The sequence below is a fragment of the Montipora foliosa genome, chromosome 1, assembly GCF_036669935.1.
Source record: "Montipora foliosa isolate CH-2021 chromosome 1, ASM3666993v2, whole genome shotgun sequence".
NCBI classification, from domain to species: Eukaryota; Metazoa; Cnidaria; class Anthozoa; order Scleractinia; family Acroporidae; genus Montipora; species Montipora foliosa.
Window position 1 is genome coordinate 24,959,134 of NC_090869.1, and position 52,500 is coordinate 25,011,633.

At 39.7% G+C, this 52,500-nt stretch overlaps 2 protein-coding genes across 2 annotated transcripts; both read right to left on the minus strand.

Moving 5' to 3' along the window:
- Positions 1-12,685: 12,685 nt before the first annotated feature.
- Positions 12,686-16,678, minus strand: LOC137976518 (peptidase M20 domain-containing protein 2-like). Its single transcript, XM_068823894.1, has 3 exons — positions 16,284-16,678; positions 14,576-15,058; positions 12,686-14,303 (listed from the first exon to the last, which is right to left on the minus strand). Exons 1-3 carry the CDS (start codon positions 16,612-16,614, stop codon positions 13,903-13,905), a joined length of 1,215 nt encoding a protein of 404 aa, XP_068679995.1. The 5' UTR covers positions 16,615-16,678; the 3' UTR covers positions 12,686-13,902.
- A 919-nt stretch (positions 16,679-17,597) lies between these two features.
- On the minus strand, positions 17,598-39,758 carry LOC137994551 (dnaJ homolog subfamily A member 2-like). The gene is made up of 12 exons (XM_068840137.1): positions 39,642-39,758; positions 39,487-39,546; positions 39,288-39,393; positions 38,971-39,030; positions 37,056-37,110; positions 35,197-35,277; positions 32,645-32,778; positions 31,818-31,894; positions 28,633-28,698; positions 25,783-25,981; positions 22,835-22,962; positions 17,598-21,089 (listed from the first exon to the last, which is right to left on the minus strand). The coding sequence occupies exons 1-12, from the start codon at positions 39,708-39,710 to the stop codon at positions 20,910-20,912; spliced, it is 1,215 nt and encodes a 404-aa protein (XP_068696238.1). The 5' UTR covers positions 39,711-39,758; the 3' UTR covers positions 17,598-20,909.
- Positions 39,759-52,500: the final 12,742 nt, after the last annotated feature.

The following is a 52,500-nucleotide window of genomic DNA, read 5'->3' on the forward strand; positions in this document are numbered from 1 at the left end:
TAGTAAGCATCACCGATAGGAAATCCGAGTATCTCGAGATGCGCAGAACGTATGCGCAATAACAACGGTAGGCACCGTGCTTAATATGGAACAGCTCACCAAGGGAATTTAAGGAATCAGAGTCTCTTGACTCGTTTAAGTCGCTTTATTTGAATAGACTTTTTTAACGTTTTTGATTGCGATAATTTGTTTCGTTTAAAGTAATCTGTCTTAAATGTCGTGGTGGAAATATTTTTGAAATTTTTTGCCTGTACATGCTAAGTGGTAGTCGTTAGTAGAATTCAAGTATAGTCTTTAGTTTATAATTTATGAAGATTTTAGATCATAATTTGTAAATAGATTTGAATTGCCACTTAGATAAGGAGAGGTTTCTTGATATTTTAGGGGGTTGGATTGAGTGTCTAAACCTAGTAGGGGACATATGTCCTATTGTTTAGCACCTGTGCAGCGTACAAAGCCCGAAATAATGATAACTTGGCGTATCCCTGACGCCGACCCAGAAATTGCGCACAGCTACGTTAGACAGATTTGCCTGAGGTTCAAGTAATGTAAACTATTACCGAATACGTTAACGGCGCTAGTGACCCTATCCTAGTAACCACGCCTAACCAGACAGGCAAAAAGACATGGAACATTAACTGAGTTGACGACATCTAGGCCCCGAAGACACAAATGCCATGAAATTTCAACCAAATGCAAAGTTTAGTTGCAGCCAAACACCTAAATGGCACCTGAGCCTACAGCAGATTGGAGTATTCATTCCCGGCCAGAAGGGCCCCGGTGAACAAACGATTCGAACTGAACGCCAAGTTCAGTAATGCGGTACCCCAAAGCCAAACAGACAGACAAACGATTAGCATCCGAACCCAGTCCAGAATTCGTGCCCAGCCCGAGAGGCCCAAATGTAAGCAATTTTAACGGAACCCGAGGTTCAGGTACAGCCACACGCTTAAGCGGCCACCTGAACCCAGTCCCAGTCCCCGCCCGAGAGACCCATATGCAAACACATTATCGCAGGAGTATTATGGTATTTTCCGTTTCGGGCAATAGACCTTATTCACGAAAGCCGCCATGTTGGATTTGCTATTATCATGCAAATTAGCTACCCACTTCTGAGGGGGCAAACAACACAAGTTCGAGAGGTTATAACGAACATCTTAGCCACACAGATGATTTGTTTCATGTTCATTGAATGTTTATCACCTAAGTAGTAAAATAGAATGCTTATACAAGTTACTTCGATTTTTTTTACTGAAAAATTAGCAGATAACGAAGTAGAAAGTCAAAATGTCGGAGGCAATCAAAAGATATAAATTATCATCAAAAGGTACTTAATTCTAAATTCTAAAATGTACTTTTAGCAATGTTAATTCAATATTTCGACGTGCCGATTTCCCGCAATTTGCCTTTATTCCAATGTTTGCCCCCCAGCATAACACATGGCTAATTTGCATGACAATATGAAAACCAACATGGCCGCTATCGTGAATAAGGGCTATTGATTTCACGCTCCGCCATTACTTGCCGATTGGATGTCAGAGGGTTGGATTTAGGGAAAAGTGACGAGTGATGTATTTTCTCACTAGCTTAAACTTTCAGCGTGGAAATGCAGCTTATTATACATGCAAAACACGAGTTTCAAAATCTGAAAGCACGAAACTCCCGTGCTGAATATTAATTCAGCCGTGTTCACATGCATTGCATTCTGAAGCCTGGTTTCCAATTGAGCAAAGAAGAACAAGCATAGGCGTAATGCGACGTTCACACAGTGGAACAAGCGGAGGAAGATTTGGCATACGCAATCGTAGTGACGTCGGAGAAGATCTAGTAAGATTCAAAATGGCGTGCGAATAGTTGTGTTTGTGCTTAGGCTTAACACACTCCGATTCCCATCTGTGAAATAAGTACAAGCAAAAAAAAAAAAGGAACATTTCCTCTTCTTGTGTTTGTGCTTATGCTTGTGTATGACTATTTCACGCCCATTCCCACACGATTAACTTTTCTTATACGTATATTTGTGCTTGAGCTTTTCGCGCAAGTGGGTCTTTGACGTAATTTTCTCCTCGATCCAGCTCTCCTTAAGATTCTAAAGCTAGTAATGGCGGACCATTGAATAGGAAAGTGCCAGTTAAAATTAAGAATATGCACTTAATTTATGGTCCCGAGGGGAAAAGTTATTTGTTTTCCCGAGAATCCTGATTAAAACTAACTACTTTCCGAGGGACCAGACATGAGTACTTTTGTTATATATTTAGAATTGCAGCAAAACATCCGGCGCGGGAAACAACTGAGGAATTATATCCCGGTAAGGTTACAGTTGAATTTGATTAGGGGCACTTGACCAAGAATCAACCAATCACAGTGCTCGCTTTGTTGAGTGAAAGTCTTGGTATGTAACAAATAAATTTCTTTTCGAAATCAAGGCTTAAAACTTGGGCCACTTCAGTTAAAGTTTTCAAATCAAAAGAAACTGACGAAGAATTGATTTTTTGGTCATAGCAGCACTTTAGCTGGCCCGAAACTAATTCTGATCAGAGTATTCGCGCCCGCCCTGAGAAATCTAAATGTCATCTAAATTTGTTTTTCTGACCGGGAGCGACTACTACGTGGCTCTTGCTCCTCTTCGGTGTATTTCACAGTACTGAACTTGAATCCTCCTGGTGTTCATTCAATTTATTTTCGTTTGGGACAACTACAAGTTGCGTGTGTTTGGCAACCACTCAACCTCTTGTTTGTTGATTTTTCTTGCCTGTTGTTTACATTTGGGTCTGCCGGGCCGGCACAAATACTGAACTACGTTGTAGGTTCAGGTGCCAATTCGGTATGTTTGGTTGTAACTGAACTTCGTGTTTAATAGGTGGAATCGTTTTACTTTGGGTTTCCACCGAACCCTGAGTGCCGCCAACGCCAAACGTATAACATAAGAAATAGGAGAAGCTAACAAGTATTGATGACGTCCCAAATCAAAATAAGGTAACATAAACAAGGAATTTGTATAGAAATGCGAAATAACCTGACGAACTCGAGAACTCAGAAAAATTAACCGTCATTTGACCAGAGAAGCATAACGGTCCAAGTAATGAAACTGACTCCAGTTAATTGAAAAACAGAAAACATATCTACCTCTAAATTCGCCGCTTGAGGAGGAGCTTGTTGGAATTGTTGAACCGGAGGAGCCGATGGTCCTGGCGCTTGAGGAACTTGAACCATAGAAGGACAGAAAAAGAAACGAAACACTTCGAACCAGCGGCAGTGAATTTTACGGCAAAAGAGAAGAACAAGATGGGGCGCTTTACCTTTATAGTCGCGAATACATAAACCATGTGAATTCCTCGCTTTGTTGTCACATTCCAGCGCTTAATACACTCCCGTGGAGCATTTTGGCCAGTTTGAAGTAATGAGATCAAAAACGAGTGCGAGTGTTTCATCAGGGGTTACAAACAAACAAAAGAACGACGCGGTAGGCGGAGTACTTTTATCATTTGTTTCGAGGTGTTTGAAACCTCTGATGAATCACGAAGCACGAGTTTTTGACATGACTTCCCAGCCCTTTTTTTTTACGTATGAGTGTTATGTGCGGATCTTTTGTTTTATCAGGCAAGTGATAGTAATTTGAAAGGAAATGAATTTAAAAGGTCGAAGTTTCGAAGAAATTTACATAATAGGGCGTAATGGGGAGCGAGACAGAATCACGTCGTTTTCGCCTGCCAAAATCGTCTGCCAAAAAAAGTGATTCGGTTAACAAGGCCCTTCCAGTTTCAACTAAACATGAAAAGAATTGGGCTGTGAACTCGCCGAATGGTTGAGGTTAAGAGAGATGCAAGTGCTGGTTTTAGATTGCGAAGAACTTTTCAAAGACTATTGAGCCTTGACAAGTTGAGTGCAGACATTGCTGAAGTGGATGCTCTTCCGCTGAATTATTGGGTATCCAAATTCGTTTTAATCTCTGGACGCTAATGATAAAAGGTACTGCGAAAGTTTTATGTCGAATATCATCGGGAAATTTAAAATGCATTGTGTGCGAGTAGTTTATTTAGATGTTTTTTTTTTTCGAAGGTTTATTAGCATTAAGTTTCATTTAAATTCAAGTGCCTTGATCAGTGTCTTGATCAGTTTTTGAACTAACTCGGGCATTTCTTGATCTGTAGTTTCATTGGCTATCAAGATACATGCACCTGGCCAAAATGGGGCACTCCGATTGACTACTAGCCTTATGAATTATTAATGAGTTTGAGAATTAACCGAGTCAGGGTTTGAAATGACTCAAGCCATTCGCTCATTTGAATGAATTGTGTATTTGCATAAGTAAATAAAAAGCTTAAGCAAAGAGGGCGTTGCTAAGAACAAAAACGACTCGAAATAATAGATTATTGAAAAAAATGTATTGCACGCCCTGCGCATGCGTTTATCATTTTAGTTATTTCTTTGCCGTTGTCATCCTGACAACAATGTTAAATTTAGGGAGTTTAAGCAACAACAACAGCAACGAAAACACCACAAAGCAAGATTATGAATGGTCAAAAAAGGAAAAATACCGAATGAAAGCGCGTAAAGTGTCCATTGAAACGATCGGTCATTTAAGTGGACGGTCATTTTCGCGGCATTGAACAGGCTTTCCTTAATGATTTTTCACTTCATGTGATCATCATGTAATCGCAATGTGCTCGTTGAATTGAAATTAAGGATTAATTTTGCTTGTATTATTCCTTATTATTCCTTTTAAGGAATAATTGAAAGGAGGTTTCCTACTAATTCAAAGGTATTTTTGCGCGGTGTGTGCATATATCGCAAAAGCACAGAGACTTTTCTGACTTTTACAAGTGTTAGTGAAATCCAAAAAGAAAAGAGAGGGAGAGGGAAGAGATGTTCAAAATCGAGTGCGTTTCAACCCTTCCCCCCCCCAAAAAAAAAAAACAGTAATAACTTTGGCGAACTGATCACAACATACGAAAACAATCAGTTATCGATTAAAAGCAGTCGTAATGCAGACCGCTGGCGCTCAAACAAAAGCTAGTAAGTCACAATTGAATTAACTTTCGTCCCGACCTCGTGGCGACAGGTACTTTCAAGAGCATAATGTAAAACCAAAGCATAGTTAATAGAACTATGACCAAAGTAATCGCTGAGTGACTTAAAAATCCAATGAAAAATATCTCTCCAGTAAGGAGAAAGAAGGGCAGCGAGAATCTTACCTCCTACGCTGGTGGAAGCTGGTGGTTCTGTAGTTGTGGTATTTGCAGTACCATTTTTTATACCTCGCGGGGATGGCGCGAAGTAAGTCACATGCGTTGATTCGCATATCAACGATCCGTCAATCAGTAAACCAGGCCTTTTTTGTTTTGTTGAAGTAACTGCAAATAACCTCTTTATCTTCGGGCAAGGCACCTATGTTGAAAGTCAGCTTAAGTGACGTTGAAAGACCATAGACTGGGATTTCTGTTTGATGACAGGGTACCATAAATCAAGACCAACAACCTGTAAAGAGAAGAAATTGAGGTCCTGTCACAACTTCGTTTTGATAGAGTGTGTGTGATGATTGAAAGTAAGTGTTCTTAGAAAGATTTTGAGGCTTCTTACTTTAAATAGATATACTGTAGTTTTTTCGAGAGCAGCTTACGCAACCTTCCCTTGAACAACGCATCCAGGAAAATTTTCCCATACATTGGTCGTTGGGACAACCTCGTTCCCAGGACTTTTCTTCTCCGAGAGTAGGACCGACACTCAGCGGAGAAAAGCCTGAAAACGAGGTTGGATATTGGCACTGGTGGTGGGAATGGCAGTGGTAGTGGTAGTTGTAGTGACAGTGGTAGTGTTAGTGGTAGTTGTAATGGTACTTGCAGTGGTAGTGGTAGTGGTACACGGCGAAAAAAACCCTTGTTTTACGGTAATTTTACCAAACGGTTAATGACAGGAAAATGTCGCGTTCATAGATCGTTTTCCTGTTTTTGTAAACGCGTAGAAAACTCGGTGTTCGCTATTGGTTAACAGAGAGAAAATAAGCTGTTCATACCTAATTTTCCTGCACGAGGAAAAAAGGTTTTAACAGTGTATTTTCCAGCACATTTTACCACAGTTATCCCAAGCGAGAAAATGAGGCGTTCAGCGTATGTTTTCCTGAAGTTGTAAACTCAATGAAAAAATAACATTCCACAATAGACCCAAAAGATAAAATAGGCCCAAATTTGAATAACAATACTTGATGCATCCTTAGCCTCACATTCATGAGAAAAATCCTTTGTCTTGAAACATAAACACGAGGCTAAGGTGTATAAAGTATTGTTACTCAAATTTGGGCGCCATTTATGCAAAGGGTCTATGGTTTTCCTGCAGAAGCATTAAACCGGAAAACATGCTATTTTGCTGAGTGTTTTCCCCTGTTTCCGGACCGTTTTAACATGGTATTTTCCAAGAGTTTTTAGGCTTGGGAAAACGTAGTGAAAACGCGGTGTTCAACGTCCATTTTCCTACAGGAGTTTTTCACCGACAAACACGATGTTTTCTTGAGTATTTTCCTCGGTTTTCTATAGCATTCTAACACGGTTTTTTGCAAGTGTTTCTCGAATTCAGGCTGAAAAAACACCGTCAAAAAGTCAATTTTCCGATGAGCGGCCGGCATGGCTGAGTATCTTCCAATTCCCATAGATCAAAGGAGTGTTCACAGGGTGTTGCAGAGAATGAGAACTAACGGCGTAAAAAAATCAGATATTCCACCAGTATTACGCAAGTTTTACGTCACCTATGCTGTGGAGGAATTCAAGTTTCATTGGTACTGAATCTGTAAACGACAACTCACTTTTTAACACTTTTTAAGTTTCATGCCATCCAGTGTTTGCTTTCAGTCTAAACACGTGCAGTGGGCCGTGCAGTGACCTTGCCTGTTGCGCGTGCGCGAAGTGTGATTGATTCGTTTGCAGCTAAACCACAATGAAAAGAGAGAGAGTCAATACGAAAATATATAAGTTCTCTTTCAAATTGTCAGAATGTGATTGGCCGGAGGGTACAAGGTTTGCGTCAATAGCGGCAGCGTTCATGTGTTTGTGCGTGGTGCGAGTCCTTACATGCAACCGATCCCAGAATCTGTAATCTTATGTCCTGTCGAGGCGCAAGGGTCCAGCTGCTCTCTTAAGCCTTGCAAATGGTGAGTAGGGCTGATTCTAGTGTTTTTGGTTTGAAAACATTCTTTCATTTAAAACCCTTTTTTTTTATTTGCTCCTATGTGCTTCCCTTTTATGGGAAGAGAAAATTGTGCTTTGGGAAAATGGCTTATGGAGCTTGTTAGGCCGAGCGTTGTCACGGCCAGCTTCTGCTGCCAGGAGAAGGTGCAGATATCGAAAGCGATGCTGTTGACAATGGTAGTACACAGATGGAAAAAAGAAAATTTTTTCCCTGGATGGCTAAAAACATGCGGGTGGCTCGGGGACGATGAAGAAAAAACTCTTCATGTACTTCGAAGTTTGCCCAAAGTTCAACAAGAAGAATGCACTCAACATAAATTACAGTAAGCCAACTTCGTAAGCCTCAGAAAACTTTGTAAACTGGCGGGTATTGAACTTAAAAGTTGAAGCTGTATTATTATACTGAATGTCTGGGGACAATGGAAAATCAATCAGTTCTGGGCCAGTTCCTTTCATGTCCTCATCCATTTTGTGGCAGTTGATCGGTACTTCCCCGGAGTTGTCAGAATCTTTCTGTTTTTGGCAGAAATGGGTTTCATTGCCAGAATCTTTCATGCGGAGGTGCGTTCTCGATCCAGGGTGCGAATAGGTGTAACCATATTTCCAGCAATTTAAACAACTCCTATTCCGTCGATTCATTTTACATGGTGAGCGTCTTCATTGCGTCAATTAATTTAAAATTATCACGCAGTTCTTATTTCGAGCGCAATCGTTTGGTATTTCTTTTCAATTTCTTAAGTTTAACGGCGCGTAAGCAACCGGACAAGCTGAAACTCTCAAAACTTCCGCTAAGAAGACAGTAAAGTCGAAACCTATACGGAAAATGACTTGTTTTGGCTGAGAGCCATTGCCGACAAGTTCTACTTTTCGCGCAACTTGTCTCACAACGATTTTGGCCGTTGCAGGGTATCTTAAACTGTGAAAAGTTTCGTGCAACTTGTCCCGCCACAATGTCGCCAAAACATTGTGAGGCAAGTTGCACGAAACATTCCACAGTAACAGCGTCTCTCTTCGGACCAACATGTGCAACTCGGAAGGAAATGCAGGGTGTCTAGAAATAACAATTGATTGTGACGTCAACGAGCCATGTTGCCCATGCCCCGAATCTGACATACACAAAAGTAGAGATTTCCCTCGCATCAATGTTAACGTATACATAACAACACAGACCGTCTCAAAAGGCGCGCTGACTCGCTAAGGCTCGCCAGCTAAAAAAGGGAACCAAAGTCTTATTTCGCGTAAAAAGAACTAAATTAGCGTCAGGGATTAACTTGTACATCCAAATACAATTTTGTAATTGTTAGCCTTTCCTTAACGCTTTTTTTGTTTTCGTTTCTTTAGAAAGCGCTATACAACCGCAACACAAAAAGGGCTCAACTCCACTCGGAAGGTTGCAATCCCTCCCTCTTAGCCTGTACGTTATCGGTATACACTGGCTGATTACCCCGGTCAAAACGAATGCAGCCACAGGGGACGAGATGAGGTTGGTTGGTTACAAGGAATGGGGCGCGCGCGTTAACTTTCATTGTGACATCAACTGATCATTTTCCTCGATATTCTCCACAAGGTGAACGTGCCATCTCTCGCACGAACAACAAATTCGCGCCATGGCTTCGAGACTTGTAGTTAACACTGTTGGACTACTGATACTCGTGATTTTATTAGGCTGTATTGCTGATTTGGAAGGCAAGTTTTTCAGATTCAGTTCCTCTGCTATTTTAAGAAAGTTATCAGTGTCCATTCGTTTTTAAGACTTTATTTCTCTCGGAGAGCTTGCTGGAAAACAAACATGCTTTGAGTTAGTGGTTTTCAATTCTAAAGTCTGTAAAGTACTACTGCAGCTATCATGCGACGGATCCCCTAAGTGAGGAAATCTTCTAAATTTCTCTTTGGGATTGGACGAAAATCAGCTGGATTTCTACCCTTTCTTCCAGGCCAACTTTTGCAGTACACATTGCAAGAGTGCCTTTTTACTTGGTACTTTCATGACTGGCAGTACTTGTATGCTGGCAATGCAACTCTTCGAATGTGCCCAGACGTAGAGGAGTAGATGCAATTCTTGTAGCAGCAATAGGTTTGATTTTAAGCTCAGGCTGAGTTGATTTGTTTTTAGCTCCGTCTAAGTTAAATTAATACAACCGTTTTTCTTCTAGATAAGTTATCAAGGGATGTTAAGAACGCGATTGCGCTGGTAACATTCGTTCTTATCCTGGATTCACTTTGTGCCCTTATTAATGAGCTGATTTTGTATCCGGTGAATATTATCCTACGACAAAGGTGAGTTCATGGATACACTAACAACGTATTACGCTGAGCTTCGCAACTGCGCACAACTGTTTGCACTCTTACACATACATACGTGCTTCAACATACACTCATCATCATCATATCTTAAATTTACCCTCGGGTTTTAGAGTAGTTTGACGTATCTATCCAAGTTATCCAAGAAGACTAGCAAGTCTAACCATTTGAAGATGTCATTACAAAGGCAGCACTTTCTGCTCACTTATTTAAAGACCCTGAATCTTGGTCCAGCCGGAGTAGAATTTACGACCCCCCGCATGGCAGCCCGGTACTCAAACAACTAAGCCACCGGTGCGCATATATATATATACCGGTATATAAAGTGTGAAACTTGATTTTCGCAAAACAGTGCTCAATACATAGAAGTAGAGCGAAGTATATATTGAAGAAAAAAACAACTAGTAAAACTACAAGTTCATCCCTACAAGCCTGTTTCGTGGTCGCCCACTCATCAGGTGATTTCCTGATGAGTGGGCGACCACGAAACAGGCTTGTAGGGATGAACTTGCAGTTTTTTACTTGTTGTTTTTTTCTTCAATATATACTGGTACATATATATATATATATATATATATATATATATATATATATATATATATATATAAAAAACTGGTTAAAAATGAAGCCGAAAATGGACAACTTTTGGTTGAAAAACTATAAAAAAATTTAAAATTCTTTAAAACGTTTCGGTCTCTCGACCTTCTTCAGTTACAAAAGAGCCGGTAGAAAAATCTACAACTTAAATAGGGTTTTACAACAATGAATAAAAACCGGTTACATAAGAAATTCAAAGAAAACAATAGGAATCCCCGAAGGGGGCCCCTGAACACTGAAATAACCACAATTAACACTTATAACTATCTAGAGCATACAGTACGTCCGAGAACACTGAAAATTTACTCATCACCAAAGAAGCATACTGGAGTGCGCAGTTGTTTTCCCTTTCACCTTTCGGGTTGAACAAAAGACAAGAATTCCATTCAAAAAATCGTATCCACTATACTTGACTTTAGCGGACTTAGGGCAAGTTGTTGCATATTTCTTAAGGTGTTTTTTAACACTGAATTTTTTTTTTTTTTAAAAAGTCCTTTTGTATGCTCTAGATAGTTATAAGTGTTAATTGTGGTTATTTCAGTGTTCAGGGGCCCCCTTCGGGGATTCCTATTGTTTTCTTTGAATTTCTTATGTAACCGGTTTTTATTCATTGTTGTAAAACCCTATTTAAGTTGTAGATTTTTCTACCGGCTCTTTTGTAACTGAAGAAGGTCGAGAGACCGAAACGTTTTAAAGAATTTTAAATTTTTTTATAGTTTTTCAACCAAAAGTTGTCCATTTTCGGCTTCATTTTTAACCAGTTTTTTATCATCTACCGAATCAGGACTGTGAATCCTTGTGATCCTTTTGGTTGGCATCTTTGTTGGCTCAGGAAGCACTCATAACCGTCTTTATATATATATATATATATATATTCGTTTATCTAGAGTTTTGTCTGCCAAGGAATGGGTGTTTTTCTTAAAAAGGAACCTAGCCTTAACTATTGCATAATCTTATTAATCTTATTCTCGCTGTAAACAATTCAAATTATGAGAAACATGAGGTTAGACGGGGATTCATAGCAATACTTAACGGACACAAATTATGTCTTCGAGATCACTAACAAACAAAATGTTCGCAGTCAATGCCTTTTTGAGACTTATGTTTACTTTAAGCCAAAAATTAAATTGTTACCCGTTTCGATCAATACAATGCACGTATTTTGTTATTTCAAGACTTAAAGCAAAGCTAAGTCAGTTCCACAGAGCTCACGGTTCTTCGGGCTTTCTGCGTGAAAAAACGTGAACCGATGGAATAAACTTGTCCTTGATAGCAAACAGTACATGTTCCTATATGCAGTGATTTGATAATGAGTAACGTCTCTCAAATAGATGTGGTTATCTTTTTTTTTTTTTCATTGAAACGCTCTGGTAAAAGAAAATACATAGAGAACAATCAGAGAGAGTACAGGAACATGTGTGAACAACAATTTCAAACGAATCGCCGAAAGAAGCCTGATTTTTTTGGTACGAATTTACTGACGATTTTCCCAGCCATTTATCGTGATTTATATTCCGGACAATATTATTATGCAGATTTTCATTTATTTGTCACAAACAAGTTATATTCCAAGGAGTTGTATGAAGGTGTTAAGCATGGTATCTTAACTATTTCTTATCTTTGCAGACAAATACAACTAGACAAAGAACTGGCTGAACGTTTGGATGCGATTTACAAGAAGCCGGTGTGGCGACCAAAGAAGAGAAAGAGAAGATGCAAATGGTATGGCTGGTAGCCATGGAACGTTTTAAATCACAACTTTAAATCAATTCCCCTTATTGGACTTTTTAGCTGGTCGCCAATTCATGATTTTCTGAATAATAAAGTCGATATTCTGTTGGCTACGCTTTATCAATTTGATCCCTCTTTCAGAGCCCTTATGGGAGACACCTGGGATATTGCGTCACGCGACACATACCCATCACGCCCAGACAAGCAATACACTGCATCGCTAATTGTGAAATATCAGGTTTGATATTAGACTTCACAGAAATAGCAAATTCGTGCTCTTTTCCTAAACGAGGTGGCATTAGTATGAGCGATTTTGTCACAGATCAATGGGCATGTATGTTCTCCGGAACACTTGATCGCTGATTCCACGAGTTCCGCCTTTTTAACTCCGCTTTCCATCCCATCCGGTTATTCCATGCACCCACGCATGACAGCCGCTCGTTATATACCATAGCCTCTTACGGGTCTACCGTTAAATTAAGCCCCAGAGTCTGGGAAACATAGACATATTTCAAGTAATATTTTGTCCAAAACAAGGAAAAGAGAAAATTGCATCAGCGTTTGAGGAAAAAAGAAGCCCATTTTACAGTTATTCTGCTGAGCAACCGTTGGCTGTAACCAACTGTCAACTGAATCCAAAACGCGCGAATAAAAATTCCCAAAGACCTGCTACCGTCTGACCTTGTAGCTCAGTCGGTAGAGGAGCAGTGATCTAACCCGAAAGTCGTGGTTTCAATTCCTACCCCGGCCAGAGCTTTTCTCTGTCCTTGTGTGGGCCCAATTCCATGGTTTACATGGGTAGAAAATAGCACTTCACATTACCCTTCAAAAGTTAACCGGGTTACGCAAATTAACGCAAAAACAATACATTTTCTTAACCGGGTTAGGTATTTTTAATTCACCTCACTGGGTAGTTAAAGGTGGGTTAACCGGGTTACGTTTTTTAACCCAGCAATTTTAAATTTAAGGAGGCTCGAAAGGGTTTCAACATTTAGAAGACTCCCTGTTTAGATCGAATAACACTACAACACTGTATCACATAACAGCAATGTTATGGTACCATATGAAATACCGATTATTTCAAAACAACATGTGATCATTATCGTGATGTAATAAGTTACCTTGGCAACGCGAAACCCAGCAAAAACACCCTATATTTTGGATTTAATTGCTCATATCTCAAAAACGAACTTGGTGACCCCCCTTTTTTATTGCTGAAAAGTGAAGAGAGGGCCACAAAGAAACTTTTCGCAAAGTTTTAAAAAAATATGTTCAGAGGATTCAGAGCTACCTTAAAAAATCACAAAATCGAGGTGGCTCTGAATCCACCAGACGGAATTTTTATAAACTTTGCACAAAGTTTCATCACGCCCTTCTGATTACTTTTCAGAAATAAAAAATGGGGGTTGTCCAGTTCGTTTTCGAGATATAAGCAACTAAAGACAAAATAAAAGGTGTTTTTACAGGGCTTGCCCATTGCCACGGTGACATATTACATCACAATAATGACTGTATCTTGTTCAGCAATAATTCGTGTTTCACTTGGTACCACAATATTGCCAATACATGATACAACATTGTGGCGCCGATGCTTCTAATAAGAGCGTCACTTGGAAGCATTGAAACTGGTTCGAGCCTCCTTAACCTGGTTAACACGCTAAGTGCCGCTGCAGCCAGTGTGTTAGTCTTTTTCAATGGAATTTTAAAACTTTAAAAAAAATTTTAATTTAGAATTCTCAGTGCAACAGAATTATAAAGAGGAATAATCTGTTATTTTCTGGAAGGTAATTCGCACTCAAGTTATCATCAGTAACAATATCATTATCATTATTAATGTACCTATTATTATCTTCAGGTAAGATGTAGAGCAACTTGACTCCTTTTGGATGCGTACAAAGTATTGTCTGTGCTAAAAATCCCAAGAAATGAGAAGGGAGACCATACTGAGCCTTTCCCTTTTTACAATTTTACTCAATCAACAGGGGACCCCCTAGGGGTCAAAGGGTAACTACTTCAATTTACTTCTTCCTGGTATTCACATAAAAATCATACCATTGTTGTCTAAAAGATCAGTGACACAACAATGGAAATATTGACATCACATAGCCCAAGGTTTCAAAGTTCCATGTTTTGTTTCAAAGTCAGACACAACAGATTCCCAAATTTGTTCACTACACAACACATCCAAAGCTGTCAATGCCATGACCTGAGCTTGCACAACTGCCAGCTCATGAGCTTCTTTCGTCCCTGCTGCCTCAGTAAACTCAGGAGTGTGATTAGCAACAGAAGTTTCAATGTCAAAATACGGATGAATAGAAGGCTTTACGTGGGACACATTACCCATATCTGTTGAGCCAAATGTTGCTTTAGCTTGCTCCTCTCGCGATGGGAAAGTAAGGCCTAGTTCCTCTGCATTTCCTTGGTAAACTTTTGCAAGCTGCTCATTGGTTTCTAAGTTTGAGTAAAATGTTGAATTCCATTCTATATCTACAGTGCAACCTGTTTGAAGAAAGTACAGGAAGAGGTAAGAAATTATCAAGAAAAAAAACACCTTGTTCTATCAGGTTCTAAAATATGGACAAATTTAAAAGCTCTTGAATAGTAACCTGAGACAATAAACAGCATAAAGATTTTAACTTTTGGCAACTTGATTACATCTGTGAAAAGTTACTTCTAGCCATAGTTTAGAAGCAAAATCTCTGAGGCTTCCTCTTTTACCAAACCGGTAACTTCTGCCACAAGTCAGGAAGCCCTTTGTAAAAAAAACTCACCAGTAGCTTGAGCTGCTGACAAAAAACAGCTGTGTACTTTATCACGAAGTTCATTTAGCTCTTCTTCTGTTGGAGCTCTAACGTAATATGCCATGGATGCTTTATCAGGGATGATATTTGGCTTGCTGCCCCCATTGGTTATAATACCATGAAAACGCCATGTTGGCCTCAGCTGCTGACGCAGAACACTCAAAGCATTGTATGCCATAACTGCAGCATCTAATGCATTTATTCCTTCCCAAGGGAATGCTGCAGCATGCGATGACAATCCACTGAATGTAACCTGAACATCTTGCATTGCCAGACAAGTTGGATACACACAGCTAAATGATTTTGGATGAGCCATTAAACAAAAATCAACTTCATCAAAGCAACCATTTTCAATCATTCGGATTTTTCCACCTCCACCTTCTTCTGCTGGTGTGCCAAGTACAATCACTTTCCCCAGATCCTGATTTGATGAATCAATTGCTGCCTTTAAACCTAAAAGAACAAATTAAAAGCAATCTGGATTTCCATTGTGAGAGTACATGCCTTCCCTTCCCCATAAGGATTTTGACTGTGATACTTTGACTAAGGATGAATCAGAGGTTCCACTTTCAGTAATCATTAAAATAATATTAATGCATAAAGTTTCAAAGGAGATCATGATGTTGATGTCAATTCACACCAATTAATCACTGATAGGCTTATTCTATACTGGAAAAGTCACACTGTTAGATATTCAAGAGGTTACATGTAAATTCATCAAACTCCTCCCTTGTTTGTTTGTCAAAGGAACACCTCTTATTCCCTATGCTGGGTTGCTTTTTGTATGCTGCATGGCAATTATTGAGATAAATCTGTTCCTCGACCTCTTATCACCAAATTTTCCCAAAATCAGTTCAGTGTTTGTTTCAAATGGAAGAAAACCCAATTCAGACTAAGTTCTCTTGTGTTTGGGACACTCCAATTATTACCGCTTAACCAATGACGCACAATTATCCTAAATTTTTAATATGTGATTTGTTTTATTTATTTATTTACTACATTAAAAATAAAATATGTGTTCTGGGGTTTAAATAACTTCTGAAATGGCCGTCCATGATAGCCCATCGAAGGCGGCAGTTTGGCAAGTTTATGATAGCATTTTTAGTGAAAATCAAGGCAAACTAGCCAGTGCTGTGAGGCAAAGCAGGCGGCGGTATGCTGCCGGTAACCAGCTTCTATTGAAAGCCCTGTGTGTTTAGCTGATATGGGTACTTATCCCAGTTACTCCGTGCTAACCATTAATGAGTGCAAAGACTTATTGTAAGTACTTTTTTCAGTGCTATTTGGAATAGTTGACCACAATATGCCTGTCATTTTAGTGATTTGAAAACCTTAACTGGATGCCAGTCATTTAGACACTTTCAAAATAGGAACATACATGTTTTAGATGAAGGGCCTTGCCAGGCGATCAAGACGTCTACAATTTTCCACATATGAAATCCTCTATCAATGGGGATTTCCTGACACATGAAAACTAGGCTTAAAAAGATGCCAAAAAAAGCAAAACATGAAATATCGTTGGGAGTACTCTGATTTCGCTGCTGTCTTGATCTCTTCCTTTTATTTTTCCCCTTTGTCTTGCGGTGATGGGTAAGTCGAGGGGGGGGGGGTTCGGATCATAAATATAACGACGTCCCTCTCACGAAAACCTGTTCATAAAAACATTTGTATTACTTACCTAAGGCTGCACCTACTCCCACTTCGGCGATAAGATTATGTCCACAGGCATGTCCTATTCCCGGAAGAGCATCATACTCGCAAATCAAACCAACTATTCTCCTACTACATCCACCACTTGACGCACGAAATGCGGTATCGATGGTGTATTCTCTTGTAACTTCGAAGCCTTTTTCCTCAAAGAATGCTGTTAGCACCTCATGAGCGTACTTTTCCTGATAGCCAAGCTCTGGTGTTTTCCAAATCTTTTGGTTAAGCTGATAAAGTTCTGCTGAATACCTTTCTATTGCTCGAAGAGCCACTTTCTTTAAATTTCGTAAATGTGCCGCCATCTTTTGAATCGGAGACAGAAATTAGTAGGGGGAGGGGTGGAGAGTATAACACAAGTAATGCTGGACGAACGAACTGCGTGTGTTTGGGAGCCTGGAGCAGGCTAGACTAACCCAGTCTGATTCGTGACCATTCTCGTCCCCATCGCCCTTTTCGTTTCTCTTAGTCGGCGGGGCCTTGGCACAAGAGAAACGAAAAGGGCGATGGGGACGAGAATGATTCGTTACACGAGCGACCAGGGGCTAGTCTCCCTCGCAGCCGTTTTTTGGATGTCACGCAACGTCCCCCCAAAAGTAACTTGGGGGAACGTTGCGTGACATCCAAAAAACGGCTGCGAGGGAGACTAACCAGGGGCCGGTTCCTGAAAGTAATAACCCTATTCCAGGGGTAAATGTGTCTGGAATAAGGCACATTTATCCCTGGAATAGAGTTATTACACCTTTCAGGAACCCGGCCCTAGACCGTCTGAGAATCAGGCTATGACGAACCAAGCTCAAAATCAGTGAAAGCCATTGAAAATATCACAAGTCAACAGCATTTCATATCTCTAATTCATCTCTGAACTACAACAGCTGATTTAGCTCCTTGTTTCAGGTCATGTTGTTGTATTGAAGTTGATCAACAAATATTGCACTGCTGAACCTTGCGTTGTCAGCTTTTAAAGGAAAAGCCGAAGGGGATGGCCAACATGCTACTTTCGAAAATACCATAATACACTTTGTTTGTCCATAAGCATTGTCTTTGTTTTCTCTTAGGACCATTGTAAGTCCCCAGAGAAACTGGAAACAACGCAAATGCAAAATTACGGTATTTTCGAAAATGGCCTATATATTTCAGCCTCATACCTGGCAAGGGTCGTTTTCTTTTCAATCTCCATCCCCTCCCATTCCCCTCTAATTTCTGTTCGGAGGGGAGGGAGGCTCGGTCACACGGGAATGACAGTGCGGTCAACCGAATCCACCAGCAGAAAGAGTGACGCTTCCACTCACCAAGCACAAAACTTTCAAGACTTTATTTCCACTGAACAACTGACAGGTTTGGGGCATGCGCAGCCTTATAAATTTAACAACCCCCATAATTCACCTCCCCTTGCATGATCTCTTTTCCCCTATTTTTTTGCACACCTGGAGAACCCGCTCGCAGATTTTTTTAAGTACGTGCAAAATTAACCCCCCTTAACAAAGTAGAGGGACCAGTAGTAGTTTAACACGCAAGCTAACAATGTTCCCCATCGATGATGTCTCTCATATAAGTGTACGAATTTTACGTTAAGAGTGCGTTTACCAGTCAAAAAATCAAGATGATCATATAACAATTTTTGTCTTCATTTTGATGCAAAATGATTCTGGTTACAGGCCGTAAAATCAGGCTGGCCTCTCTGCATTAATGACAAGGTATATACCCAGCTTGCTTTGGAATTATTGTCACTAAACGCACTTTAATTATTTTAGATTTCACTTGTCACATTAGGTTACAAAGGCCATGTTTCTGTCCCCCGACCACGGTCACACATGTTGGCTGACGTCCCTAACAAATCTTCCAACATTTGAGCTCTATTCTTATGCAACGATTCGTGTTCCGATGAATCACTTAAGTGACAGCCAGCCACAGGGGAATCTTTGCTTGTATTTTTGCTTCATCAGCAAAAGACCATAACTTTCTGATTGATCGGCCAACCAAAAGCAACGTGAATGCTCATCAGCTATCACTGAAAAAATGAGTCTGGTACACGTACACGTAGCACCTTTGCACAATTTGGAAATAAAAACTGGAAATGCAGCATGGAATGTAAAAGCTTAAAAGCACTTTGGCTACCCAACAGTTAGTCCGTTTTAGATCGATAATATTTTAATACTTATGGAAATGGCAATTTCAAAATTAAGAACCTTTGTTCAAGGCGTCCTTTTTGTTATTGCTGTCAATAGATTTAACGAAGGCCTGTCTCAAGCAAATTAGTATGTGAATTAAACAAAGTAAACAATGGAGCGTCACAGCGATTTCAAGAGGAAGACAGGTGCAGAAACTTAAAAGAACTGAAATTCACTTGGTCAACAGAATACAACAGCAATAGGGAGATTAAGCATCACCTTTACAGCAAACGTCAGCGTTTTGCCAAATATGGACGAACCTCGTTTGATATGAGCTCATTTCATGCGTGTTAGCAGCAGGTATCAAGTAACTTTTTCAAAAGAGAGAGACGAGTTAGAATGACATAATTTTCATGCTTTTATGACAAGAGGCAGCCCACCTTTTCGCGTTTGCCGTTTCACGATAATAGAGAGATTAGAGAGATTAAGCATGACGTTTACCCCAAACGGCAAACGTCGGAGTGAAATTAGGGTTTTGCCAAAAATGTAAGAATCCTGCTTGATATTAGCTCATTTCTGTCCTGTTAGCTCCATATATCAAGCAACTTCTCAAAGGAAGGGGACAAGTTAAAATGAGATAATTTTCACGCTTTTATGACAAGCAGGAGCCTGCCATTTCCCGTTTCCCGTTGGCCGTAAACGTCATGCTTAATCTCTCTAATAATAATGCTTAATCACTCTAAAATGCTAAAAACTACAGTTTGTTAAATCATTCTTAAGACGCTCCACAGTTGAACTACGCGAATAATGATTACCTAACTTTGTTAAGAAATGATACACAACTACAAATGCTAGCTAGCAATCGACAGATGTACCGGATGTTATCTGTACAAAAGAAATTAAGCAAACGGTAGGAATGCTGCTGACCTCTACATGTAACTAAAAACTGACTCAAATTATCAAAACATTACCGCTATCAACAGGGAGCTTACGCAAGAATGGCGTTGGCTACGAGAACGCCACAAAACAATGGTTTAATGACGAAAAACAATACCTCTGCACGCCCTGCACGTGCGTTTTGCATTTTGGTACATTTCTTTGCCGTCCTCGTCCTGACAACGACGTGAATTGACCAAACTTGAGGTTGTGAAGAGGACGTGAGAACCAGATTAAAAATGTATTTTTTTTTCCCAAACGGCACACCGTTCATGTCAATTTTATTGCTGCAATATTCATACACAATTTTCATTCCGGACGACTTGATGTTATAACGAAGTCATTACAATAATGGAAAATAATATTTTTAGACGTTCTCGTTCGCGGCGGCGTCGTCCTTGCATAAGGGAGCTTACGTAACGAGGACAACGACGGCTACGAGGACTTCATTTATATAATACAAGTTCGCGTTATTCATATCACTACGAAACTACTTCACGTCGTTTCGCGTTAAAAATTTGTAGTAACTGTCGAGGAATTACATTGGTATAAGTGGGCTGGAAGGGTACAGAGAGAACTGAAAATTCATCGTCATGTGCAAACGTCCTCCACAGAACCTTGAATTTGGTCATTTCACGTCGTCATTTAGGAGATGACCCCAAAGAAATGTACCAAAATGTACAACGCACGTGCAGAGCATGCAGAACCATTGTTTTTGCTCACTAAACCTATTGTTTGTAGCGTCGTCGGTGCAGTCGGCGTCGTCGTTTCGTAAGCTCCCTATAAGCTCCCTATTACGGAGTTTAAGATCTACGACGCGACAGTGACGAAAAGGTCATTTAAAATTGCAAGTTCCGGTTCATTTATCTTTTCCGTCATTATGTCGGTTTGTCTAACTCCTAAAAACTAGCGCAACTTTCCAGGAACTGAATTAGGAGGTGCGGTGTTGAAGCTGCGACAGAAAATTCAAATTCGCTGCCTTGTGTTCACGTTCTCCGTACAACTTGAGAATTGGTCATTTCATGTCGCAGATTTGCCGAAAACGTGAAAGAAATGTACAAAAATGAAAAATGCACATGCAGAGCTATTGTTTTTGCTCGTTAAATATGCAACGTTTTCGTTGCCGTCGCGTCATAGATCTTCAACTCCCTTTTGATTATGCACGACGTGCTCATATAATTTAAACCATTCGATGTTCATCAACTGCTTTACATGTGTTGAAGGAGGAGTAAACCAGGTTTTCGAAAAGGCAATACATTACTCGTCACAGAGATTTTTACATAACAATAAAATTACTGGTATTTGTTCCCATTTGGATACAAATTATCTCTCCTCAGAAAGACTATCTGACATGCATATAATTATCATTATTGTACATAGTGTATGAAAATGAAAACAGAATACTGTGCCATGGTTTGTCAATCTGAAGTGTGTCCGGAACACATCACTCTCAAACGAGTCGGAGACAATCTATCTTGAAGCCCCTGAAAATAGTTTCTCTGATAGTAAGAAGGCATAAGTCTAAATCGTCACAGCTGCGGCAAGGTCTGGACTTATTGGTGCGCACACTGGACACGTGGCCCATGGCCATTTTCATCATCACTTCCGTCCTCAAATCCTCCTCCTCTTCTCTGTTGGTGATATCTGGGATCAAGCTCCATGAGGTCAACTTCCTCTGCGTCTTCCCCTGGTGGGGGTTGCTTCGGTCGCGTAGGAAGTAACGATTCCAGTAACTGAAACGAAAAAAAAATGTCTTTAATGAACCATATTGCACGTAGGTACTTAAATAACCGAACTCCTCAAGGGCTTTTCTGCGCCACTGAAATACCAACAAATCTTTGAGAAACCTTACTGGAAGGAAGCAGACCAGTTGGCTATTTACAAAAGAAGCCGAGATGTCGAACCGGGTAAACCCACAACAGATTTCAGCTCGTGGTCTGAGTTGACTTCAACCTGGAAGCTCAAAGTTTGAAAGTATCACACCCCTAAATACATAGCCTACAAAGAAGGCGTATTTTTGTTTTGGTAAGAACTATTGACCGACATCTTGGATAGCAAGACTAACAGAGGCCTCAAGCCAGTCAGAAAAATTGCACTCTACGGGCTGCGTGCTTTCAAAATGGCGGCCCATTACGAACTTTAAGACCTTGAACAACCGTCCGCCTGCCAAAAAAAGCCTGCTCTGCAGGCTACTAAAAACAAGGCGACACTGCCTCCGTACTAACAATTTATTAGGGAGTTCAAGAAACGACAACAAAACAAGAATATCGTTGGTAAAAAGAGGAATTTTTAAGAATCGTTTTATTGCTTTGCTCCGCATAACAACAACGTGGAATCACCAAATTTGAGGTTTTAACGACAACGTGAGCACACAAATACGAATCTTTCATTTTTTCAAGTTATTTTTACTCTGAAACCGCTCGTATAAATTCAATTTTAGGACAACTCGCCCACACTTTACAAAGTGAACACGAGATGAAATAACCGCAAAAGACTTTAAGATGGTGCAAAGTTATACATCTTGAAGTGACGGTTTCGTTATAAGTCGCCGTAGTAGATCTTCCAAGTCCCTAATGTCATAGCTTTGTTAGCCATTTAAGTACTCAATGAAGCAAAAGTAGTTTTCGATAACCAAAAAGTTTCCTCATTAACATGTGGGATCCCAAAGTATGAGAAATTTTCTAAAAAATGGTCAACAATCTATTAAGTTCACTGGCCACTTTTCATTGATGGCGACCGATTTAACTTTCTTTGGCATTCATGCTAATTTGACCTACTAGCCTCAATTTGGTTTAGATATTGTTACTACCCGTTCCAGTCCAACCAAAGGTCAAGTTCATACCGAAACGAGTGGTTGTTCTTCGTTTACAAGACACTGTTGTGGGTCTTCGCACTGGAATGAAGTTTCTCGCTCCGGCACAAGAACCGGGGCGAACTCAAGCCGTTATGGCTCGTTTCGCTGTGACATTTTTCTGGTGGTATCATGTACACGAATACAGAGCCATGAGAGCAAACTGGGGTGAACTCGCCCAGGTATTATCCACCTTACTTAACAAGTCCCAGTGGTGCACCAAAAAGTGCAGAGGGCCACAATCGACCTTTTTAGCTTGTACGTTTTGTTTTCCCATTTCAGACCACGTGATGTTACGGCGGGGAACAATTTCTTTCAAGGGTCGTCTCATGCACGTGCATATGTATAAATAACGTTTGAACAAAAACAAATGGAGAATTCCCTTAGAACATCTAGTGGTCTGAACTGGAAAAACAAAACGTACAAGCTAAAGAGGTCTATTATTTCATGTCGACTCTTCAAATTTTCGTATCCTTCACACTTGAAACTTTTAAACAGATTTGCTTTGCTTCAAAAGTGTATACACTTTAGGTGAACACCTTCAACAGTGCAAAACAAGACTGGAAAGAATCCACACTAAAATAACTTCAAGCAACCTGCAAGAAAATTCAATGCAGAAATACTCACCGATATTTTGTCACAGGGTATGAAATTGTTGGGTGGAAATTCAATTTCAAATTTGATGTAGAGGTTTCCTTTGTCAAAAGGTCTTCTGTAAAACGGCATGCCTTCTCCTACTACCCCTCTTATACAACCTACAATGCAAAAATTACCATACAAGAATTTGAATGTACAGATGTCCAGCCTTCTAGGAAAAACCCTTTTTTAGGACTTTCAAGTCAAATCCAGGACATGGTTAGGAAAAGCTTGAGGAATACTCGGTTAACCCTATAGTCTAGACCATTACTTAAAATACATGTACATATACAAGTACAAAGTGGTGCATGGTGTGGGTCGGTGTAATCAAAGAATGCATTTAAGTGCTACTATGATCAAAACATCACCTCCTTTTTTCCTTCAGATTTCAAAAGTGCGTTTGCTTAACACCTGACTGGCAAAACTTTGAGTTTTATCCAAAGGCGGTTTACTACGAGTGTAAGTTTTGGATTTCACGGTCCGCCATTACTCACGTCCAAAACTGACCGATTGGACCTCAGAGGGCTGGATCGAGGGAAAGTGACGTCATTTACTCACTAGCTTCATCGTGTAAATGCATCTTTTAATATACGCAGCCCGAAACTCCCGCACTGCATATTAATTCAGCCGCGTGCACACGCACTGCATTCTTAAACTATTGAGTCTTTGACGTCATTGTCTCCTCGATCCAGCTAGGTGATCTGGCGACGTAATTCGGAGGGCTGGGGAGAAAAATTTTAACGCCGTATCCCACAACCACGCGCAACCTTATTTTCGAATTCAACATGGCAGAGGCGAGGTTAGAGCTCGTCGGGTCTACTTGAATGTTCATTCAGTAACAGGAAATGTGGTAGACACGGAATGATTTGTTGAGTTTTGGCGATGGAAATACTGCAGGGAGTCTGGAAAAAACACCTAAGGCCGCGCGTGGTTGTGGGATACGATTTTTTGGTTAGAGTAGCACTTTGTATGTGTAATCGCATGGCCCTAAGGGCAATTGAGGATAAGTTGAAGTTTTCGCAAAGCGACGAGAGCAATTTGGAACAGTTTGAACTTACAAGTGAAATTAATCCTTAATTGCACGAGGGCACATTGCGATTACACGTTTATCACATAAAGGGCAAAGTTATTGACGGAAGCCCGTTCAGTACCGCGACAAATGACAATCAACACGCTCCCATTCGGTTGAAGTTCAATTCAATAAATCGTTGCTGTCACAGAAATAGCGCTTAAATTGTATTATTTTTATAAGTGGACAAAAAAGAAGTTTAATCTGGAAGAAGATTATTTTGTAACTTTACTTGCTCTGGATAAGGAACTGTTAACCATGCAATCAGGATCAAGTAATCATGCCCTCGTGATTACCAAAAGTGCCCTCGTGATTAAGGAAAACATAGCCTCCGTCTAAGCCAATCAGCATTCATTAATTTTGCCCCGTATGTGATGAAAATTTTTAATCACAACTATCATCATCATCGTCATCATTAGACTAAAGTAAGAGATACAAAAATTCATTTCATTTTTTGTGGTTATGAGAATTGCAACCATTATAAATCCCATGCAGATCTTCTGCTTCATTGTATCTCACTTGAATGTGCAAAATAGAGGGATAAGGACCCAAATTACAGAACAGTATCAGGATTTGCAGTATACACGAGATCTCATAGGTCTTTTTAGCATGCTGACCATTTTGAGTCCCGAGGGACTGAAAATTTTCGTTTTGCGCCCCCTGGACTCGCTTCCAAACACATCAACTGGAGGCTTGGGGTACGAACTCTATTGTCTTTGACAAGCATGGGCGCCGGGTGACAAAGGTCCACAACCAGTGCTGTTTTTCCTTACACAGCAATCCTTATTATTTGGGAGCAAAGACAATGACAGAAGCTATGAGAACGCCACAAAACAATAGGTTTAACGAACAAGAACAAAGGCTGTTTCAGGCCAGCATGTGTGTTTCACATTTTGGTACATTTCTCAGCCATTCCTATCCCTAGAACGACAGATTCGTGGTTACGCAGAGAACATGAAACACCAAGCCCCAGTTGTTCAAAAGGTGGATAACGCTACCCACAGGATAAATCACTATCCATTGGATAGCGCAACTGGGTTCGCTATGACTTATCCACTGCATAGTGATTTATTGGGCGAATAGCGCTATCCATCGTTTGAACAACTGGGGCCTGGGGCCCGTTTCTCGAAAGGCCCGAAGCTTTACGGGCCATTTTCGGGTGTCACAATTTCTTCTGTATCTCAAGAACGGAGAGGATTTAAGTCGTCAAACTTCACAGACTTGTTTCTTTTAATTAGCTTGAAAACATGTTAAAAGATCGGCTTTCCAAAACAAGCGGTTGGCAGTTTCACTAACGGCTTTTCGGGCATGAAAAGTTTTCGGGACTTTCGAGAAACGGGCCCCTGATGTTAAATTTTCCATTCTCTCTCTAAACATCCACACCGTTCATACTCTTTTCATGCCCAACGACTTGGAGTACAAAATTATCACAAATGTGCAAAATTAATGTTTTAAGATAACATTGTCGTAGTCATTGCTGTCATCCTTGCTTACGTTCTCCCGTTTCACCAAACACTTTGCCAGTTACATGTACTTTTGCATTGTTCCATGAGAGAGCAAAGTTAATTACTTAGAAAAAGGGTGCTTTTAAAATTCAAAATCCAAATTGTTTTTAATTTTCTTAGTTTCCATTTGATTCAATGCTGACGTTGTCAAAAAGAATTACTGTACGACAGAGTAAAACCGTGTTTCTTAACTACCTGCAACTGCTCCACAGCAAAAAAAAGCCTTTGAAAGAAGTTAAAAACTTAAGATCCCTGTTTTAAACTCTTATGGTTTTCTTTCTCCCCTTCCATGGATGGCTGGATTTTAAAATACTGGCATATGTTCCATTGGATAGGACCTGAAGCTGAGCAAAAGCAACACAAACCTGGTTCTATAACCTGACCAGCTGGGTATTTTATGTCTAAATTTCTTTTATCAAGGTGCTTGACGACCATGTGGAAGCCACACAGTGCCTCTGCGAGGTGAAGTTTCTTTGTCATAAACAGATCATCCCCCTCTCTCGTAAAAACATCATGATCTTTTTGTTGAAGCACCAGGATAACATCCCCAGGTTCCACACCAGGCTACAGAGGACAGAAAGACATGATCAGTCGATCGGCAAGAGCAAAAACAGTAATAATTATTAAGTTCCTATTCTACGAAAAAAAAACAGCGACTAAGTCAAGTTTAAAATGACCCACCCCGAGACCAAAGACGCAAAGAATTAAAATAAGGTCACTGCACCAGCAAGCTTTACATTGTATGTAAATGTAACTTGCTCAACTCAGCACTACCGCTACATGTGATTGTCTCAAAGGTTAGACAGTGCCCAATTCTCTGTTATCATCTCTCTTATATCTGCACACATGCATGTCATGGAGGCAACATAGCCTAGTTGTCAAGGCCCCGAATGTGCATCCCAAAACACCATGTTATGGTTGGCAGAATGGAGCAAAATTCAAGAAATCAAAAATAGCTTCCAACATCAACAACCAATCTGCAGTTCAACATTTTTCTCCCTAGGTCAATAATGAGATTTGTTTAAATTCAACTAATACAATGACCAACACGTAAAGCATGACTAATTCAACTACAAAAGTAAGTCAACATCAACGACAATAAATCATCTCAAAGCCAACATCGAAAAGCGATGTCAACTTCAACAACAAAATACGCACTTCAACAATTTGGGGACAAGAAAGAAACTAGCTGCGGTCGGAGGAGGTTGGAACCAACAATTTCCGACATGCTGGCAATAGAAGAGTACTGAATGGGGCTTCTTCTTTATATATTTGTAACAGCTAGTTAGATTTTGAGCAACTGAAAGTGTCAAACTTTACTACAAACGTTTCCTTAAAGTTTCAAAACTCTTCTATAAAGGTTTGAAAGCTAAGAGCAATGCCACCAAAAACAAGCAATTAAACATAAACCTAGTGAAATGGTCCGGCTCCCAAGAGTCTCCTATCGCTTGTTGGCAGAGAATCCGAACTAGTAATCGGAAAGTTGTAGGTTCGACTTTTACAAAGGAGCACTCCGATTTTTTCCGAGTATCCCTACATGTAAGTCACCGTCAATAAATAAATCTCTCCAAAGCATGCACTGTTTACACATTAACAGAAAACAAAGGGAAAGACGGAATTTTTGGGTAGTGCATTCAGAAGGAAGGCAGCATGGAGATCTCGTCAAACAATGCTGTCAGACTGCAGATATAACCATGGCTTATCATCATTATGCTTGCCCAAATAAAAAAAAACCCAGTCCAGCAAAATAGTGTTTGTACAGTGGCAAATGGTAAAAGGTTGAAAATGACAATTATGAACTTTACTACCATTTTCGAGCTACCGTGGACAGCGAACTTTTTTTCGCGTTTTCCATGCTTAAAACACTGAAGTTTGTCTAGACAAACTGTCACGTTTTTAATTGAACCAATTAACGTTTAGAGTGTGAACATGTCAAGTTTTGACAGCTCCCCCTGTGCGTTTCTGCAGGTGAAACACATGTTTGAAAAACTATGCATCGACTATGAATGTCAACAAAGGACGAGCTTACATTTCTGGAAAAGCCTGCCAAAGCAAACTTGAATGGCTTATAATATGAAAGGGCGTGGAGGCGATCAAGCAAACTGTTTTTTGCCAGTTGCGTTCAATTTAAAAACGGGACAGTTTGTCTAAACAAATTTGAATGTTTTAAGCGTTGAAAAACGCGGAAAAAAGTTAGCCGTTCATGGTAGCTCGAAAATGGTAGTATTTAAGTGTGTAGTCTTGTAGCACTGGGCACTAATTGGGGATAATAAGCGTAGAAATCAAATCAATTTGACTCAAATCAACTGAAATCAAACATTGGTTTTGGGGAAAAGGAAAGGAAAGGAATGCAAGGAAGCTTATTGAAGTGTCTAGTCGTTCTAGCGCTGGAGCACTAAGTGGGGACACTGTAACCTGAAATTAATAATTACCACAAATCAAGTCAAATGTTGGTTTTTGAGGAGAGGGGAAAACTGGAGTACCCGAGAAAAACGTCTAGGTGCAGAGGAGAGAAGCAACAAATTCAACATACACATGACACAGAGTCTGGGAATCGAACCAGAGCCAGATTGGTGGGAGGCAGGTGCTCTCACCTTTGCGCCATCCCTGCACCCCTAAAAGGGAAGATGCGAAAACTAGAGTACCAAAGAGAAACACCTCTTGGAGCAGAGTAGAGAACCAGCAAACTCAATCCACACCAAAGTCCGGGAATCAAACCCAAGCCACATTGGCGGGAGGAGAGTACCCTCACCACCATGCAAAAAATTATGCTCCCCAAAAATTAAAGGTAACTTCCATTATAAAAAGCTCGCACATCAAAAATTATGACAAATTAAGTGTGGTAATTCATTACGTTTCAAGACTGGCCTTTCTTTCAATTGCAAGTCAAAAGAGATTTTGGCCAGAGCCTTTCCATAGTATATTTTCATAATGAAAACTTTTTATATGCTGTTTATCTTTGTTTCAAAGTGAGCGTGTGCAAAAAGGTTCAAAGGTAAATGAACTTGATTTGCATGGAAATGCTCAAGAAATTATCAAATTGTATGATTGTGGACCAAGACTCGCTAAAATATGATTACAAAAATATGATTCCTTTACGCCACCACACCACTACAGTACAATTTCAGAGCTATAAAAAATAATTTTAAACAAAGACAATAACTGCTAGGCAAAAACAAAAACTTTAATAAACAGTCCATGTACAGGTACAGTACCTCTTGATCACCCTCTCCTCGAAATGTGAGCTTCTGACCATCATTCATACCCTTATCAACATGGACCTGGAAGAATCAACACCAGCAATGAATGTGAATCACTTGTTTATTAAATGCTTACTCGTTCAGCTCATTAATTTGAGAAGGCAGATCTTAATCCTGTCATTGAAAATGACCCTGGATTTCATTTGGGTCAAATTTTGCAGTAGCTTATGGCTTTGTTTTTGCATTTTGGAAACAAAGGATTCTTCACTAGCTTTAAACAGCCTTAGCCAAAGTCAATACATGTACCTCTAGCATAGGTTGTCCCAATAAAAGGCACTCCCCACAAATGAATTGGTGGTACCAGTAAGGACAAACAATTCGAAGCTGTCATGTTCTTAGGTTTTTTTAGGAGTATAGCCCAAAGATATGAAATTACTGCAGATATTGTCATTTATATACTGAATGTGTAATGGCAACAAACTGTTCCAGATTGCAAAAAAATGAAGCAATTTGAAGCAAAGGATGACTTATTACATAAGTTTTAAATAACCTTCTGTTGGCCATCAAAAAAGATGAACTATCCAAAATGCACTTAGAATTGATAATTAACTAAACAGCACCCTGCATTATATCAAACAATGATGTTAAGTACCATAAACACCAGCCACATATTTTAGTGTAAAATTGTTTTAAAAATCTCTAAAACCTCTATCTTGGTATGCTTTGCCTGGTTACTATTTAGGAACTAATGACCTTGCTCACAACGAGCTGTCAAGATACAGCCAGCTGCATACATGTAGCTGACGGGATATTCTCTCGCTACCTTTACCAGACGGCTTAATTATAGAAATTTTCAGCAGAGATATAGCATTATTTCTTAACTTGTCAAAATGATTATTGCTTCAGATTACAGCCACACAACCTACAATACAATAGTCATTTGAGCTGCCTTCCTTCATCTTTCGACCTCGTTTTGCAGGCTTTGTTGGCGTGTTTTCCTATTATCTCCATGCTCTATCAATTCTACCGAATTACTTGGCAAGTCCTTTCACTGTCATTCGTGCCTTTTTGCTTGTTCTCGCACAGGGTCAAATTACAGCCCTCCCTCTGATTAGGTGATTACTGGTGACCAAGGTGACAAAAGTGGGCAGCATACAAAAATTGCAGCAAATGAGGCACCCAGGATTTTCACTCATGGCCAAAACAACAAAGCAACCAACTATCCCGCCAACTACAGCAGGTTAAGATTTAGCTTTTACAGAAAAAATGCTGGGTTGGGGGTTGGGGGGGGGGGGGGGGGAGTTCAGAGGGAATAAGACTCTTGTTTCACAACAAGTTGACAACAAGAATCTATGTACATGTACATAAGTTTTCATAGGTTGAGTAGGACAGGCAGCCCAGGATGGCTATGATCTGAAAGCAGAGGTTTAAAGTACAAGACAGGATGCTAGAAGTCAATAATCATTCATCCCAGTGTTTTGTTACTCCTGCTCAAAGTGAGACTCCTCATGCACTCAACCATTCAAATACAATGAAAACCAATCATAACAGGCCCCTTACACCATAAAAATAATATTGCCAGCTCAAGAGAATACAATTATCCACTGTATCAAAACCTTTTTGTAAGTCAAGGAAGATGCCACAAGTAAACATTTTGCTATTCAGATTACTCTAGACCAACTTAACAATATCAATACACACAATTTCATGTAGAGTTGACATAATTATTCCCATGAAAACCACACCAACCACTGCAAAGAAATCCATTTCTTTTTTCATAAGATTTAATACATGAATATAACAATTTCTCAAACGGTTGAATAAAAAGGAAAAGAACAGAAATAGTGCAGCAGTTACTAGGGTCAGTTTCATCACTATTCTTAAAGATAGGAATGACTTTTGAATCACCTCATTTGAATGGATACTGTCCAGTCAAAAGAAAAAATGTTAAATGCAGTATTTTGTGCCAATGGCGAAGAAAATATGTTTCCTGAAATTTCAACACTCAATCACTCAATCAAAGCTTGGCATGCACACCCACTCCTCCCCCTCCTTTAAACTGTCATGGCAGCCATTTACTTGACATTTATTTGCATCTTTCATTAATACAATGGAGAGCTTTAGATTCTATGACAAGAACGACTATGAGTACGAGATTTCCTCACAGAACAACAGTGAGTGTGCGCAAACCAGCATCATTTTGGCAGGAAAGATGTGATACCGCCATCATTTTAGTATGAGGTTTTGCAAAAAAAGTCGTAATGTCAAAACAATTCAACAACACAATGGCACTTTTAGCATTTTTCAATAAGCAAGAAGGCTCAGCTACCAGCAATAAGAATAACTGAGCAACCTATGCTGCCAACAAGAAGTAAGATTAATCGGTCGACAGGGTTAGAAATTTTCTTACTACTTTTGCTAAAAACGGGAAGTCAAATCTCGCACTCGTTCTCATCCTCATCCTACAATCTAAAGCTCTCTATTAACTCCCGGGAGTGAGACTGGATAGATTTCACTCTGTCTAACGCCAGACGATTTTACTCATCAATGGGGTGCGGTTCTGGAGTTGCATCAAACTGTCTTGGGGCAAGAACTTTATTCATAAAAGTTTGCATGTCTGGCCTTTCTGACTCAGAATTTGCTTGATTTAAAGTTTATGTAACACTTAAAGGTTTAGTATTTTGTGATCATTGTTACAGAAGTTTAGAGGGATCACCTTTTAAAATATACAAAGCCTCAACATGTCTGAGTAGAATGCTAATGAAAGAGGGTTCATCACCTTCACTGATTCTTGGCTGAGGAATGCCTCTTAACAATGCACAATACAAAAATAAGTAATAAATTATAATAATGGACTGCCTCTTAAGAACACAAAAAGGCCGAACATGTCTGAATGGGATGTTAATGAAAGCAAGGCCAAGGCAATGCGAGAGTGATGATGAAAAATATACCAATATTCATCATCATTAAAACAGCCAGCACAGATCTTATTAGGAAAACAACATGCTCTCTTCACAAACACAACAAGCATCTTTTTAAAGAGTTGGTATGTTAAAATGACACACATACTGTTTTGTAAATGAAAATTTAAGACAAGATCCTATGCATTAATAATTTGGACATCCTTTATATCAATGGCCTATGGTGAGTATCACATTAAGTAAGGTAATGCTCTTTAAAATGACGTACTATCCACTTACCTCTAAAATTTTGCTTTCTTTACAGACTTTTTTCCCCTGGCATTTTTTACACCTATCTTTTGGATTTATAACTTCACCTACAAATTTAAAACAGGAGAATAAGACAAGAGAATGAGACCTTTTTCTCTCCCATATTTTAGTTACTCAGTCATATCAAGGCCGAATTTTTTCAAGCTCACCACAAGACATGTGGAATCCACTCAGTGATTTTTGCAACCTGGCTCATACGCATGGTTTGTGGGCACCAAACAATGTTAGCAGAATTCTGTAAATTACCCATGATTTATCATGGTTGATCAGCAAAGCAACTGCAACTGGTTCAATAATAAGGCTGTTTAATAAAGCAAATAATTTACATGAAAAGAGGGATTGAAGGTACATGTACATGTAATATACTCACACTGTCGTCTAACCCACAACATTGGTAATTTCCAGAGTATAGGGAAAAAAATGCCCGATAAGGTAGCTGCACATTCATTCACGAAAGGGATGGGGGGTGGCTTTGACGGACATCAGAAGGAAAGAGGGCATAAGACAGACCAAAAACAACTTTGAAAAGGATGAAGGCAGAACCAAGAAAGGCAGGGTGTAAGTCAAGAGGTGAAGGTACATGTACCGTAGCTTCCACAAAATGATTGACCCAAAAGAGAAAACATCTTACAGCTGTACATGTATGAACCTTCTAGGGAGTAAGCAAAATTAGCAGTACAGGCAGCATGACCTTTTTAGTCAATAAAGCTTTAAGTGTTTTGTAGAGTCATTATTGCCTTCATTGTTATGTATGCTCCCCATTATTTACTTCAGAAAATAATATGCAAATGTCTTACCCTCGCCACTGCACTCATTACACGACGACTGCATCTGCTGAACCATACCAGGACCAATTTGTCTTATAGAAACCTTGATACCACGCCCATTACATCCTGTACATTTGCGTACAGATCCAGTTTTTCCACCAGCCCTGGAGACAGCAAGAAGCCAATGTTGTGTCAGTGCTGAGAGTATCACTATGTAGGATGGATTTCACCTAAACCTACTTTCACCCAAATATTAGGTCTAATCATAGATAACAAACAATAGACCGAATGCATAAATGGCGGCCAAAAAAAGATTCTTTTGTTTATGTGCTAATTAGCCTCACTAGCCTTGTTTGCATGGACAAAATATAACAGAAATGTTGCTTGAGATCGAGGCTAGCAAGTCTAATTAGCACATAAACAAAAGAATAAATTTTTGGCCGCCATTTATGCATTCGGTCAATAAGTAACGCAAAACAGAAACGTTAATAATGATTGAGGACAAAACACAAAAGAGACAACTACCATAAAGACTCGTGTATAAGCCCCAACTTTCAAGCATGGTTTTGCAAAAACTAAGAACTCCAAAAAAACACTCTTGTAAAAAAATGTTGGTCATTTGCTTGCAGATGTTAACAATAAACTTGACGAAATCTAATGTCGTGTATTTACAGCGACATTAATAAGTTAATCAACTCCTTTTAAAATTTTCTCTTTAATCAATTTCCCTACTCCCTGTGACTGACAACAGTTGTCTTCATTGCTAAAGCCCACAGTTGAAACAAAGATAATTTAATTTGCAAGAAAAAAGTGCCGGAGAACAATGAAAAACGTTTTCTTAGTAACTACGCAAACATTTAACGAAGGAAGTCTGGACATGGAAATGTTCGCTTCCGCATCAGCTGTGTGTGGATATCATGTTTATCAAGATGAATGGAAGCCATCAATCGGAGGAAAACTTGTTGCTAAAAAAGAGTTTAAAAAACTCATGGACAAACATGCCGAGAACGTACTGAAGGGCAATGAAGTGGTCGGCCATTTGCCTTGCGATTTCTCCAGAATAGTGTGGTATTTTCTTGCACGTAGTGGAGAAATCAGAGTTGAGGTGATCGGTCGTAGATGACATCATAAGCAGCTGTGCAGGGGGAATGGAGATTCCATGCTAATTAGAGTTCAACTGCTCAAACAAAGTGCAAATGAAATGCTTTAAAGAAATACTGGCAAGCAAGATTCGAATTAAGAACCTGAACATGCAAACAAATAGCTCCTTTGGGAGCCACCACTTCTCCCGAAAGCAGTGATCGACAATAGGTTTCAACATGTTAAATCATTAGCTACTGACGGTTTTCAGTTCAATTTGTGACCCCTAAAAGCCAGTTTACTCCCTCTGAAAGCAATGGCCTCATGTATAAGCCGCACCTGCGATTTTTGTCCCAAAAGCAAAAAGGTGCGGCTTACACACGAGTCTTTACAGTATATTTTATTGCACATACATTGTATTATCAAAGAGGATTGATTGACAAAAATAATCATTGTTCTGCATATACATGTATGTGGCAAAGGTACAGGGTGTATAATGCCTTTTAAAGCATGCTTTTGTGTTCTCCTACCTAGCACCTAGGTGTCCTCTGAAGAACAACAGTAGAGTTTTATTTTTTTATGGATAATATTGAAAGGTTGTAGGTTGCCTCCCAGTAAGGAAAACTTTGCTTTTTGTCTTTGGTATGCTCCAACAATCATAAATAAACAAAACTGATTCATACAGCAATCAATTTTTTGTAGAGACCCCCCTGTACCAGCACTTTCAAATGCTTGGCTGGCACATTATAATTTTGAAGACCATAATGATGTGACGGCAGTTGAAGTCATCCACTGCACACACAATCAATTGCATTGGTCATTAGAGCATTCCATTGAACAAACTTCAGTTTCTGGAGAGCAAGCTTTGATTTTTAATGAAGTAGCAGTTTCAGGATTTTGTACACATGTCAAAGACATAAAGCACTAAGCTCCTCAATGAATGGGGGTCCTTTATTGAAGTGACTGGTTAATTCAGTACTGAGTAGACAGAGCATCAGATTTCTGTGCAGGAGACCTTTCTAGTATCCAATTCCAGCAAGACGTACACTCCGGGTCTTCACATAACTGACAAGATACATGTAGTCCTGCCTCTCAGACAAGGATGAGAAACTGAAGGTCCTGTCAGGAATATTATTAAGAAGTGATACACCAGGGCCTGATGATCCCAGTGTGGGGCTCTTTGCTTGAGGTACGGTAACAATACATGTACATCAAATCAGGGACCCAGAGTCCTTTTGTATAACACAAGTGCACCCAGGTGCAAAATCATTCTAACATTCCTCCTCTACATTAGCAAAAGCTCCTTTCCAAGAGTTAACTGGTACTTTCATATGTCAAGATTCTTAGCTGAAGGTATTTGTTACAATGAGTGATTACACATACTTTTGCAAGTGCACAAAAGGTAACCAAACAATTTAACAGCACCCTAAGTTCTGTTTATGTTGCCCTGGCCGCAAAAAAACAAATGTTTTCCACGTTATACAAATGAGTGGTTCACTTACCCTTTACAAACTGTGCAAATAACATTTTTACTAAGTTGCAATTTGGTTGTTTTTCCATTGTAAAGATCTTCTAATGTAACTCTGTCAAAGGAAAACACAAACAGTTAATACATGTTAAATGCTAAAACTCATCACCAAATCTACCCTGAGTAATATCTTACAGTTATGACACAATTATAATAATAATATTAATCTAGAATGAAATGTTTATTGAGGATTTGTAATTTTTGGAATCATAACTCTTCTATTCTCAATATACTGAAGAAGGCCCAGCAATTCATTTCATAAACAGTATTCCAACTTTTCTTCATCTTGTCACTGCTACAGGTACACAATTTAAATAGCTCACAAAGTGCTCTGTTGCAACTAACAGAATTATGAACAGATTGAACAGAATGAAAAAGTACTCTTTTTAATCAGAATGTGTCAACTCCAAAAAATGAAGCAGCATGAAAGAGATTTTATCATTTGCCATGTAACATCTTGTTAGCTGTGACATAAGAATGCTTACCTGCTTCACCAAGATTAAAATAATTAAATTAATTAATACATTATTTTAGATATATATATGGGTGAACACATGGGTTAATCAAGTTTAATCAGGTTTGAAACATACCATATTATTTTAGTTTTTATTTCATAAGGATAGTAGTTTCCCCTTGGATTGTATCCCATTTTCAATCCATTCCATTGGCAAAATGGCAGTGGAAACTGTATCGAAATGGCAGTGCCAATTGTATCAACTTTTCAGTACCTTTTAAGATGTTAAGCCTTGCGCAAAAGAGATCATTTAAAATAATCCTTTTTTGATCAAATTAACTCTGACAAAAATAAAATCTAAGGTCACGAATTTTAAGGTGGATTAAGAGTAAAAGAGTTTATTTATGAGCAAATGGGTCAGGACAAAAACATGCAGCAGTAATTCAATTCACACACAGAGAGTTTTACTGTAGGCTGGACTAGGTTTTCAATATAGAGGTTCAAAAACGCTGTTACATTAATACATGTAAAATGGATTGGCAGCAATGGTACAACTCCAATCACCATTAGCAAGAAGCTGGTGACTTGCTAACCTTTTTGGGTCATTTGGTGAGGTTGGACTTTTTATCATCATTGGGAGAAAACTGTTTTACATTGGTTGAGAAACCTCTTTAATGGGCTCCAAAATAAATGAGGAGGTCGAAAACCGTGGGTTGCCTTTGCTGTGGTTTTTAGGTTCTTTCCAAAGTGGTTAGGCATGACTCCAGCTTTTGACAATGATCGCTCTAAACAGTCCAAAGAAGTCTGGCAATAACTGTATCTCAACCAAAAACAGTTGGAATAGTGTTCTAATAAGAAACTTCAAAGGATTCAAATTAAACTGCTTGCAGTTTAAATTATTAATCCCAATAAAACAACCTAAAGTTATGTTTACCTTTAAGATACAAATTGTATTACTCCTTTTTTATGCATGGCCCCAACCATCATTTAAGCCTGTTCAGAAGCTGATGACCTTGAAGCGTTCAACTCTGGTTCAGAGCTGGGGTTTTTCGAGTTTCAAAATTTCCATAATTGGATGTAACGTAGGATGGAGCTTGCACATTTCCCACATGTGCAGTCTCTACCTTATTTTTGTCCATATTTGGGCATATCATCGCGGTGTCCTAAATTCTCCAGTTTTGTTCCAGGGAAAAGAGTTGCAAGTTACATGCTGCAAGGCCATGTGCATCTGGCCTGTATAAATGCCACCATATTTTCACAACAGTTGTTTAACTTCAATAAGTATTTGAAATGAAGCTTACCTTAAAAAATTTTTGAGAAGTTTACAAGTTTGTACATAGTATATACAAAAAAGGAAACACACAAAAAACATGCATTACTTCAAAGGGTGAAACAGATCTTCTCCTCGTCTTCTCCTCTGTCTGAATCCACCACCTTCAAAATATATTTTAAAATGTAAGATTTAATCACTGCATGGTGAGACGTAAAAAATTTCACCTTTAAGCTTCCACCCATGTTCTAAGTACTACCCATGTTGCACTTGTTTTAAACCCAAGTGTTGCATCTTTAAAATCCAAGGACAGATATCATCTACTTTCATGTTACAGATTTAAACCCCCATTTGAATGAAAACTACATACAATCGATTAAAAATAGTATTATTGAAAGAGGAAATGGAATACGAGTAACAAATGTTCTAAGTAACACACAGGCCTCAGATGAGCCCATCCAGGTGACCGGCTGACCCAAAAAAAACATGAGATGGATCCACAAGAACTGACTCCAACTTTGCTTTTTCAAATTCCCCGAAGGCACGCTGACCAAAAAGTTCATGAGGAATGCTGCAAATTACAGTTCAAATGCCAACAGTATACTAGCCAATGCATGCAACAAGAAAACCTTTGCCTAACAAAACTCTTTAAAAAATTTCTAGTTAGTTTAAAGAGAACTGGAACGTCAACCTTCAAGCTTAAACAAAAATGTGAATTCATTCAACCATAAAAAAAGAAACAACAACAAAAAGGTAAAAGCTCAGGCAACAATCAGTAAAAAATGTCCTTCTGCTAATTTAAATTTGTTTTTAATTAACCAATTTCGATATATATAAAAATTCAGTCGTGAACAAAAGGCATCGTCTCGAGGCTTTGGGGAATAAATATAAGGATTTGTATGAGTTTATTCCCCAGAGCCTCGAGATGATGCCTTTTGTTTAGGACTGAATTTTAATATACATGTATAGAAATTGGGCTATTCACTGCTTAATTATTATACAATGATTATCATAGATTTAATGACCAATTACATTTTAAATAACTATTTCAAAAATAGACACATGTTACAACTTGTTTCCTCAAAACAGATATACACACAGTCAAACACTTTAATTTATCAAACATGATGCAATCACCTATCTGAGCCATAATTTCATAGACAGTATAAGGCATATTTATACACCTGTACTGGGGTAAAAAGAACTACAATACATCTAAATATCTCTAATTCAGTGATCAAAATTCCAACGCAAAGGTTTGTTGGTAGTTTCCTTGGTGACAAGATATTACAGTGCTCTTCAAAAACAATTTAATTTGCTATTTTCGTATAGAAAAAATAGCAATTTACCAAGAATGTCATCAATTTTCCACAGGTAAAGAGCACAATTCAAAACAACCATTTCTGAAGTAATTCCATCCAAGACACATTTTAAGATACTTATGATTATATGACAACTGTACTCTTAGATTGTTATGTTTGAACACTAAAAGAATCACATCTGAGGCCAAGATCAAATTTGAGTTTTGCTTGAAGTTCAATGATATCTGAATGAATTTTCATGAACTTTTCGCAACGCAAAGGAACTCAAATCATTCCCAAAACTGAGCATTACAGAAATTCCCCAGCCTAAACAAGATAAAAGGATTAGTTCATGACGTAGCTAAGCCAAAGAAGCCGCAAATGAAGGTGGAAAGCTCTAATACATCACCGAGAGAAGGGCTGATATCGAAATCTTGACACCAATATTACCCGCGAGACGACTTCCAGCGCGTTTTCGGATGATTTAAAACGGCTCAACAGTGCATGTACTTTTTTCGTATTTGATAAAGTTGTCGTATTGTTTCCGAATCGAGATCTGCGACTTGCGTAGAACGCGAAACACCTAAATCGTTTGTCAGTTTTTCGCTTCTTAGCTTAATCCTACTTCCGGTAGAGATTCAGTATTTTGGCATTGTGGTCCATTCTAAACATGCTTAGAACAGTAAATGTTCAGGCGCCAACGGGATCAAAATATCGACTTACTGAACATTCCACCGCCAAAACCACCGAAAATATGGGACAAAATGTCTTCCATGCCACCACCTGTGGAAAAATTATCGATAGATCAAGCGTTAAGTTAAGACAAGAGAAACAAGAGAAAGGGAATTAAATTTAGCTCACGCGAAACGATTCGCAATTCCAACTAATACAGCCTCCCTTTTAACTTAAATACGACAGACAACACGTCATATTTAAAGCGGAAAGAAAATTATGGGTCGTCTGCATTATTCAACGAAAAGAAAGTAGGTCCCATTGCAAAAAACAAAACGAATTAGACCTGAATCAACATCAGGACTTACCACCCATTCCAGCTCCCTCACGGAGTCCTTTCTCTCCGTATTTGTCATAAAGTTCGCGTTTTTCGGGGTTTGAAAGAACTTCGTACGCGAAGCTGATTTCTTTGAACTGTAGAAAAGAGATTAGAATTTAGACTAGAAAATACATAAGCACAAAATAGCTGGTGAGAGACTTCAACAAATTCAAAGCATAGTGACTTACGTGGTCACCAGCGTTCGGATTCTTGTCAGGATGATACTCTTTGGCGAGCTTCCTGTAAGCCTGCGAATTTTACCATTTAAAGCGGTCAGAAGTAGTACAATCGATATATAATTTTAAGGGGACTTCTCAAGCTCTGAGATAGCTTTCCAGCTCACCTTTTTTATCTCTGTGTCGTTCGCATTCGGACTTACACCGAGAATTTCGTAGAGCCGCGTGTCCGCCATATTGGGCAAAAAGTGGCAACTGTTGTGTGACCACGCCGGTAACCATGACGTAACAGTACACGTGCTCGTACCCAGGCAGGCTCCAGACGACAATTTAATTTCCTTGAAGAACAGATTACGGCCATGGTCACGAAACCAAATTGAACGCGCAATAACTAAAAAAAATACCAAAAACACCCCAAAGACATTTACTGTAAACTGCAACGCGCCCGCGGGAGTAATTTATTTGGCGGAATTTTCATTTTAACATCATCTTTTAATTTCGTGCTGATGGGTACAGCTTTTAGCGCCATGTTGACAATTTTGAATACACTCATCGAATCTCAATACAACTATATGTCGGGTTTAACGAGAGAACCCCATTAGTCCGCTGAGTTTGATGTCTCCTTTTGTTTGCTTTTCGATCTTTTTACCCTTCCAAAGAAGTTGAAAGTCGCGAAGTGTGAGTAAAATGCAAATATTCATGAGCTTTTCCAGGTATAAGTAAAAAAGCAGTCCGCACCTCTTGAAATTTGAATTATTATTTTCTTTCTTTAATTCGGAAGGAAGAGAGAAAAAAGTACTACAGAACTGAGGCAAACAGAGAACGTAATGAAGGTCTTTTGTTGAAAACTGTCTTTTTGAATAGCTGTGGAGCGGACAGCTGTGAATAATTTATGACAAGAATGAAGCACTTTTGGAAACGAATTGCACGCAACGCGAATTTTTTTCCGCAAAGTAAACGTCTTGGCCGACTTTGACTTGTCAAGTAGCTGCGACCTTGACAAGCAAGCTGCGATTATGAATGCATAAACTCAAAACGGAGACAGCGTCATATTTCGATCTTAACATGCAAGCCTTGCTATCACACGCAATCCTACTTTAACCTTGAGATATTTTTAAGACATTGAATTCTCTTAAATTCTCTAAACCGAGTCACAACCTCTTAAAAAGGAAGATTGGAAGGCCTTTTGTGAGATGGTTATTCTCGTATTCGACGCTAAAGACATGGTATTGCATGACCAACTGAGTGAAATCGTGCTCGGCTTCGTAATATTCTTACTATCTCGATCAGTCTCGCAGCAGTTAATCACTTTGGAAGGAAATTGAATTGAAAGTGGGGTATCCGGGGTTCTGCATGGTGGCAACCCTTTCAACCGACACAGAACTATTAAATTAGCGGGAGCAATTATAAGAGAAGCTCACAGCGTAAGAAAAACAAAGAGTAAGATCTTCTTCGCCACCGATGACACGATCGAGAGAATAAACACTTTTGTGGACTACATCGTACAGCCATTACTGTTTTATTCTGAACAAAAGTGTTACAACGAATGAATAACTATCTTTCTGTCGCAAGTCGATAAATTCGTAAAGGCGATTGTCTTTAAAATAGAAAAAAAATATTGCCCATGAAACACTTAACAGCCAAGAGTGTCATTTGTGACGTCACTGATTGATACAAGTGCCGATAAGGAGCCTTCAAGTTATTGACTGTTGAAAGCCGTTATTGAGGAACTACGTAGCTGCTATGACCAAAAGCCATGAATTCCATGTGGGGGGCTTCATCGATAGAAGAAAAATACTCCTGTGTTTATATCAAAACTTAACGCGTACTATTTAGGGGCGATCTTGAACAGGACCGGAATTTTTAAAAAAATAGTTTGGAGTTGTCAAGGGCCAAATTAAGAGAACACTGAAAGAAAGGACACCCACTTCTGGTGCGAGTGAATATCATTTATTTGCATATCAACAAGACAAAAGCTGTAAACCACAGGAAGGCGTCGAAAAAAGTAAAAATCTGCTCGTTCTGTTCGATAGTTTTAACTGATTTGAAATCATTATTTCGGGCAGGAAAATCTGTTGTCTGTTTTTTAAACCTTGAGCGTAGAGTGGTGAGGGGTTGTACCCGCAAAAGACAAATCTGGGGAGAAAATTCATTCTCGTGTCGGGCTTTGTTTAGATAAAGGATCAACTCGGGCGTAGCAAGGTGATCCGGTAAGTGCAGCTGTAACTGAAACCAGCTAAATAAGTATATAAAGTTCGTACAGACAAAAATAGCACACGGAGTTCAGTTTTTGGAACAATGACTAACAATGAACCAAAACAACCAGCCGCAAGTATCTCAAGACTCCGTGGTCACAAAAAACTGGAGAGTCGCCTCAGGGAGACTGACTGAAAAGTGCCGACGCTGAAAAGTGGCGTCTAATTGGCCGGTGGGTCCTTCGGAATCATTCAAGATCGAGGCCATTACGGCTGTTATCTTTTGAGTGTAGGGTTTGCGTGCAAAATACAGAGCAGAAATATGTCAGCCTTCCAAATTTGTCATATTAGGCTATTCTCAAATGGGGACTATGATGACAACGATTGAGGTGTTACCCCCACTCCGAGCCATTAATTTCCATTACATTTTTTTTATCTCTTCCAGCCGAGCAAGTCTGATTTTACATTATCCGAAATGAAAGAAATTAAAGACTCTGATCCGCCTGTTTAATTTTCAGTCTTGAGGTAAAATCTCAAATTAAAAGGTGCTCCACCTGTTGTTTCCTCGGGGTACTGTCTGGATTTACCACAACATCACGCGAACAAAATTGATGTTTTTCCGGTTTTCAATACGAGGTATTTAGACAAAAGAAGGCTTTTGCTGTTGATCAGTCATTGTAAAATTTGTGGTTCACCGATGATCCATTGGAGCAGAAAAGGACCTGCTTTAGATCCGTAAAATAAAAACTCGCCGAGTTGTTTGATTTGCATCCAAAATTAAGGCAGTTTAACATGGGCACAGATACAAAAACAAGGATTCGGGCTGCACGTAAAGTAGCTATCAATTTAACTGTTGAATTGCTAATGAGGAGTGGACACTCACACTTCTGAATATGTCGAAAAATAAAATTCCACCTTAATAAATGATTAATTAAGTATCAGAAGTGCCGACGACGCCAAAGTGACATTAATCAGTTGGATTAACATGAGGGGCGAGTCTATTTGGGAACTGTGAATGTTTTTATTTTTTTTAAGTCGGGACCAAGCTAGGGGTATACATGTACACCCTCCAGCAGTAGAATAAATAATCACCAGCTAATGACAGTGCGGGGCTCCCGTTCATCGAGCTAGAACAAACTAAAGTCAACTCCTTCAAGTAAATTGTTAAAAATTTTAAAAAATGAATTGCTGTGCAAATATTAATGTCACTAGATGGTTTCTGTTTTCCTTGGGGTAACGAGTTTCTTCGCAGTTTATTCAGTGATTTATTTGCTGCATTAAATTTGATTTTTCGTTTATTATATTCAGGACTTCATCCTAGTTTATCTGTCCTTCTCCCCATGGCTTGTAAATTTTGTTTGTTCTATTTATAAAAGCCACTGGTTACGAGCTAGAAGGCCCATCAGGCCGGCGCTCATCTCCGGTTTCCGTAGCATCAAGCGACTAGGAGTATTTATACTCCCACCTGGATAGGATGCTAGTCCATCGCAGGGTTACCCATTTATACACCTTGGGTGGAGAGAGGCACCGTGAAAGTAAAATGTCTTGCCCAAGAACACAACACAATGTCCCCGGCCAGGCCCCGAACCCGGACCACTCGATCCGGAGTCGAAAGCACTAACCATGAGGCCACCGCGCCTCCCTTGTTCTATTTATAGTTATCTATAATTCAATATGTGTGTATGCATCATTCTGGCCCTCATATTGTATATATAAATTTTATTCCATGTAGTTTGGCTTCCTAGCCTTGTTCACTTTGTAGTTATTTTAGGAAGCCAACACCCCTTTTAGCTCAAGTATAAGGGGTCAATAAAAGTAGTTGTTGTTGTTATTGTTGTTGTTGTTGTTGTTGCGACTCTTGCTGGAATGATGTGCACGATCTATCGCAAGAATCTTCTTGTTAATGTAATAAAGACTTATACTTAAAGACTCACATCTACAACCCTCGTCAGAGAAAAGCTGCAAGCAAAAGACTAGCAAGACAAAGGAAAGTCGCCGATGTGTTCATTGACAGTTTTTTTGTCCGTGATGGAATGCCATGCTTCCGAAGTAGCTTACTGGCTGCAATTTTCTAAACGTCGTTCCACCCGGCGTTTCTACGTAGTTTTTACTCAATGCAAATTCTGTACAAAACACTCCACGTCTGAGGCCGAAGTTTGCAGATGCGACCGAAAATTTAGTTTCCAGAATTATTTTCGGCAGTTTCAAAAGCCGGTTTTTATTTCATGTTTTAAACTAGAAACAGCAAGAGGGTTCTTCACCGAGGATGTCTTTCGCGTTTCGATAGTGGCTTGTGTTGCCGGATGGGAGGCTGTAGAAATATCCTTATTTGCCGGACCATTCTTTCACTACCGGTTGTCAAGACAAGGAGAACAATTTTCAAAAAGGAGAAGTCACGTACTGTCCTGTCTGCAGTTCCCTGTGCCCTATGGCCTAACGTACGAATCCCCGGAAAAGAGAAAAAGAGATTTATTAAACTCTTTCAATTTGCTCCGAAATGATGATGATGATGATGATGAGATGATGATGATGACGACGACGACGACGACGACGACGACGACGAAATGACGACAACGACGACTATGATGACGACGACGACAACGATGATGATGATGATGATGATACTAGTGGTGGTGGTTACTATAATTACGATATATGGGCTAGTCGTTCCTATTATCTACTTAATTGCTTTCCTTTGAATTTCTACACAAGACCATATATAGAGAGTTATGTCATTACGGCAATCTGAGTAAAACAAGTTTAAAGGTAAACGGAACGTATTCACAGAGGGCTGGGTGCATCAGATTACAAATGGGCGTGTCGTTCTGTTTTGTGCGAACACCAGTGAAAGGAAAGGAAAGGAAAGGAATGGAACGGAACTTTATTTAAGTGTCTAATCTTCTAGCGCTGTAGAGCACTAATCGGGGACACTGTAAATTGAAATTAACAAGTTAAAGCAAATGAAATCAAATGTTGGTTTTTGAGGAGAGGGGAAAACCGGAGTACCCGGAGAAAACCTCTCAGTGCAGAGTAGAGAACCAACAAACTCAACCCACATATGACGCCGAGTCTGGGAATTGAACCCGGGCCACATTGGTGGGAGGCGAGTGCTCACACCACTGCGCCATCCCTGCACCTAATGAAAACGTAGACCTAGTGTAAGCGTAGACTCATCTCTCAGGGGCATATTTATCGTGACCTGGAATCTTTAGTGCTCATTTTCAACATAAATTCTACAAGCCCATTAATCGGTTGTGGCACTAAATCTGTCACGATTCGGTTGTTTTTGAAGCTGATCGGATTAAGGATTTATATGTAATATTTGGATTAAACCTAATGTAAATTTTACAAAGAGCACTAAAGCAACCGCTTCTATCAAATTCCATTCTCGTCTCCAGCGCCTCGGATCGACCCAAGGCTCTGTGATGTAGGAGAACATGCGCCGTAGGGTTCCTATAGCCAAAAAATTGGCTATTTTAACCTTACGGCGCTTTACGGTTATGTTTACGGCGCCTGCTTACTCTTCGAGCTAACGTGAATGCACCAATTAGAGACGCTTTTGATTGTTCTTCACGTTAACCAATGAGAAGACACTTTGTTTCAAGGTTTCCCGGAGTTCTTCTCTAGCCCAGTCAACAGGAGGAGCCCCCTAGGCCTCTGTCCATTCAACCACCGAGATTCGAACACCTCGCACTAGTATCAACTCAATTGTATGTCTTGACAAGTTAGCCCTAAGGGTCTTAACGTGCTACCGATACCCTTTTTATTCCGTTTCGAGTTCATCCAGATCCGTCATTAGAGTGATGTACTGAACGGCTGTGTTATTCCCATCTCAGCTTATCACATTTGCTATGTGGAGCTGCCATTAAAATGGGTGCCTCAAAACACCCGCATGGTAAGTTAGCTATGCGCATGCCGTGCTGATGAAGCCTAACAAGGCTGCATCCGGAACAGTGGCTTCCTCTTAACTGGTTGAAACTGTGGCTGTGTGCATCCATGCGTGATGTGTTGGCCACAACGGGTTGGTATCGTGTGTTCACTTTTCTTTTGATGTTTTCTTCATTCCGTACCGTAGTTCTTAATACCCGCTTAAAAAGTAATCGACCCGGTACAACCACGGGGAATAAACTCATACCGGTACTAGTGACTTGTACTAGCTATATTATGGGATGTTGTATTGATATCGTACAACGAGAAAACGAATATAGAGCGACGAGAGGGCACCGAGGGATGAACTCGTCCCGGGAAACTCGGTCTGCTGAGATTTCACATGTTAACAGTCCCGCTCCCAAACATGATTTTCGTCATTAGAGACAATCGCGTGTATTTCGTATTTCATAGCGGCCTTCGATTAGAGGGGCTCGGGCGAGGAGATGGCTTTTTCATAATTTCTCAGTCCCATTTTTTATTTTTTTCGTTTTCGTCATAGAACTCGAATCAGATAATCACAAAACTACGAAAGCGAATTTGGACTGAAAAAGAAGTTTTTCCAAAGTGTTTATAGAAGAGTTTTGATACGGTATTCAAAAAGACAGGTTTCCCTGTATCAATAGAAAGCTTTAGATTCTAGGACGAGAAAGACTACGAGTACGAGATTTTCTCATAGAACTACTGTGCGCGCAAACCAGTGTCATTTTGGCGGGAAAAACGTGATACTGTCGTCATTTTAGTGCGAGGTTTTGCAAAAATTTTGTCGTGTGAAAACAAGCCAACCACACGGTAGCAGTTTTGGCATTTTTCGATCAGCAAAAAGGCTCAGCTAAAAGTAAGAAGAATAACTGAGCAACCTACACTGCCAACAAAGAATAAGATTAATCGTCCGGGTTTTAAAACTTCTAAGTATGTTCGCTAAAAATGGGCAGTCAAATCTCGTACTTGTTCGCGTCCTCGTCCTAGAATCTAAAGCTCTCTAATATTAATACTTCTGCTGCTGCTGCGGCTACCACTATACTACTACTGCTATAACTACTACCACTACCACTACCACTACCATTACCACTACTACCACTACTACTGCTACTACTACTACTACTACTACTACTACTACTACTACTACTACTACTACTACTACTACTACTACTACTACTACTACTACTACTACTACTACTACTACTACTACTACTACTACTACTACTACTACTACTACTACTACTACTACTACTACTACTACTGCTGCTGCTACACTACTACTACTACCACTACTGCTATTACTACTAATAATAATAATAATAAAAATAATAATAATAATGATTATGATTATGATTATCATCATCATCATCATCATTATTATCACTTTCTAAAGTAATTATTAGTTGGAATCAGGCTGGCTTAGTGGTCATCACCCGCGCGTCCCACCTCTGCGATCGTACGAGGGTCAGCTGAACAATCAATCGATATCTCAACCTGATTTGAGTGTTTTTTTCTGCAGGGAACTCCAGTTATACTTCCTCTCATCAAAATCGACTCCATCACCTTATTGCATCAGGGTATCAGGGGTCAGGAGTTTATCAGAGTGCTCGGCAAACTGTCAAATGTATCGCTTGTTGGGATAAATCAAATGTGATTAGAATTTAGGTCTCAACGCTTGATAAAGCCCGGCACGAATGCTCCAATGGAGATGCTGAATGGAGAGACTTGGAGTCAAATTAAATAACATTATTAAAGCAGCATAACATATCGGATGTTGTGTTTTTAAATGAGAGCGAAAACCCGGAGTACGAGTTAGGGAGAGGGCCTCCATATGAAATCTAGTACTGGAATGGGCCGTGGGTCCCAGAACACTACGTTATGTAGAAGTATGAAGGTTTTGTATTCAGTCATAACTAGGTAGAAATTAAGACTGAGGACTCAGCTAAGAAAACTGCTTGGACCTTGTCATTCGAAAACCATCATCCATGCAGGGAAAACAGTTATCATAAATTGTACAAGACAGTCAATTTGTTGGGAGGAGATGGGAAGTAACTACACCAGCTTAGAAATGGCAACACTTTTTCTTGAGAGTATCCAGCTATACCGATCTGTATATCATTCTTCCCGAATTTCACGTTTTATCTTATTAGAGATATTGAGACTCATCGGGCCGACATTCTTAGTATCTTGCCAAGTGTGGTTTTTAAAGTTATTTTGTAATATTGCAGTCTGTCGCCGTCGCTATTTTGGGGCTGAACGTTTTTCAGGGATGCGACACGTGAGTGACCTTCAAAGGGTTTATAACATTGTCTGTCTACACCGGCGGTGCTCCGACCGTAAGTCATCGATCCGTTATCTCAGTGTTTTTTCAACAAAAAAAAATGCATTTATAAACATGATTACGCGAGAACCATTCATGAACCACGTGTGTTGTGCCGGAGTGCAATAGACTAGACCATTATTCCTATTTAATTATTTAATAGACTTTTTGTATCCCGGAGTACCCAGTCGAATTTTTCTCTGAGAATGATCGATAGCTCCGAGATTTAGCCTCATTTCGTTTGGCAGTGAGAAGGGATCGTTTTCTCATCGAGGCACCAACCGCCCGTGGCAGATTATTCGCAGCCTCTTGATTTCAAAACGGCGTTGATTTTTCAGGAAAACCGAACATTCTTACAACCTTTTGTTTTTACATTCCGTTCGTGTAATGGTCATCTTTTGTAGAACAATCTGCAGCGTGGCAAACGGTGTAGGTCGACGAGGCAGAGGCGGCCGGCCAACCCCGCGAGAGCAAGCCGGATACAGAATCGTTTTTGATACAAGCAAGTAAGACTCGATACATATTTCGCATTTCAAATCGCTATTTTGTGAAAATGGGCGTTACAAGCTAAAGAGAATTAAAATGTTAAAACAACAATATTATGTCAAAACCTTGGAGTGGCAGACAACACGCCAACCTAGGATTATTTCGCGTGTCTTCTTAAGTGAACGTTTTGCAGACATCACAAAGAACCGCCCAGTTTGTGACTCATAATATAAGTGCCAATTCAAACGCTAGTGAGGGTCGCTCTTAACTGAAGTTGGCTCCTCTTGTAGCAAAATCACCAGTAAAGTACGCGAGAATCAGTTAGTTTTGTTGCAAATTGACTCTGCTGTGTTATAATGAGATTTTTTGCGAGCTTGGACTTTATCCTATCATATTAGATTTGTTATGCTTAAATAAACGCTGATGCCTTACCCCAACACGGGCAAACTATTTCAATTAAACAATGGGCTTTTGAATTACCGGTTAGACCGATATTTCACCTGGAACGTAACCCTCTATAGATCACCACTTACCTCGGAACATAAAAGATGTCTATTAAACTGAATTATTTTGTAAGTGCGTTGAAGTACAGTTCAAATTACAGCGGCATTAACTAGCAATAGGTCATGTTTGTTCATCTGGCGAATAATACACTCCATCTTAACCTTTGAAACATTCGAAAGTGAGACATTATAAAATGCTATTGTCAATTCAGACCTTCAAGAATTTATCTATGTAGACTATGTATATTTTCATAGTAATGTACTGTATTACAGGAATATTTACGCAGTTTCCAAAACAGCGCATAGTTGGCATAGCGACGTACCAGCGACTACAGACAAAAAGACGTAATGACTTCGAGAAACCGGACTAGCAGTAATATTTCCTGTGGACTGGAGAGAAAGTTCTAATTGTCAGTGGCTTTTAAATATGACATAGTGATAAATTTATTAGCATGAAAAGTCGGTGAAATAGAAGTACGACTGAAGACCTGAGAAGCCCGATAAAAGTCCGGAAGTAAATTTCAAACTGTAAAAGTAAATAAAGCCAACAATTTAAAACTGCCTTTTGCGTCAAGTGATCACTTCGGTTTCCGGTAAATAATCGTGCGCCCCAAATATCCGGTAAGTGTGCTTCGCACGCAACAGAAGTCATTCAATTGATAACCGCGCGTTCCCGGCCGTAGATGCATGATATCTTGTACTTCAATGCACTAAACTGTGGGAAATGACATGTGAGATATTAGACAAGTGCTTTTTTCAAGAAAAATGGTTAACTGAAACACACCTTCGTTAGAGTGGCGTATCATTATGATCTTTCAGCGATCTCAAAAATGCGGAGCGTGCTAAGAGACGTACCAATACTGTGGAATTATAATTTTTTCTCTTGTGTGATTAACTTTTGAAAAAGTTGATTTGGATAACTATACTTTTCCTGAATCAAATGACCGCCATTTTTTTTATAATGTGCTGTATAGTGAATTATAGTCCAGAAGCGGGAACTCTAGGTAAGGGTCTCCAGTCCAGAAGGCGTGACAGAATGTGACAAACTGAAATTTAGATGGTTCTCAATCACGTGATGAGACTGCCGTGTTGGTGCACAAAACAATAGCAAATTATGGCTCATGCTTTGCATTATAAAAGACTGAGTCAAGTTCCCAAAATACCTTTTTCTCTATTGTTCTGCGCATCGACATGGCTGCTGTGACGTCAAGTGAAAACCATCTATAGGCATTGATGCAGTACAAATGACAACCCTATGGTCTAAGAAATGGTTAACAGCAGCATAAACCTACTCGTATTTATGTAAATTGTGGGAATTGGTATCATGATCGAAGAGAAAACTTCTAAGGTTAGGTACTATAGGGGAGTGCGAACGGGACGCGAGGTCCCATGCGAGGCACCCGCCCTTTTGGGTCTTCGTATTATCGCATTAAGTGCTATTGTTATGTGTTTCTTTTTTTCGGAAGTCAAACCCAATAAAGCTATTGAAAAAAAAACTAGGTAACTGATCCGAGATCCAAAAACAAACATATTTAAAGCAGATTAGATTGTTACCATGCCCCCAGAGTTCTCGTCACAAAGAATTGAGGGGTGCGGGGGGGAAGGCGCATCCATCTGCAAAAGGTGCCAAAACTCCGTTGTGTGAGTCCTGGAGGATGGTTCCTCAAGAGTATAAAACGGCATTGAATTCTGGTGCGAGTGGTTTTTCTGAGTCTGATCTGAGGACAGAGGCTGGTTTGCGTCTTTTAAAGGACTACGGCTGCAGCAACTTGGCGTCTGTGATGGAGAGAGAGAAGATTATCAGTGTTAAGCTTGGTGCGTATCTCTTTCTTATTTACACCAATTATCCGCAATACCTTCTCTTGGATACGATCCAGTAGTTCAAGTGTCGCGCTGTTGGTGCAGCACCCATGCAGCTGAGGGAAGCGTACTCCATAACATTGCTAACCTGGGCCTTGTATGCTATAGCTCTCCCCGAGACATCCAGTTTAAAGGCAATCCTCCTGAGTTCTTATGCACCTGTCACTGTAAACCCCCACCCGGGAGAAACATGGGACATGGGTGGGGCTTTGTGGGGTCTTTGCCTTGCCCGACGGGGTGGGGGATTGATTCATTTTTTTGCGTTGCCTTCCCAGAAATGTGGGGGATTAGTACATTTTGGCGTTTGCGTTTCCCTATGGGGTGGGGTTTATAGTCAACTCTCTCTAAGGCGGACACCCTCGGTACCAGATTTACTGTCCACCTTAGAGAGGTGTCCGCCTTAGACACAGTTCATACACACTTTGAACATTTGTGAATCAACTTTAACAAAACTCGTTTGTGTCGCTTGTTATTTGACAGTACGTGGAGTCGGGGTTCATAACCCCATTCACTACGGCAGCGCAAATGAGTTGTTGTATAAATGACTGGAAAAGTGACTTTAATATTGTTACAGTATTAAGGCGTACAGTATTGTAATATTAAAACCACTGTTATCAGATCGCGCTAATTTTTTGGAATTTTGGACCGGTTATAAAATTTCCAAAACATCCGGTGTCCGCTTTGAGAGGTTTTTTGAACCAACATGTTGGAAAAAAGTGTCCGCTGTCCACCTTAGAGAGAGTTCAGTTACAGAGAAACAAATGAAATTTGGCAGGGACTAAATTTTCTGTCCGCCTTAAAGAGGTGTCCGCCTTAGTCCGTTGCCTTGTCCAGGCAAGTAGGAGTGAGGACACTTTAATAACGCGGTTGGAAAGGGGTCAGAATATGAACCGTAGGAAGTAGCAAGGATTGACAGGCCTACACAACTCCTTAACGGTTGAGACTTTTGTACCGAATTTTCGTCTTTGACCTCTTTAAAGCTTTGCTCTTACGAGCATGTCTTTTAGGGATTTTCCCCTTTGAAAAGATATCAGTGGTGGCTCTTCGAGAAATTGCCATAGAGAAGTCTGTTTTTGTATGATGTGCCAATTTTTTAATAAAACAGGTTTAAGGTTTGGTACTGCCGGGTAATACTGTGTCACAAAGGGCAAGATATCTTTAGGGATCTCATTCCTTTGCTTCAGCGCTGATTCCCTTTCTGTGAATTTGGTGTCAGATAATAGTGTCTCAATCAGACGTTTTGCATAGCCTCTAGCACGCAGACGTGATTTGAATTTGTAAATGTTCTCTTCAAATTAAAAGTTGTTGTTATAGAATTAGTGCGTAGACGTCTTTAAGGGCTTTGCCCTTCAAGAATCCTTTTTTGACACCTGGTGTTTTTTGACACCTGGTGGGTGGCTGGAGGAAAAATGAGTGTACTAAAAGGTTTCAGTCGGCTTGAAGTGTGTTTTTATATCCAGAATGGATTGATTTTGAAAGCGTTTGCCTTTATATACAACAGTGTCTAGAAATGTGGCTTCAGTGTTTGAAGTGTTTGATGGTAGGGTGGTGTGAGTTTGCTTGTGTGATGAACTTGTCTATATCCGGTTTGCTGACATCACACAACGAAAAAATGTCGTCAATGTACCGTTTCCAAATCATTGGCTTTATGACGCTTGAATCTGTGTCTCAAGATCGGCCATAAAGATATTTGCAAAGGCAACGGCCATTTTAGTACCAATGGCGGTACCATGCATTTATAGATAAATCTTTC

What these genes read in the sequence shown, in the direction of transcription:
- LOC137976518 (XM_068823894.1), bottom strand. Translation starts at nt 16,614, where the DNA reads ATGGCGGCACATTTACGAAATTTAAAGAAAGTGGCTCTTCGAGCAATA. An exon ending in GGGAGTAGGTGCAGCCTTAG is followed by an intron (nt 15,059 to 16,283) that starts GTAAGTAATACA and finishes TTGTTCTTTTAG; the next exon opens with GTTTAAAGGCAGCAATTGAT. An exon ending in GTCAGCAGCTCAAGCTACTG is followed by an intron (nt 14,304 to 14,575) that starts GTGAGTTTTTTT and finishes TTCTTCAAACAG; the next exon opens with GTTGCACTGTAGATATAGAA.
- LOC137994551 (XM_068840137.1), bottom strand. Translation starts at nt 39,710, where the DNA reads ATGGCGGACACGCGGCTCTACGAAATTCTCGGTGTAAGTCCGAATGCG. An exon ending in TAATGAGTGCAGTGGCGAGG is followed by an intron (nt 31,895 to 32,644) that starts GTAAGACATTTG and finishes TTAAATTTGTAG; the next exon opens with GTGAAGTTATAAATCCAAAA. An exon ending in TGGTCAGGTTATAGAACCAG is followed by an intron (nt 22,963 to 25,782) that starts GTTTGTGTTGCT and finishes TTTGCATTGTAG; the next exon opens with GTTGTATAAGAGGGGTAGTA.